Below are 72,089 nucleotides of genomic sequence, written 5' to 3' on the forward strand. Positions count from 1 at the left end.
ATCTTCAAAGATAACTAATTTAACCCACACCATGGATTTATGATCATTAGATCTGATGCCAGCAGCACTATAACAAATGCCTGATTAGAGCTTGTTAACAGACAAAAGGCACTGTAGGGCTTCCTGTGCTTGGGAACACCAGATAACACTTCATCATTATGGTTGGGGCCATTTTAAAGAATACATTAGTCAGCAAGAAAAGTGTGAAAAACATCCACTAAACAAATTGCAATGGGAATATGCATTTCCAGTCTGGGAGCTGAAACGAGAAGTCAGGGAATTGCTGTGTTCCACCTCTATTGAGAACATGTGTGTAAAGCAACTCTAATTGTTATCACCTCACATACATCCACAAATCACTGCAATTTATTTAACATATATGCCTTTTGTGTAAAAAATGTTTTAAAAATCAATCAAAAGCAGCAGTGGGGGTGTAGGATTTGGTACAACAGCTAAAACACTATTTGGGATGCTCACAGCCCATATCAGAGCCCCCACCCATCCCTAGGGAGGAAGGGTCCATATTCCTTTGCTGCTTGCAAGGCAACCTGCACGGCACCATGATGCAGGTACCTGGATTCCAATCCCAGCTCTATTTCCAACTCCAGCTTCCATCAGGTCCAAGTACCTGGGTTCCTGACTCTCACATGGGAGACCAAGACTGAGTTCCAGGTATCTTGCGCCATCTTGGCATCTCTCTAGTTATTGTAGGCTTAGGAGTGAATCAACAGACAGAATTTTCATTCTCTCTCTCATTCTCTCCTCCTCTCTCAAATAAATAATCATTTTTTGAAATAAACATCTCATTGTCACTGACAAAAAGTCCACTACTGTTAGAATTATAAAACTGTAGATTGTAGAATGTCTTCCAAGTAGAAGATTAGTGGATCTTTGGCCAACATTTAGAACAAGTGTGATGAAAACGCTTGCCACGCTGGCAATGCCACCGATGCTTTCTTCAAAGCCCAGAGGAACCTAGAAGGACAATGGGAAGAAACAGTGTTACTACTGCAAAGTGGAAAATCAGAAGGTGGTGGGGAAAAAATGGGAACGTATTCCCCCTGTGCAAAGCCAAGGTGTGTGAAAAACAAAGCCACAGATAATCCAGGCTTAATAATACAGGCGACTACCGAGAAAGAAAATGACTCAGAGGTTTATAGCATCAAGCACAGAGGGTTTCCCGCCCACTCCACCTCCCACCCCCTTACCCAAGTCTTCACACAAGCACGCACAAACTGCTCTGCCACACTCCTGCCACATGCACAGTTTGCAAATTACTAACCACCTGCTCTCCCCAGGGCTGTCAGAGGATCCAATGAGGTGATGCAGGCAAAGAGCCAGGCACTGCAGTGGACTGGAAAAAGTTAGCGTTATGCTCACACAACGAGAGGCAATCTCAGACTGCATATATGCTACATTGGGGGGAAGCTCACAGATTTATTTTATGCTGCTCTTACCTCTTCTTTTAATAAAACATCATGTTCAGTGGCCTGGTGTGAAAATGGGAATGGTGACATGCACATGTGTCCATCCTGGGGGCATCTCCTGCACAGCCATGATGTGTTTTCGGTATGTGCTGGACAAGAGATGGCCTCGGGGACTCGGACAGTCTCCTTTTCCTTTTCTGGGCAATACATAGATAGGATCTTCAGTGAGCCAAAAGCTTGGAAGCCTGAGGGACAGGTACCAGCATATGGTTTTCAACTTAGATGCCATTTGATAATATTTAGATAGCCCCAATGTTGGTTTCCCAGGGATCTTCCAATGAAATTCTCTGGGGGATGGTTTCAACTGGGTCAGACACTGTGCTGGAGCAGGTGTTGTGGTGCAATATCCCATATTGGAGTTCCTGGATCTGGAAGGCAGCAGGTAATGAATCAAGTCCTTGGCCCCTGCTACTTTTGTTGAAGATCTGGATAAAGTTCCTGACTCCTGGATCCCTCCTGGCCCAGCCCTGGTTGTTGTTGTCACTTGAGGAATCATTTTTTTTTTTTAGAAATCAAAAATTTTTAAATATCCAAATAAAACAGGAAGCCACATTCTGCTCCAATGCCCACCCCACATCCTCCAAAGGTCCTACAGCAGATTAGAAGGTGGAAAAGACCTCAGCCCCCACTCATCTTTAGGGAGGAAGTGTCCACCATCCTTTGCTGCTTGCAAGGCAACCTGCATGGCACCATGATACAAGCATCACAGTATCAAGTTATAAAGATGAGACTTGTGATAAGATAATAGACCAGGGCAACTTTCTTCCTCATTGTAAACACTAAGAGAAAGGCTTCTGTCCTTTATGAAAGATAGGACAAACTATTCAGTAGTTAAAGCAGTATGGTACTACTACATAAAATTGCAAATAAACTCATAGAAAAGAATAGAAAATCAATTAAAACCAGTTCCCAAGAGTGGCTCAGTTCATATGAAGAGAGCTGCAAATAGCCAACTCTGATCTACAACATAACTTTGATCAGAATGAGCTCCAAAAAAGTCAAATAGAGAAACATCAGGGATAGGCCTGAAGGCAGGGGAAAAAACATGATAAATCACAAGTGAACCTTTTATAACATCAGAATAGGAAGCCTTTATTTAAAAAAAGAGATGTTTATTAAAAAGACAGAGTTAGGAGACACAAAGAGAAAGGGAGGGAGATCTTCCATCCACTGGTTCAATTTCCAAATGACTGTAATAACCTGAGCTGAGCCAAGCTAAAGCCAGGAACCAAGAATTTCATCTGGTCTCCCACATTGTTGCGGACAGAATGAGCATATATCTCCTGCTAGATATTTCTGACAATGCCTGCAAGGCCCTGAAAGCAAGACAGAGCAGGGGAGGGCCAAGGTAGGGCCAACTCTCTCTATCCTCCAGCTCATAAGCAGGGCATGCAGTGGCGCAGAAGAAAAATCAGGTGCTTTGTTTCAGATTCTGGGGGTTAAAGGAACAAGCCTGAAGGGTGTGTTTATGGTAGATGGTTTGTTTCTTATCTGAAATGAGAGAACAGAAACAGATTTGTCTTATTTTTGTCTTTCTCCAAGAGCACGCAAACTGCAGAAAATGACACAATAGTGTGTTGGTGTTGTTATCAACACACATGCAAGCATGGACTCACGCACACACAAACTAACTACCCTTGTCTACTACCTAACGGTGGACTGTGTCAGTAACCGAGACACAGTTCAGCGCAGGCAACCTGACGTGGGAAAATACAACACTCCCAGGCGATGGTGTCCCTGAGACATAAGAAGGAAATGGAAAGTACTTGTCACAAAAGATCTGAAAAATGCATGAAACTCAAGTGGGAAATGATCTTTCTTGTAAGAAACTAATTGAAAAGAATAGCAAGATGTCTAATGCATTATTTCGTCACTCGCAACTAGGATTTCTTTTCAATTGAGTTACTACATAGACACCAAAATAACAGATTTATTTGAATGGGGAGATAGTTGTGAAAATTTTTCCTGCAGTTGAAGTGAAAATGAATTACAATAATCACATCTGCATATCAATGAAAATAATCAATGGAGTGTTTGTTAGTATTTCTTAAAGATTTATTTATTTATTTATTTATTGGAAAGCAAGACACACAGAGAGGAGGAGAGACAGAGAGGAATATCTTCCGTCTGTTCATTCACTCCCCAAGTGGCCACAACAACCGGAGCTGTGCTGATCTGAAGCCAAGAGTCAAGAGCCTTTTCTGGGTCTCCCATGCGGGTGCAGGGTCCCAAGGGTTTGGGCTGTCCTTGACTGCTTTCCCAGACCACAAGCAGGGAGCTGGATGGGAAGTGGGGCCACCGGGATTAGAACCGGTGCCCTCAAAGATAGAGAAGAAGATCAATGGAGCAGAATAGAAACACCAGAAGGGAACCTACACAGATACAGTCAAATAATCTTTGACAAAAAGACAAACGATAATCCAGGCAAATGGGAAGGTCTGTTCAATAAATGCTGTTGGGACAACTGGTTGATAGCCTGCAGAAACAAAAAGATAGACCCACATCTATCACCATACACTAAGATCAAATCTAAATGGATAAAAGATCTAAACCTACATCCAGAAACCTTCCAACTTTTGGAAGAAGATGTTGGAAATACTCTGCAAGATCTAGGTGTAGGTCCCTACTTCCTAAAAAGGACACCAAAGGCAATAGCAATCAAGACCAGAATAAACAAGTGGGATTTCATCAAACTAAGAAGCTTCTGCACAGCAAAGGAAACAATCAATAAAGTAAAAAAAGCAACCCACAGAATGGGAAAAGATCTTCGCGCACTACGTAGGTGACAGAGAGCTAATCTCCAGAATATACAAAGAACTACGAAACAACCAAAATGCCAAAACAAGCAAGCCACTCAAAAAATGGGCACGGGAAATGGGCAAACACTTCACAAAGGAACAAACCCAAATGGCAAATAAACATATGAAAAAATGCTCAAGTTCCCTGGCAATAAGGGAAATCCAAATTAAAACATCAATGAGGTACCACCTGACGCCAGTAAGAATGGCCCACATGAAAAACAGCACCAACAACAATTGTTGGCGAGGTTGCGGGGAAAAGGGAACCCTACTCCACTGCTGGTGGGGCTGCAGGTTGGTACAGCCTCTATGGAAATCAGTATGGAGAACATTCGAACAACTCAAACTCAACATACCGTATGATCCAGCAATAGCACTCCTAGGAATATATCCAGAACACCTGTTTTATGAGAAACCAACATGCATCCCTATGTTCATAGCAGCACAATCAGTAATTGCAAAAACATGGAAGCAGCCAAAATGCCCATCAACAGAGGATTGCATAAGAAAGCTATGGTTCATCTACTCCATGGAATACTACTCAGCTATTAAAAAAAAACAAAATGCAGTTCTTTGTGGCCAAATGGGCCAAACTGGAAACCATAATGCTAAGGGAAATGAGCCAATCCCAAAAGGCTAGATACCACATGTTTGCCTTAATTTAAGAGGATATGATGTTATGTAAAACTTGTTATTTTATGAATATTATGTTATATGTTATGCATAAACTAAAATTGAAATGTCAATGAGGTGGTCACAGAATGTGGTTGAGAACCCACATTTATTTTTAACATATTGGTTACTCATTGCTATGTCAATTAATTCCATAACGATGTAAATTTTTGCTGATGGTATATTGGAAGGGTCTCCCCAAGAAACCATTGAACTAGGCTGGACAGTAAGATGCTGGACTCTATGTTTGGTATATGCTTGCATTGAGGGAATCTCAACTGAACTTAACCTGTGGTCATGTAATAAAGTGGAGCAATCCACCATGGGGGAGAGTCTGGGGAGGGGTGGGGGAAATCCCAGTACCTATGAAACTAATACAATGTAATTAATGAATAAAAAAATACAATGTAAAAAAATAAAATAAAATAATAATAAAAAAAAAGAACCGCTGCCCTTCACCTCCCTAATGGGTAACCACTCCCACTGGAGAGCATGAAAACCAGGACAGGGGCAGGGGTGGCTAGACAGAAAGGCACCTGCCAGTATGTGTGTGGGCTGGATAGTAGGTTGGTTGAGTTGAACTAGGCTTCAATGCCCATTGACAAGTGCCAGAGCTAAATGGGATATGGGACAGACTGAACAAGCCTGCGGTACATACTGGCATGGATGGGAACCAGGGTAGGGAGCAGGCCTGGTGGCGGTTATGGAGAATCGCCCCGGCTAGGCTGCAGCTCCCACTGGTTTGCGTGAGGACCGAGTATGAAGTGGGCAGGATTGAGCTGGACTACAACACCCATTGGTTCAAGTGGATGACAGGGCTGGAAACAGAACTGACCCAGCAATTGCAACAACCAGCATGTGCATAAGCTGATTGGGGCGACAGACTGTGCCAGACCCTGTACTGGCAAACTCACACAAGAATCAGGTTTGGGATCATCTCAGATGAAGTTTCTTTGGAGATCCCTCCAACTGAACTGCTCATCTCAGAACCCCAACCACGAAGAGACTATGTCAGCCAGTGGATTCTGAATAGGTTTCATCACAATTGGAACGGCAAGATTGGCAGCAATTCAGACCTGCGAAACTATCAAAACTGCTTGAGCAGGACCCTCGGAGCCTGCCTCACATCGGGGACCTGGGATGGTTGGGAGGCTGGGTGGAGCTTTGCCCTTTGTTTCTCTCCTGACCCCAGACGCAGGGAAGGAAATTATATTGGTGTGGAAACAATGGTATTGCCCACTTTCCTGTAGCCCTTGACCCTTTGTACCCTAATCAACTAAGTAAGATTATTTTAAAAATAAACAAATTTAAAAAAAAAGAATCGGTGCCCATATGGGATCCCGGCACATGCAAGGTGAGGACTTTAGCCATTAGGCTACTGCGCCGGACCCAGTTTTTTGTTTGTTTGTTTGTTTAGGCTCTTCTGCCTACTGATTGAGACACCACTTGGGATGGCTACATTCCACATCCTAGGACCAGAATCTCCTTGCTGACTCCACTCCTGACTTCTGCTTCCTACTGACAAGTGCTGGGAGACAGCAGCAACGGCTCCCATATTTGGATTCCTGCCGTTGCCACGGTGGACCTGGATTGAATTCCCAGTTCCTCCCTTCAGGCCCACGTCATTGCAAACATGTGGGGAATGAACCAGCAGGCCTCTCTCTGCCCCTTCCCTCTCTCCTCCCGTCTCTCTCTCTGTGCCTTTCAAAATAAAATTTTAACACAATAAAAAAAAAAAGATCACTGCTTATAGGTTTTATTTTATTGAATTACTATTTAAGTCACAACTATACGTTGTTCTTCTGTATTTTTACATGTCTTCAAAATATAAAACTGCACAAAATTTTTTTCTGGAATCCCATCTTTTTAATCTGATTAAAAAATAACTGTCGTGCTCTTAGAACATTTAAATTCTCAGCAGCCACAATTCACAGTAATTAATTTAAGTGATTACACAAGGGTGTTTATTAATGATAAGGCTGTGTTCTCCAATTAATACAGCCCTGGGATGCTCCATTGTCACAAAATTACAAATGGAACTTAATGCCAGTTCTTCTTTATGGAACCCAAGTGTTAGCAAAGTCACGCAACCTATTTACATCATTCTTTCAATTTCCACAGAACCTTAACCGTTTTTGACCCAAATGACTTTTTAACAGGAACAGCAAATGCTAAGGGACTCACCATGGGCAACATCCTCCCAAGTGAGATGTCAAAACCCTGACTGCCGTTGAAATGATCGGTCTAATGCTTCCACCTTTTCCCATTAGAGGTGGCAATTAGGTTTGTTCGTATTTTCTTCTTGAAAATACAAAGCTGAGTCTTACTCAATTCAACTTGTAAGCAGATCATCTCCAAAAAACCTAAGAAATCATTGATATTGGGCATGCATTCATTCAGAAACCAAACTTCCCTGACTCGCTGGTCATTGATGGCAGTGGGTCCCTGCTCACCGCATTTCCTGACTCCTATCTGATAACATGAGCAATGCATGGCTACACTGAAGGAGTCTGCATACGCCAGCTAATGGACTCCACCCTCCAGACTCGCTGAGTCACAACACTGCCACATTGCAGAAGCCATCCCGCTTGCTTTACCACACGACGGAAACAGACACATCATTTCAGCACCTCAACTCAAAACTGCCTCTGTGGGAGCTGAATGTAGGTCAGACGAGATAAGGCTGTGCTGAGAGATGCCGCAATTTCAGGCTCCACTTTAGCTTCTCCTATTGCTTTCATGAAAATTGCCAAACATAATAAAGCTAATGTTTTGAAGGGAGGTAACATGAATCTCACATACGAAACACAGTTGCAGAGCTTTATGCTACTTCATCTTAAAACTGACTTGGCTGCTGTCTCAATTGTGAGGTTAGAACCACTGGCTCAAAGAAGCTTCATCAGTCAGCTCAAGGTGGGACGGGGCTTACATCATAGATTATTATTCAAACCCTAAGACCAGTGCTTTCCAATCCACCTGAACAGCAGAGAAACTGGGAAATGATACATATGGATTTCTGGGCCCTGTGTCTGGGCTGTTCCTTACAGGAATCCACGGTGGTCTCCCTCCACAAGACACTTGTCTACTCTTTGTGCCTGGTTTGTATTTTCCTGGTGGATTTCAGCCAAGGTAGGAAATGAAAATCAAAATCTTTACTTTAAAAAGCCAAGGAAGATGTGAATGTTATGATTCATCTTTCCTATTTATTTCAAGGAAAGAGGGGGAGGGAGGGGGTCTTCCATCCACTTCTTTACTTCCCAAATGGCTACACCAGCCAGGGCAGCACCAGGCCAAAGCTAGGAGCCTGGGACTCCATCCTCATGTCCCACATAGTTGACAGGAATCCAAACACTTGGGCCATTTTCCAATGCCTTCTCGGGCACATTAGCAGAAAGCTGAATTAGAAGTGAAGTTACCAGGACTCTAATTGGAGCGCTGATATGGGATGCTGGTATCACAAGCATTGCCTTAGCCTGCAGCAACACGACACCCACCCCAGTATGATAAATCGTATATTGAACTGCCTCTTATCTCCTCTGAATGGGACTGCTTGCTCCATTGGGCCTATGTTAGGGAAAGGGAGAACGGTTAACAGAAGTCACTGTGGTGTGCTTGTAAAAGTCCCTCTGGTAAAACTGCCTCTGATGGACAGAGGGGAAAAGAGCCAACCTAGCGCATTTGCTGACTTCAGTGGTGTAAACACTCCTACTGAGCCCAGTTACAAACGGCTGATGACTTAATCTTCAAAATTCCTGAACACTGAACAAATAGTTCAGGCACCATGTCCACTGGATCTAGAAAAGATAAGGGAGAGACTGAGCAAGTTCCTGGTATTATCTAAATTGCCCATTATGTGATTTGAATTGCTCTGAATTCCCTGGGTACCACTCCAACTGCTAGCATTATGTTCTGACTTCCACAGGGTATCGGTGTCTACCAAATCCTCATTTCTTATTCAGCTTCCAAGGAGATGCTCAAGCACCTTCTTGGGTTTCCTTGGTCCAAGGCATAATGAAGCCATGGTTGAGACTGGATTCCACTGACTAATGGGTAAGTGAGAACAACTACCTTCCGTGAAACAACTGCTCTTTTGCTGTCACCTGCCAAATGGCAGGGATAGGAGGACAGGGAAGCTGCCCCTACACGGGAGCTCCCAGGTGGGAATGAAACATAAATAGGCCTGAAGGAAGCTTGGCTCTGAGCCTGAAAGCAGAGGGTCGGGTCGCTCCGCACTTCCACTCACCATATTAGAGGGAAGACATCTGATTGGCAGAGTTGCAGCAGGGTCATCAGCAGGAAAGTTCATGGGTGCAGAGTTGATGACACCACTGGTTGCTTTTAATTCAGGAGTTAAGCTGCAGCGGAAGCTGGCCCCTCAGAACCCCAGACCCCCATGAGCCCAGCCCAGTGAAGGACAAGCAACTGGTCCAGTGGCAGACGTGGCCTTTGTACCTGGAGTACTCTGTGTGCCACAGAGTCACCTTGGGAAACTGAGAAATGGCAGCTGTTTGACAAACACTGGGCCTTGAACACAGGAACATCACTGCAGTCATCACATGTAAAGGTACAAAAACACATTCCAAAGGCAACATATAAGATTCCAGCACAATTAAGTATTTTCCATGATTTTCTTTCCTTTGATAAGCTTCCAAAATCCAGAATAATTAATATTGATTGTCTGCGACATTCTTGTACAGTCTTAATAAATGCACATTGTCTGCTTGGCTTCCCGAGTAGCCAACCTCACAGCACTGCTCTACAGGAGGGTTTTTTCAATGTTAACTCATTTAAGTTGTGGCTGAGCCCATTTGTACAATGATTCAATATCCACATACTCTTCTCCTGATTACAAAAGATACTAATCTTTCAAGAAGGTATAATTAAAAATTAACCCCCAAAGGTATCAACAGAGAAGTCTCAGTAGGGTTTAACAATTTTAGAATAAACACTCCAGAGGAGGCAGAATGGGTGGATTTTACGGAGGTCCTACATTGAATTCACCAGCTGAGCTCTTAGGCCAGTTTATTTTCCCAGCAGTAAAATGAGAATAACAACACTTCAATCACATAAGAACACTTCTTACTATTGACCAAGCATATTTTTTACATTCTGTATGTTTCATCTCTAAAATCATCCTTACCTTAAAATCCCCAGATCCAAAGAGACTACAGAATTAACACACAAAATCCCCCAGTATGTGTGCAACTGTGCATCTCTCTCTGAACTCACAGCCAGGAACACACTGACAATCTGAGCATCTGGGATGAAGATTGTAGTGGGGACAGGGTGGACAGAAGGGCTAGGAGTATGCATTGTGGGAAAATCACCCATTGTAGCACTGATGTCTGCCTCTCTGTCTAGCTGATAAGATGCCAAGTAAGATCAAAGCAATCACAAGTCTATATTACTCATCTAGATACACTAGATGTACATGATGTACATGTGTGTATATATACACACATATTCAATGTAGAAATGAAAGCAAATACCAGTGACACAGCTTTATTCATTATAGTCCCAAGCGCCAAAAAACCCAAAACTCCCACCAGTGAGTGAACAAATTCAAAGGAAACATGCAAACCCAAACATGGATGACTCTTGAAAATATTCTGACTGAAAGCCAAAGATGTTTCATGTTTGTAAAACTCTTCCAAACACTTCTATACTGCTTAATGGCTGCCCTGGAGATTGGGATGTGGGCGGAAGTGTTTAGGGTGATAGAAATATAATGTATACTGATTATGCTATTGGTTTGACAGATTCTGTCCAAACTCAATGAGTTATAATTTTTTAACAACTGCAGTTTATTGTACATAAAAGTGTGCCTATATGAATAACTTATAAATGGAATTAGCAATCCCAACAGCAAAAGAACCATAACTTGGGAGTAATCTGTTATCAGCAGATGGCTGCCAAACACAGTTATTGGTCCCACATAATAATTTTCTCGAGAAGCCAAAAACACTTGATCAATTTTTATTTCAAAATCTCTACAAAGCTTTAATTTTCCATCATACAAATAATTTTTCAAAATCCAGACATTATTCAAATGTAAGCTGAAGTCATTATACAAATAGAATACAAAGATATAAAGATCAAAAATATACACATTCTGTCAGCAAATTTTGTTACATAAATAAGAAAAATATATACAGCTGGCATTTCCACAGTACAATTTTCTTTATACTGCACACACATGTAGAGGGTACTCAAGTAAATAATACAGCAAAAGATAAAAGAACAACAAACTCATTCTATGACTTCTGCCATTTCAAATGCATAGGGAGTCAATCTTAGAAAACTATATACTCCACCCTTGGATCTTAACTTCATCTTCTTTAATATTCTCAGGACGCGTGAAATGTGCAGTTCTATCCCAGCTATCCCTGACAACTAAAACAACAATCAGGACATATGAAGAACTACAGATAATCTACCTTACACCTTTGTACTCTGAGATGGAGGTAAAAAAAAGGAATCCCGTAACAGCTAATTTGTTCAAACTCTGTGTTAAAAGTTCCCAAGTAAACTGAACTGACTACTGAAACATTACTTTTAACTAAGACATGTTGGGGAAAAAAACACACCTGAATGACTCACAAAAAGCTAAACACAGTAAGCAATAGCAACAATCCTGCCCAGGGTTCTCTGGGTGAAGTGTCTCTGCCACATTGATCATTTGCCCCAGAAATCCTCCTTCCTCTTCCGAGCCCGCGCCAGCGTCTGGAAAGCCCTCAGGCTAGAGGCCGCAGAGCGAGCAGAGATGTCCGACCACCTGTCCGCATCTGCAACGAAACACGGCCAAGGCCATGCTCAGTGCACAAAGAGCCAATGAAGAGTATTATGATTCACACAACATCAAAAGAAAACTAAAACATCAAACTTGGTAAAATTAACACTGGGCCTGTCAGAAAAGACACGTACGTAATTCACTGACACATAAGAAATTAACATTGTCATGGAAAGTCTTCCAAGTTTATTGTGTGTGGAAATCAACATTTTAGTGTTCAATGAGCATGTACCTTCCTCCAAATCCCACATCATAAATGAAACACATAGCCTATGATTTCAGTATTAACCTGGAAATAGTTAACCATAATACCGTTCTGTTCAACTTTTTAAAAACACAGTTGCTCTGAGCAAATCGTTGTTAAGTTTCTCAAAGCGAAAATGCCAGTTCTCCACATGGTACTTCTGCCACCTTTCCAAAGTGCCCTCACTAAATACAGGAGTAGTGGTTGATTTTAATCTGCCACCTTTCCTTCTGAGTGAAATTCCTCAATCTAAATATGTAAACTCGTTTTAAAAATATTGTTATTCTAATAAAAAGAAAGCAGAACTGGATTCAAAGTTGCCAGATTTCTGCATTCTAATCTAACAAACTGATTTCTAGCTCACTGAACTCTGAAAAAGGAGAAAAAAAAAAAACACATTTTCCAAGGACAAAGAAAATCTTTCATGTACACAAACTTCTAACACATGCAGTGTTAAAATTTGCTTTCCAGTTCAAACTTCAGAAATTTAACAATTCCATACTTTCTATGAAGAATTAAAATGGTAATTCCAATTGCTCACATCAAGAATCCAAAATTCCATTTGCTATTATTAGAAGCAAATGAATCTGTTAGAATGAAAATCACACACACAAAGTTCATACTCTCTGTTCACATTTTTTTTTGAAAACTGATAAAGTACATATATATTTGGTGGGGGGAACTTATGAGGAGTATCGCTAGGCCAAATCCCTGAGTCTGGAGAGGGCAGGAAAACAGAAAGAGCTGCCCTTGGCCGGGATGCCAGGCGTGGTCTCTAGCAACCTGTCTGCCCTGTTTAAGAGCCTCACCACTTGGGGCTCCCAATGACTCTACTCTAGGTGGGGACCACTGCATCCTGTCACAGGCTTTCACCAGTGGAAGTACCTTATGAACAATAAAGTATCAATCAAATGTAAGCTCATCACACTTCATAAACCATTCTGGACTTCTACGTTACAACATTGAAATACCTTCATCATTAAAGGCTTCATGCTGATGTAACTGCAAATTGCGCATCCTTGTTTTTCCCACTTCAGAAAAACACAAAAGGTAGAAGAGATTATCCTTCAACATCATCAAACAGTACATCCCAATGCTCTGGTTGCAATGTGTCCCCTGCAGAACGGGTGTACAGATGAAATGTCATCATGATGGTACTAGCAGGTGGGGTCACACTGCTATCTCAGGCCTAGAGGCAGCTCTGCCCTGCCCCTTCTGCTCCCCAGCCTCAACAAGTGCAAGCCAAAACGTCCTACTCAATGTGAAGGGCAGTCTTGGGTATTCCCAAAACAGACTCAAGTTTTCATAGCAAATCGTTAGTGCAAGTAGGTTATACAATTTTTATAAATTCTATATCTTGATAGAAATGATTATGAAATGGGCCATTCATCAGTGCTCACTGAACTTAGCAACTATGTAACCAAACTACAGAAAACCTACTTGAATTCAACGATTATACTCAACTAACTTTAAAGAAACATTAGGCGTGTGTGGGCTGGCTAGTGGAGCTGGTTAGGTTGAACTAGGCTTCAATGCCCATTGACATGTATGAGAGCTGAACGGGATATGGGACAGACTGGACTAGTCTGCTGCACATACTGGCAAGCACGGGAAACAGGGTAGGGGGCGGGCCTGGTGCGGGTTACTGTGGGTCGCTCCGACTAGGCTGCAGCTCCCACTGGTTTATGTGAGGGCCGAGTGTGTGCTGGGCAGAACCAGGCTTGACTACAACACCCATTGGTTCAAGTGGAAGACAGGGCTGGAATCGACCCAGCAATTGCAACCACCAGCTGATTGGGGCAATGGAGTGTATTGGGCCCTGTACTTGCTAGTACATACAAGAATCTGGTCTGGGAACACCTCAGACAAAGTTTCTTCAGAGAACCCCCCAATTGAACTGCCAGACTCAGATCCCTAACCATGAAAAGACAGAGGACAGAACAAATCAATCAACTACCCCAACCATATATTGGCAGTGAAAAACTGGGCAAACAGAGACTCTAAGATGAACTATGTCAATCAGAGGATTCCTCACAGACCTCATCGTGCTTGGAGTGGTGAGACTGGCAGCAATTCAGAACTGCTGAACTATCAAAACTGCTTGAGCAAGACCCTCGGAGCATGCCCCACATCCGGGACCTGGGGTGGGTGGGAGACTGGGTGGGGTTTCTCCCTTTATCTCCCCTTTACCCCAGATATAGGAAAAAACAATGTGGAAAATATAGTCTTACCCACTTTCCTGTAGCCCTTGAACCTTTTTTGCCCTAATTAACTATGTGAAGATTGTCAAAAGTAAAGAAAAAAAGAAACATTAGGTTTGTGTTGACAGATGCCAGATGGATAACACACATTCACCAAAACGACGTAAAGACAACAGGCAGCAGGAAAACAGGGACAGAAGGTTGGGAAGCGGAGCGAGGTGAGACAAAGGCACCCGCGCAAGGCGCACTCAAGTCAGCAGAGCGAAACCAAGCAGCAATCAGGGCTTCCCTCGGTGGGTCAGGTTTGTTTGTTTTTTTTAAGATTTACTTTATTTTTATTGGGAAGTCAGATATACAGAGAGAATGAGAAACACAGAGCAAGATCTTCCACCCCATAATTTACTCTCCATGTGGACGCAACGACTGGAGCTGAGGTGATCCAAAGCCAGGAGCCAGGAGCCTCCTCCTGGCCTCCTACATGACTGCAGACTCCCAAGGCTTTGGGCAGCCCTCGACTGCCTTCCCAGGTCACAAGCAGGGAGCTGGAAGGAAAACGGGACTGCCAGGATCAGAACTGGCACCCACATGGGATCCTGGTGCATGCAAGGTGAGGACTTCAGCCACTAGGCTACCACATTGGGCCCAGAGGGTCAGGTTTTGAGAAGACTGAGAAGACACGTGAACAGACCTTAGACTAGCCAGGAAACAGAGTGGAACCTTTCTACAGAGCGGGCCACAGGAGACTTCTCTATATTTACACAGCTGGGTGACTGCCACTCGCCCAGAGAGGGATGGTGACCTGGTTTCTCAAGGCTTATCAGGCCACTATGACTACAGGACACAGGGTCAGCTGAGGACAAGGCTACCATATTTGAACCACAGGGAGTTAGGGGTACAGGGGATACAGCATTTAACTCATTAGAGATAAAACACTCATATATAAAATGATTTTTAATTCTTAGTCATTTTTGATTCTTAGAAATCAAAAATATGACAGCAAAACTCATTTTAAAGAAATGAGGCAGAAGGTAAAATCAGAATCCCTTTCACCCTTGAAGAAAAAGATACAGATAGGGAAATAGGAGTAGCAAGATAAAACAGAAAAGTCCCATCCGAGAGCTGAGCAACAGGAGCGAGCAGCAGGGGAGTAAGACTCAGGCGAAGTAATTCAAGAGGAGTCAGCTTTTTAGATTGGAAAAATGCACAGGGTACAAGCAAAATAAATGAAAACAGATACACTCCAACTGCACACTACAGATGTCTATGGTATGACAAGACCCTCCAAGCTTCCAGAAAGGCAATGCTACATACAAAATAACTGGATAGAAGCAGCATCAGATTATCAGATTTCTCAACAGTAAAAGTTAAAGGTAGACAAAGAGCAAAATGACGATGCCTAATGAAACTAAGAAAATCATTTCTGGCCTTTAGCAACACACCCAAGCAACCTCGCACAACCTCTGGAGCCATTTTGGCCTGTCATCCCTGGAGAGGAAGTGCTGTGGGGACCAAGTGGGTCACTTAACATGTGTGGGCAAGAACCTGGGAGACAGCTCCAACTCAGCAAAATCCAAACTGGGTGACTGTATCATTGAGTTCTCCAAGAAATTTTTCCTATTATATAAATCTGTAAGGTTAACTAAAAAAAAAATCATTTAACAACATACAGTAAAGGCTTCTCTGTGTTCCATATATTTTAACCTATCAGTCATTTCAACAGACAAAAAGTTAAAACTAAAACAGTTACCATTATGCTGAAATTCTGGGTGTCTCAGAGAACCCTGAATCCGACGAGAGGGATGCCAGTAGGACAGAGCACGTGGAGAAGATGGCTGTCCAGGGTTATTTGCTGGAGATTCTGGAATCGTTGCAACTGGACGAGTTGCCTCAGTAAATTTAGGAATATTGATTTCAGTATCTTCCCGTAAAGGTAGGGGATCAACTGTTTTTATGCCAGCAGCTGGAGAAGTCAGTAGAGATATGGCCCGATTTTCTTTCTAAATGAAAACAACAAAACAGATACATATCTGAGGGGACTTCAAAAAGCTAATGGAGGGGCTGGCTACACGGCACAGCACCTGTATGAGCAAGGTGCAAGTCCCATGTGCTCCATTTCCAATTTATCTGCCTCTAAATGCACCTGGAAAAGCAGGAAGAAACGGCCTGAGCGCTTCAGCCACTTTCACTCATACAGGAGACCCAGATGGAGCTCCTGGACTCTGGCCACCGTGGCATGTGTGGCGTGAACCAGCAGGAGGAAGATCCCTTTCTACTCTGTCTCTCCCTCTAGCTCTTTCAAAATACAAAATTTATGGAGGAGTGGGCAGTTAGCACAACAATCAAGTAAGTTCCCACCTGGGATGCCAATATCCTTTATCCTTAATAGGGCCTGGTTCAAGGTCCCAGCTGCTTTGCTTCTGATATAGCTTCCTGTGTCAGACATCCTGGGGAGAAGACGGTGCCTCAAGTGACCAGTTACCTGCCACCCAGCATGGGAGAGACAGACCCGGTCCCCCGCTCCGCCTCCTTCCACCTGTCCCCTGCCCCCGCATTTGGGGAATCAACCAGCAGGTGGACAATCCAACTATCTCTTCTGCCTTTCAAATACATAAAAAATTAAAATGTAATAAAAATTTTAACTTTGTGAAAAAATGGAATTAAAGCATAAATTTGGGATAAAACCATTTTGTAAACCATATGTGATTTTCTTAATAATACATCTTTCCCATCAAATTTCTGAAGACCTCTTCTATAAATAAAGAAATAATTTCACTGGAAAAAAAAAATCAAGAGGAGAAAATATGAGTAACACTTATGTAACCTCCATTTGCAGAAGATTTTATAAGCCTAAAAATCAATATAGTTTTGGCTACATAAAAATTTAAAATGTATACATTTAAAAGTTGAAAGAAAAAAGAAAAACTTGGGGGAAAACACACAACTATATGATTGACAACTAAATAAATATTTCTTTAAAAGTAATTAAAGATAAACCTAGTAAAATGATATGAATAAATAATTAACAAGTATATAAAGTACAAATAGTAAGCATACTCTTTACCTCACTAATAGACAAGTAACTAGGAAATAAAAATTTTGAGGTAATCATTTTCACTTATACAACTGAAAAAGATAATATATGCAGAGCTCACAAAGATGCAGAAAAACTGCTGCTTGGAGGACAATCTTCCTGGGAAAGAGGCAAAACATAGCAGAAGTCTTACAGTTTCAAGTTCTTTCACCACACAATAATACTTGGGGATTATTTACACCAAGAGATAATAATAAAACAAACAGATATGCAGCTGGATTATTTCCTTACCTTTTTTTAAAGATTTACTTATTTTTATTGGAAAGGCAAATATACAGAAAGGAGAGAAACACAGAAAAATCTTCTGTCCATTAATTCACTTCCCAAGTGTCTGCAATGGCTCGAGCTGAGCTGATCCGAAGCCAAGAACCAGGAGCCTCCTCTGGGCCTCCTACATGGCTGCAGGATCCCAAGGCTTTGGGCCATCTTCCACTGCTTTCCCAGGCCACAAGCAGGGAGCTGGATGGTACGTGGGGCTACTGGGACATGGACCAGTGCCCATATGGGATCCCAGCACGTGCAAGGCGAGGACCTTAGCTGCTGGGCTACCGTGCCGGGCCCTATTTTCCTTACATATTTTCAAAATAAGAACATTGCAAAGTTATCATAGAAATCTGAATAAAAAATTAGTTTTCAGGGCAAGTGTTATTGAGCAGTGTGTGAAACCAATGCTTGGGATGCCCACATCCTACATGGGAGTGTCAGTTCGAGTCCTGGCTGCTCCACTTCTGACCCAGCTTCCTGCTAATGTGCCATGGGAAGCCAGAGACAATGGCTTGAGTTCTTGCGTCCCTGTAAGGAGTCTTCCGTGCCCCTGGCTTCAGCCTGGCCTGTCTCAGGATTGCTGTGTGGGCCTGTCTGGGGAGTGAACCAGCAAATGGAAGACCTCTCTCCCCATCTCTCCCAAGCTCTACATTTCAAATAAATCAAACTCAGGTTTCCATGACAATAGCTTGTTACTGAAACATAAACATAGCTTGCATATCATGTTGTCATTAAAAATAAGAATACAAATGGTATTTAATGATACAGAGATATGTTTATAACAAGGGCTAAGTAAAAGATTATGAAGTTATACAAGAAGACAATAGATAAATCATTAACACACATATATGCCTAAATATCTCAAATATTTAACGGAGGATGTCCCTGGACAGTCGGTATGAGCCAGTTATTGCCTTTTTCAGTTTGGCCAGTAACAACGTACGCCTATCCCATAAGTTCCCAATAATTTTACTTCTCAGAGGAATATAAACAAGTAAAAATCAAATGCATCAAACTTTCCTGATTATTCTTTTAATAACTACCCTCAGTTACCTTTGAGTGTATTTAATGCAACATTCAGACCTCTGCTTCCTAACCTTAGGTATCATTTTTCTACAATTAGAGTTATCCACTTCAAAGTGAAGACAGCCCGGGGTTGTTACCCACAAATATACATGTGTTTTAAGACAATATCTCAGGTACAATCAGAAACCTTCCACTTGCTTCCCTTTTAATTACAAATATCATTTAGTAGGATACAAACAATTCCAAAGGTAAATTGTTCTTTTTTCTTTCTGTATGCCAGCAGAATTTGGGATTTCTGTTAAATTGGCATCACTAATAAAACGGCTGCTGTTGCTGCCAGCTTCCCATATCAGAGTGCCAGTTTGAGTCCCAGCTAGTTTGCTTCCCATCCAGCTCCCTGCTGATGTGCCTGGGAAGACAGCAGATGGCCCAAGCGCTTGTACCTCAGCCACCCATGTGGGAAACACCTACATGGAGTTCCTGGATCCTAGCCTCCATCTGACCCCGCCCCGGCCACTGCGGACATTTGGAGAGTGATCCAGCAGACAGGAGATCTCTCCCTCTCTCTCTGTGTCACTCTGCCTTTTCAATAGATAGATAAAAATACTGGAATGCAATCTAACATATTTTGTATGCATGAGGTTCCCATGTTAACATGACTGATTTCAGGATCTCTTGTTCTTTCGAATGCCTCTTTTTTTGCCTTGCTGCTTCCTCCCTGCCCTGTGCACAGCAGCTCTCCACGGAGTAGCCAGAGGGATGGGATTTACCCTATAAGTCATTCTATTTGCCTTGCTACTTCAAACATCCCAAGGCTTTCCAGCATCATTAGAATAACATCCACACTCCTTAACTCTTCCTCACCTCCTCTTCCTCTGTGCACCACGCATGTTAGTCCTTTCACTCTTTTCAAGACTAAGCCCCACATAAAAACTCTTATTGTTGGTTTTCTTTCTACCTGGAAAACAATCTGCCTCAGATCTCTGCATGGACACCTCCCTCATTAGTCAGATCTTAGCAGAGCTATCTGTCCACACTACACGAGCATCAAACACCCCTGGAGGCCATATGCAGCTTAATTCACTGCACACCATACTCCTTGAAATTCATCTTTTTAGGGCCTGGCGTGGTACCCTAGTGGCAGCGGTGCTCACCTTGCACGCACCAGGATCCCATGTGGGCACAGGTGTGTGTGTACTGGCTGCTCTACTTCCCATCCAGCTCCTTACTTGTGGCCTGGGAAGGCAGTCAAGGATGGTCCAGGGCCTTGGGACCCTGCACTCATGTGGGAGACCTGGCGGAGGCTCCTGACTTCAGATTGGCTCAGCTTCGACCGTTGCAGCTGCTTGGGGAGTGAAACCAAGGATGGAGGTTCTTTCTCTCTGTAAATCTGACTTTCTAATAAAAATAAATAAATCTTTTTTTTAAATTCATCTTTTTTTAAAAAAAAATCGTCGATTTCTCTCAACGACAACAAAAACTTCATTAAGACAAGTATTTTTTTTTCTTGGTTACCAATGAATTCCTACGTTGTAAAACAATGCCTGGCACATAGTAAGAACACATCAAATGGCAGGTATCTGACACCGCAGTTAAAAGACACCACTCCTGGCTCTGCTCCACTTCCTGTTGGGTTTCCGGCAAATGTGCACCCTGGGAGGCAGCAGGTGACAGCATCAGTACACGCTCCCTGCCTCCACACGGGAGACCCACATGGAATGCTGAGTTCCTGGTTTCATCCTCACCCAGCCCCAGCTCTAAGGGGCATCTAGGGAGAGAACCAGTAGATGGAAGCTCTCTCCATCTGTTTCTAACAAAGTAATATCTTAAAAAAAAGAAAAAGCAGCCCATTACTCATTTTGCATTGACTGAAGAAAAATTCAACTCCAGACAGACTCCGCAAAGGAGGTCCTCACCAGGAGTCCCCAATTCAGCACAGCACCCTCATACCTGGAATCCCCTGCTCAGCACAGCACCCTCACCAGGAATCCCCTGCTCAGCACAGCACCCTCACCAGGAATCCCCTGCTCAGCACAGCACCCTCACCAGGAGTCCCCTACTCAGCACAGCACCCTCACCAGGAATCCCCTACTCAGCACAGCACCCTCACACCTGGAATTCCCTGCTCAGCACAGCACCCTCACCAGGAATCCCCTGCTCAACACAGCACCCTCACCAGGAGTCCCCTACTCAGCACAGCACCCTCACCAGGAGTCCCCTACTCAGCACAGCACCCTCACCAGGAGTCCCCTGCTCAGCATAGCACCCTCACCAGGAGTCCCCTGCTCAGCACAGCACCCTTTCAAGGAGTCCACTGCTCAGCATAGCACCCTCACCAGAAGTCCCCTACTCAGCACAGCACCCTCACCAGGAGTCCCCTACTCAGCCCAGCACCCTCACCATGAGTCCTCGACTCAGCATAGCACCCTCACCAGGAGTCCCCTGCTCAGCACAGCACCCTCACCAGGAGTCCCCTACTCAGCACAGCACCCTCACCAGGAGTCCCCGACTCAGCATAGCACCCTCACCAGGAGTCCCCTGCTCAGCACAGCACCCTCACCAGGAGTCCCCTACTCAGCACAGCACCCTCACCAGGAGTCCCCTGCTCAGCATAGCACCCTCACCAGGAATTCCCTGCTCAGCACAGCACCCTCTCAAGGAGTCCCCTGCTCAGCACAGCACCCTCACCAGGAGTCCCCTGCTCAGTATAGTAACCCTTCAGTCCTGCTGGACAAGCCGGACACCCAGGAGACACCCACAGTCCCCCATCCTGCTTTATCCAAGCCAGCACCAAGGACTGACATTGTTCTCACAGAAATCTTCAAGTGCATCCATTTTTAAAGTGTTTCGTATGTTTTACTCCACATTTCATTCCATAGTTGAAGTAATTCATGTTTCTTCTGTTCTTGAAGTAATCACAGAAACTCTCAACTTTGCTATCTTGTCTCGCTTCATCTTGCACAATGTCCCAGTCTGCTTCCTAAAATGCGCTGCTCTTGCTCTCCACAGCCTCCTGGTACATGCTATCCTCTGCCCTGTCCTTTGCTCACTGGTTCATGTTTCTTTATCTCAAGTCAATTCTGACCCCTGTGACAAGGCTGACTCCTTCAGCGTGATACTGCATACTATCACAAGGAACAGTTCACAGAGGTAGGGGAAAATGCAATTATAAAATACATTTTGGTGTCTGCAAATCCTTCCCCTCATATGCAATGGTCATCCACGTGGGCCGAGTCTGCTCCTCATCCCCAGCTGCCTAGTATCTTCCCTTTTCCCTAGGGAGTGGTTCGGATTGTCCACAGGGGCAATAAATTTCCATCATTTGACTCTGATCAATCCTCTGTCCATTTGCCTATTGCTACATTTCCTTCAACAAGCCAAGGTACACATATTTCACAGGAAATGGTTTCAAAACTCTGTCACTCCAATAATATTCATTCAACAGTTATTTTGTCACAAGATGGGTTCTGTTATAACCTCTCCCTAATCACTGAAAACCCTCACTATGCACACACTCCTAAATGCCTAAAAAAAAATCAGCAAAATCCCTTAGAGATAAATGTCCATCATTGCTTGCCAGAATATTACAATTGATCCTGGCTGGTTTCATTCCCCTTCCTCTTGTTCCCCATTAGCAACGCAGTAGCTAGATGAACTGAAAAATCCTAAGTCAAATCATGTCACTTGACTGCCCTTCCACTGGCTTCACATTTCACCCAGAATGAGATTCAAAGCCTTGGCTGTGACCCAAAAGGCTCTCTACAGTTCAGCATCACATTGCGTTCCTAACTGATCACCCCACTCCTCTCAGTCTTGCCCACAACGATTGGCCAGCTTTGGGGCATGCAGCAGGAACGTGCTCACCTCACGGGCTTAACACTCGCTGGGCTCTCTGCATAGAATGCCTTCCCAGTGCAAAGCAGTCCACTCCTCACCTTGCTCAGCTGCTGCTCCAAGGCCAGCCCTGCAGGGAGGACTGCCCTTGTTCTATTTCTCTTATCCCTATCTAACACATGCTGTATTCTACATGGAGATCTTGTTTAATATGTCTCTCTTCCACCACAACGTAAGTTCAGTGAGGACCGGAGCTTTCGTCTGTTTTGGCCACTGTTACAGTTCTAGTGCCCAAACAGTACCTAGAACATAGCTGGCATACAAATCAGACACACTAGAGGCTCAGTAGAGAGTGTCATTGTTATTTTTCTAACTGAGCAATCACTGTATTAAACTACACTGCGGCCATCATCCACGCCTTTAGAACGTACCCTTATTCTTGTCTCCCCACTCCTGTTATACTAACAAGAGTGAAAATACATTAACACTGCTGCAATGTCACTGCCAGGAAAAAAAAAATCAAATCGGTGCTTTTGTATTACAAAAAGTATGTGAATCATCTTCACAAGCAGTAGATAATTTTCTAAAATCTGAACCTATAATTTTGGAACCTATCATCCATTTATTACACATGACTGGAATAGTTGCAAAACAGATCCTTTTCCCAAACCACAAATAACTTACCTTAGTACAGTCTTTCTTTGGAGTCTCCAGGCCATCCTGAGGGGCCACTCTCTTCCTCTGCTCTGGGGCAGGGGGCTTCACTTTGGACGGTGACACCAGAACAGCACCACCTGGAAGAATGCAGGAAATGGCAGGTCTTGAGCCAGCTCGGTGTTCACTCGGGAAAAGCGACTGAGCAAGCGCGCGTGCGCCTTACCAACAGCGGGAGTGGTGAGGTCATGATGAGTCCTCTGGATGCCACCCAGTGCTCTCAGCTTTGGAGTAGGAAGCCTTCCTCCCTTTGCTGAGGATTCCGAAGAAGAATCTGACCTACAAAGCGAGACAATCTATCAGAAAGCATTTGAGAACGTACCATCAAAAAACCCTTGGCCATCACGGCACAACACTGAGGTTTAAAACTCATAGAGAGAAAGTTAATGTGTTTGTGGAAAATAAAGAGATAAATGAATAAACATTCATCAAATTCACCTGCAACCAACAGAGAACGGACAGTGAAAGGGAAGAAAGAGAACCAGTCAGCGACAAGCCGGCAGACAGCTCTTCCATTATCTCAGGGCCCAGGGCCCAAGGGAGCTGCAACACTCATGGACGGATAAGGGATTCAGACTACGAACAAAAAGCACCAGTGGGAAGGGCAGAGAGCCACTCCCCAGACGAATTTACCCATTAAACAAGAGCAGTTATTTATTTTCAGAAGGACTCACACATATTACAAAACATCTGTTCTTTTTGTAAGAGCTTCTAATACTAACTTCTGGCTTTTCCTCCTTTACACATAAAGACATTCTTCCTAATGTATTTGTAAACCTGGCAAATCATAATTACAGGACATAAATAATAATAGTTAAAAAAACCTGATTTCTTCCTTCTCAAATAGCCAAGTGTTCAACTGTTTCATTTTAATTAGTGGTGACTCAAATATCTGAGAAAATCAAATTATACGCCACAGAGTAATGCATATTTTGTGATATTATAAAAACCTGATCTTTATTAGTCAGAACACCAAAAGCATGAGTCACAGTAAAAACAAAGCAATATACATAGCAACCAGTCACACACTGAGTCTATACGCTGAGTAATTTACAATTCTCACCCTTCTCTTATCTTCTCTGCCTGAGATTTCTCCTGGGTGTCCAACTTCTCCAGGTGTCCAGTGCACACCTGCTCCTCCTTAGCCTCTTCTTCCTCCTGCTCCCGCACATCCACTTCCTCCTCCTCTTTCTCCCCTCTGGGTTCTTCCTGTTCATTGTCACCAGTGTCCTCTGCATCCCAGGCCAGTCTCCTTCCAACAGGTACGGTGGGAGCACCCGACATGCCCAATTGCTCCATACTCTTTGTCTGGGGTTCTTCCAAGACATGTCCTTTTTCTTCTGGTTTGGTAGAATGACATTCCTTCAAAGTCTTAGGACCCGTAGGATCTCTGCATAACAAAGTTAGTTTTATTTCGAGTTTTCCAGCTTACACAGTTTCTAATGAATTCATCATTTCCTTCCAGTATTCATACCTACAGGATTCCTGCAGATTTTGTCTTGCCCAGGTAGTGAAGAAAGAAATCTAATTACAAGTTCCTTTTACGTTAAGTCAAAGTTACCATCTAGAGTTTCTACTAAAATAGACCAAAATATATTTTATCTTCCCTTACTTCTACCTTCACACATACACACTCACACATGTGTGCATCTGATGGCAGAAGTCATGCTTTGCTCCTAGACTGGCATATGCTGCAACTAGGACGTCATACGTTATTACTGGCGCAGTTACTAAACTGAGGTCTGAGCAGACATTGCGTATCTGTGATCAAACAAGTTGATCTCAATTTCATATTTTAGATTCATCTTTTCAACACATTATAATCTGAACTTTTTAAATCAGGTGCCTCATTATTGGAAGTATGTATTCATTTGGTATGTGCGACTATATTAATACACAATTAGAAACACTTTTATTTGTGAAACATCAATGTGCTATTTTTCTTAGAGTTAAAGCTTGTTTACTTTAAAACTCAGAACATAGTTGTTAAAACAAGGGCCCAGATCCATTTTAGCCACGAAATCCATTATAATGAGTGATACTGGATAGATACATAGCACTTGTTTAGCGTTTCTGAGTTTTTGGGAACTTTGTGTTACTTTTAAAAGTCCTTTAACATCTATCATATAATCATCCCTTCTCTATTGATAACAGGTAATACACAGTCTCCAATATTTATACTTTATATTATTTATATACAAATATTTAAATCAAATAATAATTAGCTTTATTATTCATAACACAGAGTAAGTTAAAAATAATTCATCGGATGGCCAGCCTCTCTCCAGTGGACTGGAAGGCAAGTTCTGGGCAGTCAAGTCACCTTCTGCTATCATCCTGCGAGTCACACGATCCACCGCGCATTTCCTCACCACGCCCAGAGAGCATCTCACCCGGCCAAGTCCAACGCTCTGATGTTGCTGCTCACAGTTCCTTCTGAGCTCGTGGTAGAAGAGACGTCCCAACAACGGTTGTTATCAGAAACAATCTGGTTCAGATGGTCCCGAGAAAAATGTGTTCCCTGAACTCTCTTCCTGTAAAACTGAGCCTTCTCTCGGAGTTCTTTAACCTGTGTGGGACAAGTCAGACATCACAGGTTGTTGTAAATGCAGTTTTACAAATATTACCAAGTAGCACATTAAGGACAATTGCACAACACAGCCACAAACCAAGGAGGGGAAAAAAAGGCAAAAACATGTGGTTGTCAGACTATGTGCGTAAAAAGCAGAAATTAAAATAATCAGGCTAAAGCATATGCGGTTATTTCAGACCAGCAGGCAGGGAGAAATTTGTAGCAGCTAAGAAAAATATGGACCTACTTTTTATTCCAACTGAACTTACACAAGCACTCTATGCATTATTACAGCTTTAAAAAACTCAAAAGCAACCAACCTCTGCATACCACATGGCATTTAGAGAACCCTAGGGGAGGAATACAGAAACACACTTAATGACAGGTAAACGTCATAATCAAATTCTAATGGGAATCAATGGGATACCATACCTCCCGAGTCCTTTTTCTAAATACATATATCACATCTGTCAGTATTTATTGGTACTGTTTAATTCAGTAGCCATATCACCTACCTTGAAAACCAGTAACATTCTGGCATAACAGAGGTGCTGCTGACAAAAGCCCCCTAAATACCATCCTATTTCCCTCGCTCTGGAAGCAGCCCCTCGGATGCTTGGACTGCTGACTCCAGACACCTGCTACCACTAGAGAAGACCCTAGCCCTCAATGAGCGAGCAATGGGGCTCTCTCCACGCATTCCTCTCTCAGAACCAGCAGAACCTCAACTTTCCAAAAATATAATAAATATATATAATAATATGTGGCCAATTCATCATCGTAACATGTCTGACAAAGTAACAGGATATACAAAATGTCCTAATGAACAATAGGTACTGTGAATTCCCTAATACGCAACTAACATATTTTCACATGGAAAGGAATCTTTACTCCCATTCTAAATCCTTTCTTTTAATACATTATACTGCCACCTGCTGGCTTCTCCAAATACAGTTCCTCAACATCAAAGAAACTGAGGTGGAGGCATTCCAGCCATGTGATAAATCTTACTGTTTGAAGAATGGAAGAACACATGAACAATCCCTTTATGTACACGGTGATTTAATTTTGATACCAACTGTATTTATACACATTCTGTAGAATTTTAATTTATTACACTTGTTACTAACATTTAAAACCTCATACTTTAAATAAACATCTTATTAGTATTTTTTAAATAATGCTGTTATGTTTTCCAAACACATCATTTGACAATTTTATAATCCTAAAATAGGACGAAAATTAAGACACTAACATATTCCAAAGTAAAGTGTTCCACAAGAGAAAAATCTCAATAATGTGAAGTCAGTATTAAGAATAACCATGACATAGGGGCCCGATGCGGTGGCCTAGGAGCTAAAAGTCCCCGCCTTGAATGCACCGGGATCCCATATGGGTGCTGGTTCTAATCCTGGCAGCCCCGCTTCCCATCCAGCTCCCTGCTTCTGGCCTGGGAAAGCAGTTGAGGATGGCCCAAAGCCTTTGGGACCCTGCATCCATGTGGGAGACCTGGAAGAGGCTCCTGGCTTTGGCCTCAGATCGGCGCAGAACCAGCCACTGTGGTCACTTGGGGAGAGAACCATCAGACAGAAGATCTTTCTCTCTGTCTCTCCTCTCTGTATATCTGCCTTTCCAATAAAAATAAATAAATCTTTTTAAAAAATTAGATAATGGATTAGGGAGTCTTTTATTTAAAAAAAAAAGAATAAGTATGACACAAGCATTCCATGTTATATACAATCTTTGTCAGTTAAAAAAATTTAGTTTCAAAAATAAGAACACCCATTACCTCTAACAAAAGTGCCACTAAAAAGGATGAGTAAAACATTCTTGAATTTACTCACACACACAACTTTCCAAGTCAAGTCACACCATCCAATGATGCACACCTTGTCAGAATTCTTTCATTTCTGAAGGGACTTATCAAAATTAGTAGTTTAACTAAATTGTTCAGATTTATAAGCAGAAAATTCAAATTCAGAAAACTGGGCAGGAGGGGAGGAATAATTTTTTTTCCAAAAATCATGCCTCCCAAAATGAAGAATCACCTGCTATTTGGTCCTTATTAATGTCCATCATATTCCAGGCCAACTCTGACTGTGGGACTCTATCTTGAAACAAAGTCCTTTTTGTGGAGAATAAAGAATAAAAGTACCTCAGCCAGAGCAGTCTGGATGATTGAAAGATTACAGGACGATTGAGAAGAGAGTTAATACCAATCCAGTAATTATTCTCAGGGAGGGGATCAAACAATTACAAGTGCTGCTTATTATTTAAAAAAATCCTGGGATGGGTGGGTGGCACAGTGATTGGGTCAGGTCGCCACCTGGAACAATGGCATCCCATATCACAGTATCTGGGACCAAGTCCCACCTCCACTGTCAACTCAGCTTCCTGCTAACATGTCTGTGAGGCGGCAGTAATGACTAGAGTACTCGGGCCCCTGCCACCTATGTGGGCATCCTAGATACTGATCCAGTCTCCAGCATTTAGGGAAGTAAACCAGCAGTCAGCAGATACTATATATAAATATTTAAAAATAAAAATAATCCTTTAAGTGGGCACTTTAGAATCAACAGTTCAAGAAGGTACATTATGGAGATGACAAATACAACCACCAGCTAAAAAAAAAAAATCCGACCAACTATGTGTTCTATGAATAGATACCTGGGACTTAGCATAAAAACACAGGAACTAGACTATACAGAGAGTCCAAAACAATAATATTTCAAATAATACAAAAGGGAAGACAAAAAATGAGTTAATATCCTAATGATGATGTTAGTGTTGTCAACCTACATTTGTGAGCCTGGCACAATGACTCAATCGGCTAATCCTCCCCCTTCAAGCACCAGGATACTATAGAAACACAGGTTGGTGTCCCAGCTGCTCCACTTTCCATCCAGTTCCCTGCTTGTGAAAGCAGTGGAGGATGGCCCAAGGGCCTTGGGACCCTACACTCTTTGAGACCCAAAGAAAACTCCTGCCAATGGCTTGACTGACTCAGCTCCATGGATACCACCGGGGGAGTGGACCAGCGGATGGAAGGCTTTTCTGTCTTTCCTGTTAATCTGCCTTTCCAATTAAAAAGAAAAATCTTGGGCCTGGCACAGTGGCCTAGTAGCTAAAGTCCTTGCCCTGAACGTGCCAGGATCCCATATGGGTACCAGTTCTAATCCCGGCAGCCCCAATTCCCATCCAGCTCCCTGCTTCCGGCCTGGGAAGGCAGTCGAGGATGGCCCAAAGCTCTGGGACCCTGCACCCACAGGGGAGACCCAGAAGAGGCTCCTGGCTTCAAACCAGTGCAGCTCTGGCCACTGCGGTCACTTGGGGAGTGAATCATCGGACAGAAGATCTTCCTCTCTGTCTCTCTTCCTCTCTATGTATATATCTGACTTTCCAATAAAAATAAATAAATCTTTTAAAAGAAAAAAGAAAAATGTTAAAAAAAAAATAAAGTGCATGTGTGGATACATATGAGGGCACCTCAGAAAGTTCAAGGAAAATGAAAAGATAAGTTCACTTTGGAGCAAAACATTTTTTGAAATCCATTGCTTCTTCAGAATACATAGTTGTCATGAACTTTCTAAGACCCTCACAAGCATGAGTTTCAAAACATTTGGCACCAAATTAAGCAGTATCTTATAATTAGGTATCTCATAAGCAGCCACATAAATCCAATTCAGACGCCCAATTCTATCAACATGGAATTACATAAAGAGACCAATAGGGATGGAGGAACAAGAGGCGAGAGTTTCACCAAGGATTTAAATTCATTTCTGTGGATGCTCTGCCTTCAAGGCAGCGGAGCCAAACCCTCCCTCTTTTAAGTGCGGACTGTACATGCAGCTTCCTTCCAAAGTGAAGCACAAAGAGGGGGAGACTTAAGTAAAATAGGGTCCATGTTAAATGTCTAAAATGTGTGTTCAAATAAAACTGTTATTATCAGCACTATTCAGATTTCTTAGCTAAAAATCATTATTTTTTCCTAATTCTAACTTATTTAAGTATTTTGTCCAAAGAAGGCAATAATACCACTAATTTAAATATTTATAATCACCAGTTACAATGAATAAAACAAAATGTGTACAAATGTCATAATAGGACACCTAAAACATGGGTCTTAGATTAACAGTAACAGCACCAAAGCTCCTCTACCAAGAGAAAGAATTTCACCGGTCGTGACATCAGCCACAGCAATCCTCTCAATCCAATAAACGTTTACCTCTGAGGCCTAAAGAGCAACCCTGCTTAGTTGCAAGAAGTCAGCCTAACAGACTCTCCTGAAACAAGGGCTTCTCTTGACCCAAGCAGGTGGTTATCCCACCCTTAGGGGCCACACTGTCTTTTTTTTTTTTTAACAATGTTTACATAGTTGACAGGGTGAGACCATTGTTTTCAAATCTTTCTCCTGTACCTGGGGAATGGAGGGGAAATTAGGGCATAAGCCACATCCAGCCTCCCTGTCACCCCAGTACCCAGGGGTCGGGAACAGCCACCCCACCTGATGTCACCCAAGGGTCCCCAATGTGGAGCATGCTCTGAAGATTCTGCTCAAGTGGTTTTGATAGTTTTGAAATGCTGTTGATCTCACCGATCCAAGGATGAGGAAATACTCCCAAGGTCCACTGGCTAACACAGTCCACCCTAGGGTCTCCAATTGCCCAGATATTTGCTGTCAACGCTTGGCTGGGATAGTTGAGCAATTTGTTCTGTTCTCCTTCCTCTGCTATGGTACCAGATGCCCTCTGAAGGCCCCAATGAACTGCCATATCCCCCATGTGCATCTGGGTATGCTGTCCACTGTCCATCTAAGCCACTGAGGAGGTCCAGTTCTGACACACACATTCCAGTCAGACCACAGATGCTACAATTCTCCCTGTGGTTGGAGTTCTGAGTTGGGAGGATCCCCAGAGAAACCTTGTCTGAAGCCATCCCAAACATGACTCTTGTTGTGATTACCAGTATGGGGTCTGGATCAGTATGTCACCCATGTCAGCCTACACACACATTGGTAATAGTAATTGCTGGGTCAGTTCTGTCTCCAGCCCTGTCTCTCATGTAAACCAATGGATGCTGTAGTTCAGCCCAACCCTGCCCACCATTCACTCAGCCCTCACGTTCACCAGTGGAACTTGCAGCAAGGTTGGAGTGATCCCCAGTAACCCCCACGAGGCCCGCCCCCAGCCCAGGTTCCTATGCTTGCCAGCAATGCAGCAGACTGACCCAATCTGTCCCACATCCCATTCAGGTCTCATATACATCAATGGACGCTGAAATTTAACTCAACCCATTTCAACTCCGCTATTTAGCCCACATTCAAGCTGGCATGTGCCACCGCCTGTGTTGCCACACCTGTCCCCAGCCCTGTTTCTCATGCTCATCAGATGCTATTTGGGACACTCTGGCTTTGGCTTTTACTCTTCCTACCTATGCTACCTCACACAGCACCATAAGCAACCACACCAAGTGACATCCTGAAGCAACACATCGGCACAACAGCCAGAACACACCTCAGAGCTGCCAGGGTTAAAGTGCACGGACCTTCCCCCAGGGGGTGATCACATGGAATGACTGGCCATGGTTTTAAGTACCAAAGAAAAGAAAAGATAAAAGATTCATTCACCATTCAATGACAGAGGACAGGGAATGTTTACTGATGTGTAAGAAACTGTTTTAATTGAGCTCACTCACACAGAAGAAGCAAAAACTGGTCAAGACATGGTTTAAAAGAAGCTAGTTATATAATCACAAAAAAAAAATGCTCCAATGTTTACCCTTTAGCTGCTAGAAGCTGGTACTGAAGCAATACTTTTGACTCTACAACTAATCACATTTTACACTAAAATCATCATACATTTATACACACACACGCACACACACATACATACTCTATGAACTTCCACAAATAAGAAAACACATGTAACACTTGTCTTTCTGAGTCTGGCTTATTTCAATTAACAACAATCTCCCAGTTTCATGCATTTTGTGCCATTAGCAGGATTTCATGTTTTAATGGCTAATATTCCTTCAAGTATTTCCAATCATCATTTGATGGACACCTAGGTTGATTGCCTAACTCTGTACCTGTGAGCAGAGCTGCTATAAACACGGGAGTACAGGTGTTTGTCACAGATGCTGCTTTCACTGCCCAACTTCAGGTCAGAAGTTTCTTCCCTGTGTCAGGGCACGCCAACACTGACAGTCAAGCACCTAACAGCATAGCAGGCCCCCTTTCTTTTGTTCACATGTTGCAATGGTTCACACAGTGGCTGCCACTACCTGAAAAATGATTTAGTCTTGAAAATAAATCTTCATTAAGATGCTACAAAATAATCAAATTCCTAACACTACAGTCTGAGTTTATTGACAAATCCTTGGTTGTCAAGAGTTGTTTTTTTTTAAACTTTACAGATTTTAGCAAATATTAATCTCTGAAACACATGCTAGTATAAAAAAGTAAATACACTGGTAAGTTATATACTTACATACAACTTCAAGTTCCCGACACTTTTGGCACTTCTACTGTAACCTCTCTTACGTGACAACCTTCATCACTAAATGAGATTTCCTGTGAACTAAGCTATTGAACAGACATAAAAAAGAGGAGACTGCTCACCTGGTCCGGCATGTTTTCCTTCACGCATGTCCATGTCCCGGCTTTATAGAAATACTGAGCTGGGCTCAGGAATTTTGCTCTATATTCAGAATTCACCTTCCTAATAAAAGTAAAAAGCAAGTTAATATATCATCCAAGTTGAGCACCTAAATACCATGATTTTAAAAAGAAAGAAAAAAAAAATACACACCCAAGCCTTTGATGTCTCCAAGGAGTAAGCTTCTTCTTAGGCTGGTTTGAGTCTTTGGACGCCATCTCTGGCTCTAACCTCAAAGGATCGTCTGCTTTACCACACTAAAATGGAAATAATTCAAGCTTTTCATACTTAAAATGTTACACATTAAAGTGAAAACAGATACCATTTAAGTTAGACTTGAATATTCTGTTGCATTTCTATTTTCAGATGTAAATTTCAAATATGAAAGGTAATAGAAGTCATAAAAAATTAACACGTTTCAAAACCACTAGTTAACTTTTTTAAAAAGATACTGCATATATTCCACTTTCTGATAATAAACAATACAGGTCTTTGGCTAGAGAAGAAAATTTGAACATTAAGAAATACATTTTTAAATAAAACTTTGTTACTACATATCGAACAATGATCTTACATTGGTCCTAGCTTGATACTTTAAATGAACATTTAATTACGTTGCAGTAATTAAACATAAGATCCTGAGGAGTATGCTTTGCAGAGCAAGTGAACAACTCTCTGCTCAACAAGTCATAATAGGCCATATGCTTACATATATATGTATGTGTGCATAAGTATATATACACACACTTATTTAGCCATATTTAACTCATATCCTTTCTATTTTTTAGTGGCCACAAAGTATCAGGTAATATCATTTCAGGAGATTTGAAAATAGTGTTTACACTCCAGTTACCTATAATTTACAATTATTTCTTGCCTGGTACTGCAACTTAAATAGGTACAATTCCATACGCAAAAGCAGTTGTTTGTATATCTTGAGGTAAACAATGTGAATTACACTGGCTATAATTCGACATGTAAAAGCTTTAAAGGTTAAAAACACATGTGTGGTTGAGTTTAATTTCATTACTTAAAACAAGTGTTTCTGTCACTACTGTGAACCCTGGAGCTTACACTGCCACTCAAAGACCACTCACTGGATATTACAAATAGTAGATTTTCCTGCAGTACTACTAAGTATTCACCATTCCACATTATCTTTAATAATCTGTGTATGTCTTCCAAATGGCCCAAGAGCTACTTGGGACTTGGTGTATTTCTTATCTTTGTAGTCTCAGTACCTGGCTCCTAGCAGGTGCACCGCAGACACCCAAGATTACATACATACAAGCTTTTAGTGAAATAAAATGTGTAGTCTGAAGTCACGGGAACTCTTTCTGTTTAATGTTTGCAAGTTAGGAATACCTTTCTTTCAGGAGCTACTGTTTCAGGAATTCCATTTTCTTTCAGTTCATGTCTTAATACAGGTTCTTTCACTGGAGATAAACCCTTGAAATTTCTTTTATATTCAGTTTCATGAATGACTGAGTTACTTTTGAATTGTGGAACAAATCTGCTTTTACTGTGGTAAACCTGGAAACAAAAATTCAATTTAGTGGGTCTTTTTTTCTGGTTAAATATATGGAACTTAGAGATTTAAAAATTTCATGTTACACAAAAAAAGACAAGAGTATATATGATCTACTATAATTTGACATATATAATAAACAGAAAACAATTTTGATACTCATTACTATAGCTTAAATAATTAATGCAATCAAAAGACACCAGAATAAACCATAAAATAAGCATATCTTCATAACATAAACACAGACATGTGCTTTATTAAGGCAGCCCTGTTCCCAAACTTACAAGAGGTTTTCTTCATTAACATGAGTATTTTTCTGTCCTGCAACATTAGAAAATCCTTAACATTTTGAATACCTGAAACGTTCAATTTGTTTGGTTCCTCCCACCCCAACACCTGCAACCTTTTTCTTCTTGCATTTAACCTTTCCATTAAGGCAAGAAAAATACCAGGCGATTTCCATTTTAAAATGTTTCCTTCTATCCTGGACTATTTCACAAGAGTTTCCATTTTACAACATTTTACCCTGATTCTAAGTGGGAAAACCGGAGTGTTCAAATAAGAAACAGTCTTGTTACTTTAAAATACTGAATAGCACATCTTCATACAGATCAAATCCAAATCATCTCTTTCTTAGTATAATACAGAAGCAAGGACTCCCCAGCCTAAACCTGCTCTGATTCCGTTACATGGTAATAAAAGCATCCTTTCAGAAAACAGGTGTCTAATAAAATAGAGCTGAACAGTTAGCAGTTCCCGTCAACAAGCCCTGAAAGCTCGTCACACACACACAGACCTTGAAGTTGATATGCTTTGAACTAACAAAGAACATTTGCTGTCAGAAGAAGTCCTTTAAAACCCTCACTAATGAAAGCAATAAAACTGCCAGGGAAGACGCTGCTCGTGGTTTATCTTATTTTGCATTTCTGATCCCATAAAAATAATGTATTATGATATGCTTTGACATGCAAAATATGTCAACAGGGCTTTGATTTGGATCCGCTCTAGCTTTAAGGCTAAAATTCTAAAAAAAAAAAAAAAAAAACTGAACAATCACAAGCTTCAGGTCATAAGCCAATTTTCTTTAGATACACTTAACTGTTCAAGAACATGTGTGAGTAAGCCCGAGCAGTTCGGGTTCTACTTCCTAGACTATTAAAGAATACCCATCACTTTGCTACTTCAGATGTTCTGAAAATACTGTATAAGTTTCAAATGTATTTAACAAGTTGGTCTGAAGCTGCCATAGTTTCTAGGATCACTGATTTCATTGTCTTAGTACTGTAAGATGACTGATAGCCTCTTAGTCCTTACGAGTGTACAAAATACACAAGCGAATGTAAGCACCGGAGCAAATGGATGTCCATAAAGAAAAACACAAAGACCAAGAGAAAGAAACGACCGAGCTGTCGTAAGGCTCTGGGGATGTTCTAAGAGGAAGTACCTCCTACCTGGACCTGAAGTCTGATTAAGAATATAAATGAAAATTAAAAGCCCAAGAACTATCCAGAGGATAATGAAGAAAACAAGTGTGTAACAGTAACTCAGTGCTAAAGCTGTACAAGAATATAACAGAGCCCAATATACATTTAGGTATTCCTATGGCTTTTCAATTTCATAAAATGATAGCTACTATTACTATTCATCTGATACAACAACAAAACGCAGAAGGACATTGCTTCCGTTAAACTACCTGCTTGGCTGGGGAGACTGGAGTGGCTTCTTTAGAGGTCTTCCACACAAACTGTCTTTGATACTCAGAATTTCTCAGCGCATTATGTGCAGGAACAACGGCCAGTCCAGCTTTCTTGCGGAGAAGTCTATCCAACTGTTAGGGCACAAACAACCACTAAAAAAGCCATTCAAATTTCTACACAAAAGCACATAACACGAAACCTACACTCATTAGCAATTTTGTAACTGTAATTTACAATATTCACTATATCTACCTCTGTTGTACAACAAACTTTTTCCAACTCATATAAAAAAAAATCTTTTAAAACTGTCAAAGCTATTTAAAGTTCTTTCTCACTACTGTCAAGGGATGACTACACACCCAGGGAAATATCACATCTCTCATTTCCTTCCCATGAATCCTTCACAATTAAATCTATTAATAAAGGACACAAAACACCTTGCCTGCTTTACTTGGCACTTGGTTGCCCACCAGACATTGCCTCCTTAATCCCCTGCACCCTCTGCTGCCTCAGCAAGCCATGAAATCTCCTGCAGCACTCCCAAAAGCTTCACTGGAGTTCCAGTCAACTGTGCACAAGATCGAGGAGGGGATAGGGAGGCAGTGAGAGCCTCACCTCGGTGCTGGTGGCCTCCGCTTATGTGCACACAGGTACCCGTTCCGGGCCAGCTGTGACATAAGAGAACACAACTGCAAGCTCTTTGACGGCCAGCCAGAACGCGCCTTCTGTTTGCGTTCTGTCAACTGAGATCCTGTTTGCTTGCTAGTACACAATAAGAAACGGAATGGTGATAAGTAAAAGGCACCTCGGCGTGCCTGCCAGAAGCAATGGCCAACTCCATTTCTCTGTCTCCACTTGATCTCTCCCTGAGGACCAGTGCTGAGCTCTGACAAGAAATCCAGGGGCAGGCTGGCCACCCAGTGAAGGGATATGTTAGCGACAGCCCAGAATATCAACTATCAAGAACTACTTACAACAACCAAAACCAGCAACATCTCCCCAACAACACTCTAGACACTGGACAAGAAAATAACACTGGAAAATTTTAAACATGAAACATAAGATTACTGAAATTATGATGAATGTAATATAGAAGTTTCAGCTTCTGAAAAAAAATATATATATACTGAATAGGCTTACCCTATTATCTACATTTTCTGAAGAAAATTTGGTAGAATGTTCCTGCTCCACATTTTCAGTAAGCGGTACATGCTCTGCTTTTACACCTTCATTACTGTCCCCGACATCTGAAGACCCTTCAGTCCTGGAGTCTGCGGAATGAGACCTGGTTCTCTTGGGGACTCTGGGGACTTCCAGGGACAGAACTCTTCCTTGGCTGGCACCTTCCACCTCTTGTGACTCGGGTGCTTCTGTAGCTTTAGGTTGCAATAATGCCACCACCTCATTCTCTGGGGTGGCTCCAATCCACTCAAGAGATTTTGAAATCTGGGGGTCATGGTAAGGGACTCTTCTTTTTGAAATAAAACTTGGCTCTTTAGTGATCCCTACAAAATACGGTATACAAAAATAGCCGCTATCAGAGCACCATGTTACAAAGACAATTATTAAAACATCTGTGAAAGGAGGCATGGAATTTAAAATTCAGTTGAGATATGCAGCCATATTCACACACAAACACACACAGATCCTTCAGATTACAGAATAACAAAGAAGTACTTTTCAAGATAAAATAATTAACTTAGTACTTTGAAGAAGTACTACGAGTTTGACATTTATCATAACCAGTAAGTAAATAAACAGAATTGAGGTTGGCTTGTTGGGACTGTCCTCAGTCACTAGATGAACGTGATGCGCCTGGCCAGTCTGGCCGTGCATGCTGCCTGCGTTTCTAATTACCTTCCTGAGCTATTTCACAGAACAAGGGGCCCCGTACTGTCAAAATCTGGAACTTTTCACAAAGCTGCCCTTATACAGAGCAGACCAAGATGAGAAGGGACAAGATGTCATCATGCCGGATCCTGCTTCTGTTTGTCTTTGATTTCCTGAGAACGAAGAATGAACCCTTTTGACAAGAGCCAAGGTGTGATTTCTCTGGATTTCTCTCTGGCAAGCCAATGTCCAAACATGCAACCTTCTGCCAAGGCAAAAGGAGCTTGGTGGAATGATGGCCACTGAGACATCGCCCTAGTTTGGGAACACTCTTTAAATAGAAAGGAGACTGTTACAGGCTGGGAAAGACGATGAAGACCAGCACAGAAAGAGAGGGAAGGTGGACAGAAAATCAAGCACGAGGTAAGCCCAGAGTTCCTCGACCCATTCATGGACACTGTCTCCACTGAACCCGGGATCCCCACTCTTCAGGCCTTCCCCAGACCATGGGTCTCCAAGCTGGGTACATGGATGCCTCAGGAGGACACAGAGCCATTCCAGGGAAGGGGTGAGGACAGGGTAAGCAGGGGAGGCACATGAAGGGAAATCATCTTTCAGATCCTCACCCATAGCGGCTCTGGTCTGCCACAGCTCTGTTTATCCAAGAGGTGCACCTGCCACCTGCCACGCTCCCACCGCCCTCCACCCTTTCTCCCATCAGTGCTGCTTTACAAAGAAAGGCCTGCCTCTCCAGTGCAGGAAACTCACTCCAGGGCCTCACCCCATGGGGGAAGAGGACAGACAGACAATCTCAGAAAGCATTCTTCCTATGGTTGAGAAGTGGGCAGGCAGGCAAAGGCAGAGCATCACAAAGAAAGAGCATCCAACTTCACACAACTCCACGCTTTTCCCAACACCTATTGTACTATTAAAACTGAATGCGATTGGGCTGCCAGATAAAATGTGTAGATATAAACTAACTCTGTACTGAAATCTGACTAATTGTAGTTGCTTGCTTGGCCAAGGAATACCAACTCTGCCAATTACATAGTTAACATTTTCCACACAATGAATGAGCTAAGTCGGCAGTTCCAGGTTTCACAAAATATATATAAAACATATATACAATATCCGGTATTTTAGAAATCACAGCCTTCAAAACTATTTGTAAAAATTTCAATTAAGAAAACTGAGCCTGGCATGACGGCTCAATGGTTAAACTCTCACCTTGCAAGCACCAGGATCCCATAGGGATGCCAGTTCATGTCCTAGCCACTCTATTTCCCATCCAGCTCCATGATTGTGGCCTGGAAGGGCAATAAGGGAAAGGCCAAAACCTTAGACCCCTGCACCCACTTGGGAGACTGGAAGAGGCTCCTGGCTCCAGATCAGCTCATCTCTGGCTCCTGGCTGCTACAGCTTTTTGGAGTGAATCAGTGGACAGAAGATCTTTCTGTCTCTCCTTTTCCCCATAAATCTGATCTGCCTTTTCAATAAAAATGAATAAACTTAAAAATATCCAATCAAGAAAACCAAGTATCAGGGCAGGTGTTAAACCACTACTTGGGATGCCTATAACTCAAACTGGACTCAGGTTCAAGTGCACCCTCCAAAGCTGCCTCCAACCCAGCCTTCAGCTACTGTGCGAGGCAGCAGCATGTGATGGTCCAAGCAGGGAGTCCCTGCCACCAAGGAGGAGACACAGAGTTCCTGGCTCGGCCCAGTCCCAGTCCCTGCTGCTGCGGGCTTCTACGGAATAAGCCAGCAGCCTTTTTTTTCCTCTCTCTCTCTCCCTGCCCCTTGCCACTCAAACAGTTTTTAAAAGTTCACACAGATGGAACAAAATGATGTTTATTTTTTTTTTTAATTAACTGTCAATTTAAAACGGTGTGAGACAGTACAAATTGATTATAAAATTCTTTCAGGGTGAACAAAAGGAGAAATGTTTAAAGACTATGGGCGCTGCTGCAGAGATGAAGCCACCACTGGGACACCAACATCCCGTGTCAGAGTGACAGTTCAAGTCCTTCTACTGTACTCTGAGCCCAGCCCTTGGAAGAAGGCGGGAAGATAATCCAAGCTCTTGGCCCTCTGCCACCCACATGAGAGACCCAGATACAGCTGTGACCTTGTCTTGGGCCTAGCCCAGTCCCAGCTGTTTAGGCATCAGGAAGTCACTCAGTGGATGGTTCCCCCTCAACAACGGTCCTAGGCAGTGAGCTTCTTCAGATGCTCGACTGTTCAATGTCACACAGCTAGAGTCAGTTCAGGCTCAGGTTTATTCAGTCACACAAAAATTCATTTGAAAAGCAGTAGGAACACCTAAGGCCCTGAGTTTAGGTACTGAGAAAGTACAATCTAGTGAGTAAAACAGAGCACCCCCCCCCCCCAGGTACCTTAAGTCCTATGAGGGAGACACTGAACAAGCAGGTGCAATAAAGCCACTCCCACTCTAGGAAACTTGACTTGCCTGGGACACAGGGAGACAAGTTGGGATGACAAGGACATAACCTCTGAACTCACAGACTTGCTCATTTCAAATCACGGTCCTGCCACAGACTTGCTGTGAATCTAGGACAAGGCTGTTAATCCGTCTAAGCTCTGGTTCTCAAGACTGTGGGGACACTCTTTGCCAGGCTTGTCCCTTCACAGCTTCGGGGTCTGAGCTGTCACCTCCCCAGAACAGCCTTTGTAATTCCTTCAGATCCCTCTGCCTCTTGTGGTCTATCGCACTTCCCAAAGACGTGGGGGACACAACGGAAGGCCTACCCGTTTCCTCACTGAGTTGGCTGTTAACTGTCTCACCACAGGTAAATGACTTTGGTCAGGGCTAGCTCCCTAGCAGCTGGGAATACTCCTAGCCAAGCGAACCCTCACTAAATATCCATTAACTAAATGAATGCATCAGTCAGGCCAGCTGAATTTTGAATAAACCATTGTACAAGTTCAGCTCAAGGTGGACTCAAGTGATATGGGCTCTCCATTTGTCCAACTTACCTAATTGATCTGATCTAAGACCAGCCCATGGGTGCTTCTGCCCCACTGAGGGATTACAGGCTTCTGACAAATAGGTCTTTTTCCACAGAAAGTTCCTCTGGTATTCACTCAGCCCCTGTAACGCAAAGTACAATTGGAGCATGGCACAATGAACAAACGTTTTAAAGCAAACATGAGGGGTAAAACTTTCTGAACCACCAAAGGCAGTTGGAAGTCCTAAGACGGTTAATCAAACACAGATGGGCTCCTTGATGATAGCTAATATCTACCCAGCTCGGTGCTAAGCACTTCATAAGTATTATCTCCTTTAATCCTCCTAGCCACTCGAAGCAAGCGCTGGTAGGACGCGACGGCTCAGAAGTTACTGCGGGTAACACATTTCATATTACACGTCGCTCCTTTGGGAAAGAAAAACTCCCTTCCCATTCCAGATGCATGCCTTGATGCGACGGTCACCTGTTACTGAAGGGTGCCTGTCGCTGACAATGACCAGCAGCTAGTCGGAACGTCAAAGACAGCCACAGTGTTGTTTGTATTCTGTCTTTACTAAGGACCCGTCACCGCTCAGTGTTTCAAAAAGGCACACTCTGAAGTATCAAAGAGGAGGAGGATCTATGAGATGGAGTTACAGGTGTTCCGACCTGAGGTTCCTCCCTTCTCCACTCCTGAGTTCCCCAGCGGCCCCCTACCACCTGATCTTCCACGAGCCGCCCCTCGGCGGTGTGGGAGCCACCAGGAGCCAGGGACAGCAGCCTCGCGGGTCCCAGCATGGCCGCGCCAGGCAGGTTGCGGGCAGGGAGCCTCTGCGAGCACACGCCGCCTCCCGCGCCCCGCCGCGGCTCCCCGGTTCCGCCTCCGGGCCCGGCGACCCCGGCCTCACCTTGAAGCGCACCGGCATGTCGCCCCGCGCCGGAACACCGGCCACTGCGACAGTTAACGGGACAAAAAGTCCGCGGGGCGGGGCGACAACACCCAGTTCCCTAGGAAAAGCCTCAGCCTGGCGTCCCAGACGACGCGCCGGCGCACTCGGCGCTGCTCAGCCTTTTCCCCGCCCACTTGGCAGCGCGAGGACCAATGGAGACTCGCAGAGTCCCTGGTCGGTCTTGCAATTCGACCAGTCAGCACTGGGACAGGGGCCGCCCACCTGCCGTGCCCAATCCGGAGGGTTCATAGAGATGGCGGGCGGAAGTCTGGCCAATGAGGCTCCCGGGACGGGAAGGACGGGGCTCCGCGGCCACTTCCCCCTGGGCTGGCGTCGGGACGGACCTTGTTTCCCCGGCCGCCGTGGGCTTGCGCGGGGTGGCATTCGAACCTTGCCGGCGTTGCTAAGCCCAGGTTCTGGACATCACAAAGCGTGCACGTGTCTTCTTCGTCCCCAAACGTGTGACAGAACCGAATGATTCTTCTTCTGAAACGGGTCCAGGTCTGTTCCTGCCACTGTTAGCCCATGTGCATTTTTGATGACCACATCGAGGGGGCCAGGCCAGAAAATAAATATAACTCAGGCAAATTTAAAATCATTTCACTGAAACCCGAAATTGTTGTCTTTGAGCAGTGATGGCCTGACCCTTTCAGTCCTCACTGACCCTACCCTGCCCCCCCAGGAAAAGATACACAGCTCCTGATATAGAAAACATCCTTGTGCAGCCTTGTCCCTCACCTCGCCCTTTTATGAAAATAAAGCCCCATCTGATTTGAATATATCGTGACTGTCTTCACCCATAAATCAATATGTCTTGAGCACTGTGTTTCAGTGCCGAGTCCTAGGAATGGGAAAGAAAGAAATTTTCCAGAGAGTCGGTGGACACACTTGCAAGGGATATGCTTCTGTTTATTCTGTAACGGCAGAACACATGTCAATGAGAGGGTCCCTGGAGGAGGCTGCAGGTGTGCCGTGCCGAGTCACTGGGGAGGAAGTGTTCAGAGGAGAAGGGCTGTGCAAAGAGAGAGCAAATGGAATGATCAAAGCACAGACGGCTGAAGGGGAGGGCTGCCAGGCCTCCTCCAGGCACCGACACTGCGGTGCTTTGTCTATGTGGCATGTGTGGACTGTATAAAAGCACAGCTTCCCTAAACTTTCACACATCAGCATCCATCCTGGCTGTCCTCCTTTAAGCAGATTCTGCAAAGCCTTGTCTTTCTGATCCTGTTTGATGTGGCTGTTCATCATCATCACTGAGATACTTAGAAATGCACTTGAAGGAGCCACCTGATATCTGAAACAAAGGGAATATTAAACGAGCCCCCATGCAGCTATGCAGCCAAGGGCCCTTGATTAGTGTTAATTGGTGATGACAGCATCTCTGTCATGTCAATTAAGAATAGCACAAACAAGACACAGTAGGATATGAAATTAAAAGTCCTCTGCAGGAACATGGCACAGATCTTAAAGGGTCAGAAAGACACCACTCCAGTCACAGACACGGCTTTGTTTATACATAGCACTAAGGTGAAGCCAGCAAAAGCAAGCACATGGAATTAGCCTGTCTGCAAAACAAAGGCCCTAATGACTGCAGCAGAGCTCAGAAGAGCAGCAAAGTGGGAACAGGAAGAGCAAACACCGACCTTAGTCACCTCTACTGCAGTTGTGTTATGGGGACTCGAGGAAGAAGAACCTAACCTTGTTATCATTAAACAAAAGCCCACCCTCATTGAGCAGGCAAAAATGCAGAAATGAAGAAAGGGCCAGCTCACTACATGAGCCTGTGGTTTGCAGCTCCTCCCTTCTCAGCTGCTGCAAAAATAGACCCAATATCCTACGCAGTCCCATCCAGGTGTCTGGAAGCCCTGAGGTGTTCCTCCATGGCCACCAAGCCCAGTGCGTCCCGGCAGCACTGCCGTTTGCTCTAATGGTCCTGCATCCGCAGGCGTCACACTTGCACCTGGTTGGCCTAGAACTGAGGCTCCACAGAGCAGAACTACTTCTCAAACTGCCACCCTGATGCTCCAATGGAGCAAAGCATCTTTTTCCCACCCCTTCTGGGCCACCCTCTTTTAAGTGAGTACCAAAGGGTTACAGAGAGCTTCGGTCATCTGTGTTTCAGCCTTCATGATCTCCAAAAGGCACCAAGTGCAGTCCACAGCACCTAGGCCAATGTTTCCACCCCTGCTACATCTTTTTTTTTTTTTAAGATTTTATTGTTATTGGAAAGCCGGATATACAGAGAGGAGGCGAGACAGAGAGGAAGATCTTCCATCCGATGTTTCACTCCCCAAGTGAGCCACAACGGGCCGGTACGCGCCAATCGGATGCCGGGACCAGGAACCTCTTTTGGGTCTCCCACGCGGGTGCAGGTTCCCAATGCACTGGGCCGTCCTCCACTGCTTTCCCAGGCCACAAGCAAGGAGCTGGATGGGAAGTGGAGCTGCCGGGATTAGAACCGGCGCCCATATGGGATCCCGGGGCTTTCAAGGCAAGGACTTTAGCCGCTAGGCCACGCCGCCGGGCCCCACCCCTGCTACATCTTAGGCAAAACTTCTCTTTCACTACTGAAGGCCCTCCTGTGCGGATGTGGGTATCAAACTTGGCTCCCTCCTCCCCTGGCAGATTTCTATCTGTTGCCTGAGAGAGACCAAATGAGCACAACCTCTATGAAAGGCAATTCGTCATTCCTTTGACCCAGCAATTTCTTGCCTATAAATTTATCTTACAGATAGAGTCTCATAAGCATAAAAAGAATTCACTTAAGGTGGTTTAATGCATTGTTCCTAGCAACCCAAAAGTCAGAAACAAGCTGACTGTCCTTGCAAGGCTGGGAAATCTTTACTTCTGGCCCTTTTCAGATATCAAGCACCACACTTGTTGGAAACCAGCCTGAAAGCAGAAACACAGTGGGTATTCTGACACCAAGAACTGAAGTCGGTAATCGGAAACCTTTAAAAAGTGAGAAGAAAGAGATGGTATTAACTCCAGGAGAGAGCTCAGATTTTCAGGCCACAGAGACAGCTCTGAGGTTCCTGGAATGAAGACAGCCTTAGGAAGAATGCTCAGAAGGAGTCACTGCCCAGTGGGGGTGGGCACCTCTAGGGGACAAAATGAGGCTGCCTCTTGGAATGCAGAAAAACAAAGCAAAACTGGAGACTGCGAACAAATGCCATTATGAGGCAAAGAATCACTACTAAGGTATTATTGCAAGGACCAGCAAGCAAGGCAGACAACTGACCTCCTTGTAGTGTCTCTGCTTAGGACACTTAACAGGAGCCAGTCACGAGGAACACAGTCTTGAGAGCAACACAGGAACTGATAGGAACAGCTCTTTAACTTGTACACACACATGCAACCCTTAGAAAGAAACAGCAGAGCCAACCCAGGGGCACAGCAGGTGATGCTGCCACTTGGAATACCAGCAAACCACATGGAGTACAAATCCCAGTTACAGCAATTCCCTCCCAGCTTCCTACTAATGTACCCAGGAAGGCAGTGGAAAGGGGCCCAAGTATTTGGACCCCTGCCACCCGACTGGGAGACTAGGATATAGTTCCAGGTTTCTGGCTTTGGCCTGGCCCAGCGCCAGTCATTGTGGCTATTTGGGGAGTGAATCAGTATTTGGGAGAGATCTCTCTCTCTTCTCTCTCCCGCCCCCCACATCTCTCTAGCCAGTGTGTTTCCCCTCTTTCTCTGTCACTCTGCCTTTTGAATGAATAAATGAATCTATATAAAAAAGAGACATCTTTATGAGCTAACATGGAAGAAACTAAACAAGGTAAGGTATTAGAGTGTATTGCAGTACTTGTATGCCACCCAATAAAATGAAAGAAAGATAAGTGAACAAAAAGAAGTCATATGATGTCAGAGAAGTGCAATGGTGTAAATCACAGGTACTTTATCCTTTATTCAAGAGTCTAATTCCATCAGCAGCAGCTATAGAGACAAGGAACACTGTCTCCAGCTAACTTAAACAGAAATGTAATGAAGCTGGTAGTTATGATTAGAGCTCTGCTCCTCACACAAAATGACCCCTTTCATTAGCCCTTTTTAGATTCATCTTGACTCACTACATCACAATAAGATTGATGTTTTCTTTAAGAACAAAAACATATGATTTAAAGCACCTTTCATTTGCACTTAGACATAAATATACTCATCTACTACTCAGTCCATGAGAAATAGGGAATTAATGGGAACGGGCATGTGGTGTAGGACTTAGGACAGCAGTTGAGAGATCCATAGCCCATATCACAGTGTCTGGGTACAAGCTGTGTTTCTGGTCCTGATGCCAGCTTCCTGCCAGTGTGCACTCTAGAAGGCAACAGTAAGGCTACCACCACCATGAGAAACCGAGACTGAGTTCTCAGCTCCTCACTTCAGCTCAACCCAGTCCTGGCGACTGCTGGCATGTGATGTGTGAACCAACAGACCAGAGAGCTCTATCAGGTTCTACTTTTCAAATAAATAAATGGTTTTTTAAAACCAGGAATTCTGATTACTACAGAAACATAGTAATCTATAAATTTCATGTTAGCTGCTGGAAGCAAAGAGAATTTTTATTTCTCCCTAAAAATATCTAATGTTCTTTAACAAAAAGAAAAACGTATTCTATGTAAACAAAACATCAGATAAGGGCTGACAAAGGAAGATAGAAAGATGAGAAAGACACAGCCGCTGCTTTCAAAGACTAAATCTCATGGGCAGACACAGAAAAACACAGGCAGGAAAAAGACCAAATGAAGCAAGGCGGGGCTAGAAGGGAGTAGCTGCATATTCTAAAGATGTTTTAAACCCAGAGCCAGAAAATTTGATTCAAAACTGGGACTAAAGAGCAGTCGAGAAGAGAGAGCCGCTTCTGAATCCCAACCTGAGAAACAGCTGATGTCTCCTGCGTTCTGCCCTTCGCAGCTGAATCCAGGCCAGCAGTTCCTTGGGAAGGTCTAACATTTCCTCCAGATCAGTCCCTCAAGGGTAAATCCCTTGCTCTCTGTCCTCTCTCCTTCTGTCTCATTTTTATTTTGTCTTATTTCAAAAATCAGAGTAAAGCTGTGTTTTTTAGAAGCTGCTCTTTTAGCAACACACAGTGATGCAACTGCCTTATGTGTACAATAAATGTGTTCTTTTCTCCAAAACACCTTGCAAAGGAACCCCAAAATTCCAGCGTCCAGGCTTCCAGCAATCCTTTGAACTCTGTGGGCTTTCATTGGTGAATCGTGAGCTCAACCTTGCCAAAAACCAACAGTTGAACACTGCTTTCTTTTCCCTTTTCCGGTGGGCATAAACTGTTCCTCATATGAATAAATAATTGCACAAAGGGGGAAAAAGGCAAATTTAAATCAGTGAACTCAGTCACAGAAGCAAAACTGCCAATATTTCACATGACTAGCAATAAGGATCAAATAAACACGTCTAGGATTAAGGCTTTCCAAGAAGCCAAATGCTGCTTGTTCTCCAGACTAAGCCAGGGATGCCTTTGTTGGCAAGGGAGTGTCTGGCTTTCAAATCACTGGGGCACCTTAAGGAGGGTTTTGGAGGGACTCCAGGTTCTCTTGACAACAAGAAACTTTCCTTTTTTTTTGGTTGTTGATGGTGGTGATGGTGGTGAAGGACTCCAAGCCATACAAGGCCATGACTGAGTTAAATAATTCTCAAGAAGCCATAAACCACTGCAAGCCTCACATACCATAATAATAATGTTATGCCTTGGCTGAATAAGATGTGTGGGCCAAAATTAGGGAGGCACAAAATTCCTTGCATTTGAAGCCCTTTGCCATCAGTGATTCTAAGAATTGCTTTTCTTTTTCTTTGCTGGTTGTTCGTTGTCTTTAATTACTACCTTTTTGCAAAAACATTCAAGGGATGCACATATTTCTAGACTTGCTAACTATAGATTCAGAAGCCTTAATTCTCAAACCACATAACATCAGACATCATGTCTTAAAAAAAAAGTGCGTGAGGGGACTTATTTATTTCTTTTTATCAGGAAGGCAGACTTACAGAGAGAAGGAGAGACAAAAAGATCTTTCATCCACTGGTTCACTCCCCAAGTGACTGCAACTGCCAGAGCTGAGTCGATCTGAAGCCAGGAGCCAGCAGCCTCTTCTGGGTCTCCCATGTGGGTGCAAGGTCGCAAGGCTTGGGGCCATCCTCCGCTGCTTTCCCAGGCCACAAGCAGGGAGCTAAATAGGAAATGGAGCAGCCAGGATTAGAACTGGTACCCATATGGGATCTCGGGGCTTGCAAGATGGGGATTTGGCCACTGAACTATCGTGCTGGGTCCCAGATGTCATACCTTAAGTTAGAAGATGCTATCCAAGATATTTCCTGGGAATTTTATAAATCTCCAGACTCACACAGAAACGAATTTTGAAAACTTCTCTATTTTATGTTTATGTGCCTTAACAACTATAGGTCAATACCAACTTGCCATTATTGTTGCTACTGAATTCATTGTTTTTTCTATTAATAATGCTATCAAGAAATCAATAAGGGGTTCAGGGTTGTAGCACAGCAAGTTAAGTGGCTTTCTATGATGCCAGCATCCTATAGGAACACCAAGTTGAGATCAGATACTTCTGAATCAGATTCCTGCTAAGTGCACCTGGGAAAGCCATAGAAGATGGCCCAAATACTTGAACCCCTGCCACCTACTTGGGAGATCTAGATGGAGTTCAAGGCTCTTGACATCAGCCTGACCCAGCTCTGACCACTGTGGTCATTTGGGAAAGAAACCATCAGATGGAAGATTTTCTCTCTCTCTCTCTCTGCTTTTCAAATAAACAAATAAATCCTTTACAAATATTTTATATGTATTTTGCTATAGCAATGAGTTCAACAAAATCTTGGACTAGGTTGTGTATCCCTTGGTCTCTCAAATTTCACTAATTAATGACATTTGACAATGTAGAGCATGACATCGCCAAACTGAAAAAATATTGCACATATAAATTTAACAAGTTGTTTCATTATCACTCAGTATTACCTACAGAGTTCTGTATTTATTTTAATCATTATTGTAGAAGGCACTGAGACTGACAGTTACGGACGGTTTGAATAGGATCTGGCTCCTCAAATCCATGCAGATATTTAAATCACAAAGTCTTAGGTTAAAGGTTAATGAATTGGTGCAAATGACTGATGGATAGGGGTAGAGACTTGATCCAATTATCTTGTCTGGAGGTGAGACGTTTGAACAGCAGTTTAGGATGCTAGGATAGAGTCCCCTGGTGGAATCGGGATGGCTTTCTGAGAGACCACAGAGAGGGCAGAAAAGTGGCATGTCTCCTGTTTCTGCTTGCCCACTCACTGCTTGGCCCTTCCTCTGCAATGTCCTACCAGCAATTCCACCATTCTAACGGAAATATCCACTCATGAAATGTAAGCTAAAATAAGCCTTGCTGTTTATAAGTTAGTTTCTGTCAAAACTGTAGATAAAGTAATCAAGAACTGATTCACTCCAAACCTAACCCAACCTCCTCATACAGCAGAAGCAGGAAAACTAAAAACCCTTTTGTCTTTATACAAACTGAGTGAGGTGGGAGAAAATCAGAGTCTTGGCATCTATGGTGATGCTGTTAACCAAGGCAACCACAGCATGGTCCTGGGATTGGCAGTTCTGTCAGCAGCTTCCTAATCATGCAGACACAGGCTCAAATTATGAACAATGTCTTTTCAGCAGCAAGACCTTCCTGCCTATACAATATGTACTGCAAGTATGTTTCAATGAGCAGTCAAGCTTCTAGACCCTTTGAGATAAAGCTGTTGGAGTCTTGGTCAGTATTTTTCAGCCCTGGCTCCTTTTGCCACAGCACAGAGACTTGGATAAAAAATGGTTCCAGCAGGACCAGGATCCTACAAAGATCCTGCCTTTTGCTTAAACATTTTTAGCCATTAATTCTGGCTCAGAACTCTGAGACACAAACATGAGAGCTGTATCGCCTCCTTTCCCTTCCTGACACTGTTCCCCTCTGCCTTCCCTGTGGCTCCAAGGGCAGATCACCCACAGCCCTGCGCTTCCAGAGATCCTGCTGGAGTTGATGTCACCCAAACAACTGGGAAAGCTAGGTCCAGAGGCTGGCAGAGCAATCTGCTTATATTTTCCTCAGAAAAAGGAAGGGAGGAATTAGGGGTGGAGAGGAGCAGAGGAATCCTGGCTCTGCAGAGGAATGAGAAAAAAAGAACTGGAGCTACAGAGATGGCCCAAGACTTATTTTGTCTATAAGAATATAAAATACTGTAAGAAGGAAAAGTGTCAATATTAGTGTGCCAAGATTTTTAAAAATGGTTCCCCAAATTAATTCCAGCTGCAATCTTTGACAGATATGTTGTTACCACTTATGCTTAATTACTGCAAAGCATAAAACAACTGTACATGTGATAAAGTATGTGTTCAATCCATTGATTAGAGGCATAAATTCTGCAACTACTTTGACAGTTATGTATAGACACTGTGAATCTGGAAGTGTCAAAGAAAGGTGAGCATGAAGCAAGTGTTTGGGGCAGCAGTTAGGATGTCACGTGACTCCTACATCTGCATTAACTTCCTGCCAATGTTCATTCTGGGAGGCAGCAGGTGATGGCCCAAGTCCTTGGGTCCCTGTCAACCACACAGGAGACCCAGTCTGACTTCCCAACTCCTGGCCCAGCCTCAGCTGTTGTGAACATTTTGGGAAATGAATCAGTAATAAGAGAGCACTTTCACATAAAGCAAATAATAAATTTTTTAAGTGTAAGTAGTTCTTATTATTAGGCTATAAAATGGCTATAAAATTAGCACCACTTCTCATCTTGGCCATCCTTAACGCTCCACTTCCCATCTGGCTCCCTGGGAAAGCAGCAAAGAATGGCCCAAAGCCTTGGAATCCTGCACCTGCACAGAAAAGCCACAAGAGGGCGCCTGGCTTCGGATTGATTCAGCTCAGGCCATTGCAGCCACTTGGGGAGTGAACCAGCAGCTGGAAGATATTTCTGTCTCTCCTCTCAGTAATTCTGCTCTGCCGTCTCCATAAACATAAATAAATATTTATTTAAAAAAATAAGAAAGAAAGAAAGAGAGAAAGAAAGAAAGAAAGAAAGAAAGAAAGAAAGAAAGAAAGAAAGAAAGAAAGAAAGAAAGAAAGAAAGGAAGAGAGAGAGAGAGAAAGAAAGAAAGAAAGAAAGAAAGAAAGAAAGAAAAGAAAGAGAAAGAGAGAGAGAGAAAGAGAGAGAGAAAGAAAGAGAGAAAGAAAGAAAGAGAGAAAGAAAGAAAGAAAGAGAAAGAAAGAACCCTGAGCAAACATCAACCTGAGAATTGACCTTCTCTTCTGCCTACCAAGTTTTGCAAAGATCACAAACTCAAAGTCTCGTTCAATGACTACAAAGCAGATCAACAGAAGAAAAAGGATCCTGGGGCATTTCCGAGCCTTTGATAGAAGATTCCGGAAAAGTTCCCAGCCTCCAGAAGAAGATTTTGGAAAATACCCCAGCATCAGAGAGCAAGGAGGCTGCAAGTGCTGAATTATCCACCAGCTACCCATACAAAGGCAATTCCACCATCTGGTACCTTCTTTTACATTTGCTGGCAGATACATCTCTAAGGGCTGAGATAACTTTCCTGAGGTCACATACGAACAGCTGGCAGAATCCAACTCAAACCCAGATCTACCTGATACCCTTGTTTATAGTTTATAATTATGTTCTAACAGCCCTTCAAAAGTCTATGGAATTATGATAACCTATCATAACATTTCTCTAAATAATTCAGCCTGTAACAAGTTAAGCCATTGCCTGTGACACTGGCATCCCGTACTGGAGCACCAGTTTGAGTCTCAGATGCTCAACTTTCAATCCAGCTCCCTGATAATGTGCCTGGGAAAGCAGCAGAAAATGGCCCAAGTATTTGGGCCTGTGCACCCATGTGGGAGTCCTGGAAAAAGTTCCTGGTTCCTGGCTTTGGTCTAAGCCAGCCCTGGCTGTTGTAGCCACTTGAAGAGTGAACCAAAGGATGGAAGATCTCTCTCTTTCTCTCCCTCTCTCTCTCAGTCTCTACCTCTCTCTGCAACTTTCCTTTCAAATAAATAAATATTTAGAAATCATTTTTTAATAAAAATTATTCCGCTGTATCCCTGTGAGTGCCAGAGGCATACATTTTGACTATTCTAAAACATTGTGGATAAGAGATCTCAGGACTGAAGTGACGTGTTGGGGAGGCACACTTCCTTTAGGACAAATCTGTAACATTTCTGCTGTCCTCGATAGAAGATGAACTGCTAGGCAGCTTACAGAGCTGAATTTTCTTCTGGTTGGAGAAAAACTAGAATCTACACTCCTCAGTTCTCCAGGCTTTTCCAGACGCTGTGCCTTACAACACAGATTCCTTGAGCTTCCTGTTGGGGAGAGGAAAGGGTATCTTTCCCATGCCCTAAAGCGAAGGGTGAAGACCCTCAAAGGCACCATTTAGAGAGCTTAACAACTGCTCCCTAAACTTCACGTGCAGGATGGCTACTATCTAATTCTCATCTACAGAAGGGTGGTGAGGAATGACTGCGGCTCTAGTTGCTAGTTTGACAGTTTGAAGACAACCTCAAGAGAAGCAGGTGCATGAGGAACTAACTACATTTCTGCCCATTATTGGGCAGAAGGTACAAGTTTCCATGGGCCAAGTAGGCCAGGTGGGAGGAAGTAACTTGGAGTCATGTCTAATCCTTACCTAAAAGAATTGCCAGATGGAAAGGTGTAACCTGACAATCATTTGCCTTAAGTCCAGGTGCTGAGAGTGGGATAGGGTTGTTCCCTAAGCTGCAATGTCATCCAGACCAAGGAAACTACAGTTGGAGCTCCTTGGTGGGCAGACCTCCCCAACACTCCTTAGGGAACACAACCAACAATTACACACCAATCACCTCAGAGGAAATCATCAGATTACAAACTATGAAAGCCATAAGGGGCCTTTTGTCATTAATCCCCTCTCCTTCAGAGCTTGGCTCTGGAAATGTTAGAAATAACACTTGGAAAGCAAAGAGTAGAACTTCAAGGCAAAACTGGGAAATAGAGAAGTCACTTATGCATGTTGCTGATTGCAAGAATCCAAGCCCTAATTAGGCATATATTTGAGTAGGTAAGAGTCAGGAGGGACAAAAAAAAAAAAATGAAGTGGATCCATTTTGTGCTGGTGGAAACACTAAGACTCACTGAAAGGCTGAGATTACATCCAGGAATGAGATTTGACAGGGAGCAGTGAGAAAGCGTAAAGTTGATGCCCGGCTTATCCTATTCAGTTCAGCTTCCAAGTAAAATGATCTTATCACTGTAATAGGAACAAGAGAACAAAAAACAACTCACGGAAACTAAACTTTAGAGTAGAATTTCAAAGTGTTGCATGAAAGACAACAGAAGTAAAGACACCACCTAGAAATTAGAGCAAAAATTTGAAAAACTAAATTAAAATGCATAAAAGCCAACATTCATTGAAAAAAATATCCAGAGGGCCCGGGGCAGTAGCCTAGCAGTTAAAGTCCTCGCCTTGAATGCACCGGGACCCCATATGGGTGCCGGTTCTAATCCTAGTGGCCCTGCTTCCAATCCAGCTCTCTGCTTGTGGCCTGGGAAAGCAGTTGAGGACAGGCCAAAGGCTTCGGATCCTGCACCTGTGTGGGAGTCTTGAAAGAGGCTCCTCAATAAACGCTTGTTGCATGAATGAATCACGATGTGCAAGCAGCCTATGCAAAGGTTTTGAGATAAGATCTTCCTTGGCCATTTCAAGAAGAGCAGTGTAGGAGTGGACATGTCATCCTTCTGTTAAGACCCCCACATCCCAAAGAGGAATACTTAGGTTTGAATCCCAGCTCTGGCGTCCAGCTCCAGCTTCTTCCCAGTGCAGACCCTGGGAGGAAACAGAAGCAGCCCAAGTGACTGGGTTCCTGCTACCCACAAGAGAGACCTAAACTGCATTCCCAGCTACTGGTTCTGCCTTGGCCCATCCCCAGCCATTACAGGCATTTGGGAACTGAATCATTAGAGGGGAGTTCTTTCTCTCTTTCTCTCTGCCTTACCCAAATAATTAAATAAATATACTTAAATGCAGTGTAGCCAGATTAAAGAAAGCATTTGAGGGAATTGGCAGGCAAGGCCCCTGAAAGCCATGACAAGAACTTTGGTTTTTATTCCTAAGACATATGGTAATCCACTTCAAAGTTCCAAACATCAGAATGTTAGGGCACAATTTGCATTTGAAAGAACTACCCTTGCTTCTGTGAGGACAATAAAGTGTAAGGGAACAAGGGGGGCGAGGAAAATGCTCTAGTCCAGGCAAACACTGTCCCTAACAATATCACAGAAGTCATGTAATTAGGAATAAATCTTGAAGTCAGAGAAGATTTGCTGATGAATTAGAGACCAGGTATCAAAAAAAATAAAAAAAAAAAGGATGAATCCAGAGTTTTTAGTCTGAACAAAAAAAGGATGGAGAAACATAAAAATGAAATCCAAGGTGAGAAATTAAGGATTATTTTGAATTTATTAATTTCAAGGTCCCTGGAGATGCCATGTGTGTTACTTCACTAAAAAGATAAAATCAGAAGGAAATTACCTATTCAAGTTTATCCCCCTCAACATAACACATGTATCTGCTGTGGTCTTAGGCCTGCATGTCCTTTGTTCACTGCTTGGGTGAGTCAGTGAAGATGTTAATGCTAAGATGCTTTGTAGTTCTAATTTATGTATTTTCAAGAGCTCCAGGAGAGGTGGGGCCTAGTAGTAATGGAATGTGGTCAGGGAAGCCAGGAGGGGGGGAATGTCTACAGCTTTGTACATGTGCGCAGGTTGCTCACTGAACATCTCTTAAGATAACATATTGCGGTGGAAGCTGGAACATGGGTCTTCAGTTTAACGGACAGCTTTCACAGTAATGACCATTTGTTCCTCTTCAGACAGGATTGCCACATGGATTTGTCATTTGCTAATTTCTAGTGGGCTGTTATCACCAAGTTTGGTTAATAATGACTCATTAATACATCCTAGACTTCTCTGGTGTGATCTCTCTCCCATCCCACAACGCATCTTTCAAGGGCTGAATGAAGGACTAAGCTTGCAGGCCCATCTTGAACCTTCACAATCCTATAACACATTCCTCATAGCAGAGTGCATACTATTGATTCTCTCCCTTTGGGATCCCTGTACATCTTCCCCTCTCTCCTCCATATACTCACCCTTCCATTCCCATATTACATTCTCCCCCTGTCCTCCAGCTTCTTGAGACATTGACCTCTCCCATTTGGGAAAGGGTTCACATGTTCACCCTGTTCTTTCTTCGTTTTCCTGACAAAGATGTGGCTTCTCCTTCAGTCATGGAAGAAGCTTTCACTCCTCCAGACGCTGACTTTGGGCTGTTCCCTGATCTCCTTCAACCCGCTGGGCTCCACAGGGTTCCCTGTGGCTAACTACTCAAGTGGGCTCCCCCAGAACTCAGTCATGGCCATCTGCTCTCCCATCTGCATGTTTCTTCCCTTAAAACCTCATTCACTCCCTCCTAGCACTGCCATCAACACCTCTTGTGCCTTTAGGTTCAAGTTGGACTTCCCATTCAGAGTTTGAACTTTTTGAAAGGTAGTCAAGTAAAGTAGCAGTCTAGCATTGAATCCAGGGGGCTTGGGTCTAAACCCCAATGTTTCTGTATAAAATTGAAGTCACGTTTATATTTCCTTTGTAAAACAGGGATAATAATAATAATAATGCCAATCTCAAACACTCTCCATGATGATTCAGTAAGTTGGTAAGTGGAAAATACATAGTGCTTGGCACATAGGAAATACTAACAGCCAGCTCTCACTGCTGGAGATCACACCATCACCACAGATTCAATTTCCATATCACCAAATGACTCATTTGTTTTTCTTCCCCCTTTAACCAGTTCTTCTGTTCTTCCATGGACTCTAATTCTCAGACGTATAAAACCAAATATTTTATCTCCAACTTGCCCTCTATTTCAATTCCTGCTCCAGTCATTTGTGAGATGCATCTTGGTAATTGCCCTGTTAATTGCTCCTCTTTTATCAAATTATTTATTTGAAAGTCAAAGTTACAGAGATAGACAGGGAGAGAGACACTGAGAGCTCTTCCCTCCACTGTTTCACTCAGCCACGAGACGGGGCTGACACCAGGAGCCCAGGAAGTATAACCAGGTCTCTCATGTGGCTGGCAGGGATCAGAGCACCTGGATCATCCGCCACTTTTCCCAGACCATTAGCAAGGACCTGGATCAAGACACAAACTGTCGCTCGAATGGGATCCTTGCTTGCTGAAAACAGGTTTACCAGCTACGTCAAAATACCAGCCCCTAATTTTTCCTTTGAGTTTTCATTTAAATTCTTTTTTGTCCTCTTCCTAACTTTGTTTTGCCTTCATCTAGCCAAGCCAACCAGTATGGGACAAGAATTTGTCTGCTTAGGATGCCCACAACCCATATCAGAGTGTCTGGGTTCAAGTTCTGGCTCCGCTTCCAACTCAACTTCCTGCTCGTGCACACCCCGGAGGGCAGCAGGTGATGGCTAAAGTACTTGAGTTCCTGTCACTCATGTGAGAGACACAGATAGGCTTTTGGACTCCTTGCTTCCACCTAGCCCAGCTCCGGCTGTTACAGACTTTTATGGAGTAAACTAGCAGACAAAAGACTCTGTCTTTCTGTCTCTGATTCTCTGCCTTTCAAATAAAAATAATAAGCAAAAAAAATAATAATAAGCAAATATTTTTACAAAGACCATCAACAGGTCAGCCTCTGCCTTAGGCTTTGCAAATTCAGCTCCGCACCCACAACAATGAAAATCTCCTAGGTTCCAATTATTGTTCTTTCCTTCACTCAGAAACCTTTGCAATTCCATTTCCTTGCACATCAAGCAAAGAATTTTCCAGGCAGAGAGAACATTCGAGAACTCCTATAACACAACTCTACCAGATGCAAACTTCCCCACTGTCCCAAGACTATGTCACATTCTTCTCTGGCCTTTCTGTTTTCTTGAGTGCCGGTCCCGTAGCAGTGGTCCCTTCCACTTTTCTCCACCTTCAGGCCAGCTCAACATCCACTCCTTCCCAATGGCGCACAAACCCACTTGATCTCATTCTTCCTATTGCTGCAACAGTCAACACAAACATTCAGCTGTAATTTTTCAAAGGTAATTCAAAACATTCATAGAAAATCAAATTAAAAGAAAAGTATATTCCAGCGCAAAATGCTTTTGAAATTCTTGTACAAAATACACATATTTTTCATGATTCGTTTATTTCTTGAACTTTTTGAAAATTTGTTAAATGCATGACTGTTGAAAAATTTTACACCCTAACAAATTTTTCCATTTTATTTAACTTCTTAAAAATTACCCTGTGTATGCTGTGACATGTTATCCCAGGTAATTTCCAAAGCCATACTTTATGTATATTAGTTTACAAAATCCTAGAAGGTTGTGATACTTCCTAAACTTCCATGTTCTTGTGGCATCAAAAGCCATAAATATGAACAAAAGGCTAAGAAAGCCTTGATGATAACATAAAAATAATAATACGCACTATACCACATGCCAAGTACTTTTCTAAGGAACTGTGCACATATTAATTTAAACCTGACATTCAATGTTAGAAAGCAGAAATATATATGTACTTGACAACTGAGAAAACTGAGGTATAGAAAGCGTAACTAACTTGCGTATGATTGTTCACTGACCCAGAGTCAGCTTTACAAAGATGTGTGAAGAAAGGCAAAACATCATCTAGGAAAAGCATGCTGTTAAAAGTACATTCAAGACCCGAGGAAAGGAAATGCAAGAACCCATCCACACTTCACCAGGTTTTAAAGGAAAACAGACAGGTGAGAATAACATTGCTTTGCTCAGATGCAACTTACACTTCCTCATCTCTGTATTTTTCTAAGACACAGAAGAAGTCTAAAATAAATAAATAAGAAAAAACAACAAACATACAATCTGTTCTCCCTGTCCCCATTTTAGAGATGAGGTCAGCAGGTCTGCTTTCAAGTCCACCATTCTTAAGGAAGGACTGCTGTGAACTTGTGTCTGCCCTGCACAAGAAGTCGCTTGTACATGGTGTTCTCTGAAAATCATATGCTTTTCTTCTCAGCCTTGTCACAAAGACTAGTTTGGGACCCCCACAAATACTGAAGTGCTATGCTAACTCAAAGCAGTTTGCAAAGTGGTGGAGCAATGCCAAAAAAGAAAAGAATAGAAAAGAAAAACAAAAGCATGTGCACCCTCATCTGCATGTCCAGTCTTCCTTCTTCCAGGGGAACGTGAAGGGACTGGGTAATCCCTGGAGGTCTGGAAGCCTGGCTGAGCTGCCTGCACTTCACTGCTCAGAGTGATAACCCCTAGAGCTGGGCAAGGCCTCATTGTGTAGCACCTCCTTTTTGTGCGCCAAGGGGAGCCAACAGTGATTACCCAGCACAGTCAACCTGAGGTGGTGAGTCGAGGAGTCGACAGGATCAGTCATTTGCCTGGGACTCCAGCACGGATTTTCATTAGAGAAGGGGGGATAGCCTGTTACCTTGGCAAACTCTGCCCAGTGAGAGGCCAGCCCTTCAGATGCAAGAAATATTGCAAATCCAGTGTAAACGTTTTTGCAATGGTTACCTCTGCTTACAACTGTGATTTAAACAACGAAGTGCGAAAGAAGAAACCTTCTTAGGCAACTCAAGTTTTCTCTCACCTCATTGGTATTCAGACACAGGGTTTTTTTTTTTCCTAAGCTCAGATGATTTCCACATGCATGGAAGACTTCAGATTTGATTTTATTGAAGACAATTAACATGACTTTGAAAGGTGGCTATCTATATGTCATTCTCCCTCCAGCAAAATATTTGTATGAGAGAATGTTCAAGCTGTCACACACATTTGTGACTGACATTTAAATGGATTATTAACTGCCTTGCCCCTAGCACCTATTCTGCCTTCTGTGGCTTCTCTCCTCCAACACTGCTGAAAAGTGACTTGAGGCTCTGCAGACTCCAAAGGCAGCCTGCCAAATCAAGCAGACAGGCTGCGAGAAGCAAGGGTACATTGTCAGAGAGAAGTCAGTTAGTTCAGTTCCCCCGGGATAGGTGTGTGTTGATGTAACCATGGTTTCTAATCTCCTTGGGTACTCTCTTTGTACCTATACATGCCTTATACACTATGTTCAAAAGAAACATGATAATAGCTAACAGCTGGACTCTTTCTACCACCTTCTATAGAGTACCTTCTTAGTTTGCAGCTTCCTAGAACAAAGAATGTCTCTGATGTTCAAGGCCAGAAGCTTGATTTATAAACTTAGCACAATGAACCCTGTCAAAATTTTATTATCAGTTGGCTTCTACTGTAATATATGGAGGATGTACTTAGCATGTACAAGGATGACTTCTAAGAACACACTGGAACTTTCCATTTGTTAACCTTCTCTTAGCTCTGAAAACTGTAATTCCATTTTTGTTTTTATTCCAATAGTGTTTAGCCAATTGCCACAGAGCTCGCCATCTCCATTCATTTTTCTTTTTTTTACCTAAGATTTATATGTTCAAGTAGAACATATAAATCTCTTACTCATCTTACTGCAAGAAGAGTATCACACATGGTTTAACACGCGAGTGTTTTCTCTCATCAAAGCCAATGCCCTGGTTAAATCTTGGATGATGTAATGTAATCATCACAGTCCTGGAACCTGGGGTTGGGGAGCATAATCAAGATCTCTGCTGGACTAGGCTAATAATCATCTTTTTCATCCACTGGCACAAAAAACAACTAAACAGTGTTGTGTCTAAATTCCTTAAGTTACCATTAGGTACCAGTGATTGAATCTATTTACAGCATTTTGGGGGCCAGTCTTATCTTAGGAGGTGATCTGTGTTTTGAGAGAGCCTGTTGCTGAAAGAGAGACAGCATGCAGACTCATCCTCACGGGTCACCTGCCTGGAAAATTTAAGCTGACAGAACCTAAGAAGCCTGTGGCTCCAAGTAATGACACCATCTTTGGTTTTCAGGTTCATTTTCCTGCCTAAATCCTCTGTCACCTGCCTCTTCCCTAGGGGATAAGCTAATACAAGATTGTTAGCTCTCTCAGCTAGTCCATCTGGCTCACCAACATTTATCTCCCAAATAGTACCCAAATTAATGGGACAAAAGAGTGATATCAATAGGTAAGACTTCTCTAAGATCCCCCAACTTTGCAGGAAAAAAAAAAAATCAATAGCTTCCCTTTCAAAGCAGTAGTCACCTGTAAGCAATGGATCATTCCAGAGCATTTTTGTGGAGCCCAATTTGGTACGGATATCAATCTGGGTTGTTTCTGCCATATTATTCTTATTAAACTTTTAATGCTTAAGTCTCCTACAAAAATTGACTTTCTTTCCCAATCAGGAAGATTGGGAGGCAATGCATACCATAGGCATATACAGAAGGAGTACTGCATCTACATCATAAATGTAGATATTCAAAAGCATGGAGCGTGAGGCCCACCACTTTGTAACTGGGAGTCAGATTTTCACAGCTTTTCTCCCCTAGGCTATGGCTAGAGCAGAGTTTCCCCTCCAGGGACACTAGAAGTGATGAACACACATGTGGGAACAAACTACCTGTGTCTGAATCTTGGTCCTACTCCACCACTTCACCTCCATGTGCCTCAGTCTCTTTCTTTGCCACAGGGATAATAATCGTGTCTTAGGGAATTCATGTGGTCATTACAGTTGAACTGTTTCAATAGTGCCTGGTTAATTGTAAGTGCCAACTCTTATCATTTTTATAGTCTATAGAACACTAGTTTCCACAGGTGTTCCCGGTGAAAACAAGAGTCTGTAGCTAAAAATGGTTGAAGAAACTTCACACTAATATATCCTATTGAATCTACCAGTTACGTCAGTTGTCAGTTATGTCAGCTGTAAGTCAGATATGTCAGTTACATATCACTAAAGGGAAAAAATAATGACCCCAAAAGAAATAAGGAAATAATCAGTGGCAATTAAACTAGGGCAGTATGCTTCTTCCAAGATTTGGCAATTCTGTTTCAGTTACAGTGTTCCTTTGGTGGGTAGAAGGCAATTCTTTTGTACATACCTGGCAACAAATAGTTCTGCAACTACCGAGGCTCACCATTTCTTATGTTCCATCAAGCACTTAGTTAATGCATTGCAAGAAAATATCGAATTAGAGTGCTATGATTGGAGTGTTGGTGAAATCCTAACCCAAAGGCTAGAAAGTGTTAGAAAGTTTAGCCTCAGGGGAAAGAGGTGTGATTAGGCTCTGAGAGTAAGGCCCTCAGCAACAGGCCTAGAAGCTGGGGTCAGGCATTTGGCCCAGTGGATGAGAGGGCGGATTTGGGTCTGGGCTAAATGCTCAATTCTGGTTTCCTGCTAAGGCACACTCAAGAAGCAGTGGGCAGCTCAAGTGGCTGGAGCTCTCTCACCCACACGCAGACTGAATTTCTTTCTGGTTCCCAGCTTCAGCATAGCCCAGCCCAGATCATTGCAGGGATTTGGAAAGTAAACCAGTAGGTAGGAGTGATTCTTTCTTTCTTTCTTTCTTTCCTTCTTTCTTTCTTTCTTTCTTTCTTTCTTTCTTTTTCTTTCTTTCTTTCTTTCTTTCTCTTTCTTTCTTTTCTTTCTTTCTTTCTTTCTTTCTTTCCTTCTCTCTCTCTCTCTCTCTCTGCCTACAATAAATAAATTAAAATAACTGTTTTTAGAAAATGAGGTCTGATTGCCTCAGGGCCATTTGGCGAAGATAAAATAAATAAGTGGCCCACAGGCACCTTCCCCTCTCCACCATGTGAGCACACAGAGGCAAGGCCATCAACGAGCCAGCCAGCGTGGCTCCTCATCAGATACCACGTCTCCACCAGCACCTGCATCTTGGATCTTCTAGTCTCCCCAAAACCATGGGAAATAAACTTCTATGTGTAAGCCACCCGGTCAATGGCATTTTGTAATAGTTGCCCCACATTTATGAATTTTTGCTGCTGTTTTACACATAGCCCATGATCTTACTCCACATATTTTGGAGATATATGGAAATCTTTTGTTTTAATGCAAATTACAGTGGAATTATGAGGAAGACATTTGAAAGCATGATTAACCCTCATACAGGTTGTGCCAACAATGTACCTGATTCAGTTGATATGATGAAAACAGAAATGGCCATGATCAAGTTCCCATGTGCCCAGCAGAAAATGCTCCTTGGCCAGCAGCCACCATGAGACACCACAACCTAGCTTCAGAGATGATAAAAAACATGGGGACCAAGTGCTACTTAGAATTGATGAAATATTGATATGCCCCCCTCCTTTAGGAGATCACCAATGTGTATTAGCACATTAAAGGTACAAGGAAGCCCTTCAGTAAAACCATATTCGCTGACCTAAGGCAAAATAAACAAGTAAACTGAGCCGTTTTGAAATGTATGCCAACAGCTCTGAACCAGACATAGAAGGGATTGTATAAACCACTTTAAAATACAGAAGCATCAAAGAGAAGGAAGATGTCCCTGCCATGGGATCAAAGACAGAAGAGCAGCTGCCAGAAAAACCTGAGAGACTAGTGACGACGCAATACCTCCCTGTGAGGAGTATGTGTGATATTTAGCTGCTGCTTGGGATTCCCACATCCCATATCAGGGTGTCTGGGTTCTGGGCCCAGCTCTGCTTCCAATTCCAGCTTCCTGATAATGAATACCCTGCAGGCAGCAGGTGATGGCTCAAATGACTGGGTCCAAGTCACCCAGGGAGGAGAACTGGACTGAGTTGCAGGAACTTGGCCTCAGCCTGGTCCAGCCCTGGGTACTGCAGGCATTTGGGGAGTAAATCAGAGGCTGCAAGATCTCTCTATATTGGTGTCTGCCTCTCTGTCTTTCAGATAATAAAAATAAAATCTCCAGTAGGAGTGAACAGTTAAATACATAATGTAGATCCATAAACTTAAAGAAAACATTCACCTTGATTCTGGTCCAGAGTTTCTACTGTGAAGAGACTAACTCCTCTGAACTAGTAAAATTCCTGCTGCATGAATATTACTGAGCTCTCCATATACAGCAACTCTGAGTGTAACCAATAGCTACAAAATGATTTAGGGACCTCGAATTGATCATCTGCCAAAGTGTGATGATAGCAGTACATTAATCAAGGTGGCGATGTTTGACTGCAATGGCGCAGGTGCAGCATTTTAGCAGAGTACCTGTCCTGGAGTACTGCAAGGTTCATTTCAATGAAGGAGGTAAGAGGGAAATCCAGGAGAAGCTAAAAGAAAGCATGGGTCACTGTAAGCTCTGGGGGCCATCGCCACTTTCCTGTCCCACATTCTAAAAGGATGGATTGCAGTAGAGGTCATTAGGCAGACAGCTTACTGTCCTTTCCTTTTTCCTCTCCTTGTTTTTCATCTCAACTAACTCAAAAGAGGAGAAAGAAAATGGGGAGATAACTTACCACAGGAAGTTATCTCTTCCTTTCAATGGAAGGAATGGGCCACTAATAGAAGTTTTTTTTAGAAGATTTATTTATTTATTCAGAAAATCAGAGAGAGAGAGAGAGATCTTCCATCTGCTGATTCACTTCTCAGATGGCCACAACGGTCAGCACTGGGTTAGCTCAAAGCCAAAATCCAGGAGCTTCATCTAGGTTTCCCGTGTGGTTGTCAGGGGCCAAACACTTGGGCCATTCTCTGCTGCTTTTCCCAGGACATTAGTATGGAGCTGGATCAGAAGTGAGGTAGGTCCTGTAGGGGATGCCGGCACTGCAGAGAATGGCTTAGCCCACAACACCACAGTGCAACTGAAGAAAAATATGTCACAAATATTGCAACTTGCATTATTGGCAGCAATGAAGTTAATAAGATTCGGTTGGTTCAGCTTCCCCATGCAGATGTTAAGAAGGTTGAGGCGCAAGTTACTGAACCACGAAGATTTTTCCCTTGTGCAAGGAGGAGAGGAAGGGCAAAGCACGAGAGAACAAAGGAGTAGACAGCTATGCCACAGAGCATCAGTCATGGCAGGGAAAGGAAGAGAATATAAGAGGAGAAAGGTCTAGATGGAGGCATAGGAGACCCATTCAAGCAAGCACACAGTAGCAGAGGCATGTGCAGACGAAAGAAGGAACTAATCATTTTTTAAAACAGCCTCCGGAACTGTCTGGAGGATAAAGAAAGACCCCAGAGAAAAAGGTGGCATTTATCATGGGTTTCCATGGTGATGACTACACTGTCACCACCAGAGCATCATGACTTCAGAACAGGAATGAGGGCATAATAATAGCACGTACCAATATCTCCCTTGGAAATTCATCCTAAGCTCTTAGTATTTATTCATTAGTTTTCCTAACACCTGTGAGGTAAGGGGCATTACCCATTTTAGAGATTTAGACAACAAGAGGAAATGGACCAGGTACTTGGAAGTTACACTCTGTAGTATCAGCTTGTGGGATAGCTGACACATACAGACGGTCTCACTGGTGGCTCTTGACAAGCGATGAGTATTTTGAGCTAATCTTTTTTGGGAAATGTGCACTGGGGCACTGGTGAAAACAACCTGTTCTTAAGTGTTCTGTTTCTCATTTGCTTACGAAACAAATTTTTTAAATGCCAATATTTTCAATAGCAATGCTTCCCAAACTTTTTTACTTCAAAGACTGTTAGGCCATCTTTTTCATCAATTATTTTTATTGCAATTAGCATTCGTCCATTTTATTTTTCTGAGCTTTGTCTTACTTTAGTCTTCTTCACTGTCATCGCCCTTATTCTGCTCTGTAAGGCTCTTTCAAGCACTCTCTCAAAACCAGTGGTGGCATCGGGGACAGTATCACTGCAAAAATCTTCATAGCACCCTAATAAACACAGAAGGGAGGCTTGTACTACAGTTAAGGGAGCTTTAAAATTAGACAATCTGGGTTCCAATCCTGTCAGCTGCCACCAGCAGGGTGATCTTGGACCAGCTATCTGTCTAACCTTAGTTTCCTCCAACTGTAAAGTAAGGTTGGGTAAATATACCTTCAGACCTGCAAGGACTGAATTAGATAATACAGACAGCACTTAGCAAGAACTGATCCTGGGACTGTGAGAACCTGAGTCCTTCCCCAGCTGGCTCTCCTTCTCCATTCTCAGACTCCACGAGGGGTCTGCAAAGAGTTGATGATAAATGTGTGCTATAAAAGCCACATAAGGGGCCTGGCACCACAGCAGCTAAAGTCCTCATCTTGCATGTGCCAGGATCCCATATGGGTGCTAATTCATGTTTTATCCAGTTCCCTGCTTGTGGCTAGGAAAGCGGTCAAGGATGGCCCAAAGCCTTGAGACCCTGCACCCAGTCGGGAGACCTGGAAGAAGGTCCTGACTCCTGGCTTTGGGTCAGCTCAGCTCCAGCCATTGCAGCTACTTGGGGAGTGAATCAGCAGAAGAAAGATCTTTCTCTTTGTTTCTCCTTCTCTCTGTAAATCTGACTCTCTAATAAAAATAAAATAAATCTTAAAAATAAAAGCCACACATGGACTTCAAAAATATTTTGCACCAAAACAAAACCTTTAATTCCATCTTTCCCTGAACTTTTACAAGTTTAATTGTGTTCCACAATCCTCACTGGCTTGAAAGTCTCTAGGTATCAGGCACCTTTGGGGGTTTCTCTCTAAAGCAAAAAGAAAGTTTAGAAAACCTGTTTTCAAGATTGTTTTCTGTGAAGAGTTCAGGAATGGCTGAAAGGCTGTGGATGCAGAAATCAGTTTTCATTCTGTATTTCCTTCAGACAAGTCATGAGAGCAGGGACAATGCTACTTCACAGACCCTTGCTCTCCTCTTCCGTGAAGTGACATCACACTACATATGCCACAGTGATCTTGAGAAGATTAAGGTGGATTCTGAACATGAAAATGCCTCCTACAGAATACAGAGCCCAGCAGATGATCAGGGCAGGAGACCTGAAGGTCACCCTGCCACTCTCATTTTCCTAGAACTTAACAATAATTAAGTGTAAAACTGTGGGCTATCCTATTATATCATTATAATATCATGAGTAGAGGAATATTTACAGAAAGTGAGCATTCCACCTAGTGATTAAGATGCCCAAGTCCCATATGGGAGTGTTTGGATTCAACTTCCAGCTCTATCTCCTGACTCCAGCGTCTTGCTAACACACACTTTGAGAGGCAGTAATGATGACTCAAGTAATTGGGTTCCTACCACCCATGGGAGACATGGTTTGCATTCTCTGGATTTGCAGCCATTTGGAGAGTGCATCAGTAGATGCAAATGCTGTGTGTGTGTGCTTCTCAAAGGAAAGAAAACTTAAAAAATATTTGTTGACATAAGAAAAGGTTCACAGCCAATATAAACAAAAGTCTGTTAGGCAATGGCATTGTGGCACAGTAGGTTAAGCCACCAGTCAGGATCCAGCATCGATACCTGAGTACCAGGGATCAAGTCCCAATTCTGTTTCTGATCCAGCTCCCTAATTTACCTGGGAGGTAAGAGATGATGCATAGGTTCTTGAGTTACTACCACCCATGTAGGAGGCTTAAATGGAAGTCTTTACTTTAGCCTGGCCCTGGTCCAGCCCCAGCTGTTGCAGGTATCTATGGAGTTAATTGGCAGATAGCAGATTTCTCTCTCTCTTCCTCTGTTTCTCTCCCTCTCTCTGTCTCCCACCCTCTGTATGTGTGACTGTTTTCAATAAAATAAATAAATTTAGAAATCAACATTTAATGTATCTTTTAACAAATTCTACACATACACACACACACACACACACACACACTTAAGGAAAACGGCTGTAAGGGCCTCTGCCAAAATGTTAACAATAATGCTCTCGGAGTCTTGGTCCTAGAAGAAGTTGATGTGTGTTTGTGTGTGTTTCTCTGTGTTCTGTATGATCTCTTTTCTATTTAGGCACAAAAAGTAAACACAAAGACATTAAAGAAAGAAATACAGTAGTAGCGACAATAATAATAACAATAATAACAATAAAAGCAGGAGCTCTCTGTTGTTTCTGAGGCACATTCAGTGTGATAATGGCGGCAGGCTGCTGGGCGCAGCAGCAGGGAACACACAGCAACAAAGAGCGGCCGAGGTGGACAAGGAGAGGGAGAATGGAGCTCAGAGAAGAGGACATGTGACATCAGGACGAAAGCTCAGGAGGACTCGTCCACTTCCAACCATGTGTTACTGGAGCTACCAGGAAGCCTATATGCACACAAGGCCAGATCCCAGCCTGCTGGACCATGGATCTTCCAAGTCGATGGCAGAGCAGGGAAGCATTAGCCTTTCTCTCTCAGGTCCACAGGAAGGGTGATTGACTTGCTTCCTTATAAAAGCTCACGGCTGACCTTCTTGACCTTCGAGCCTAGGAGACTTTGATTGTGGGCAGTAAGCTTTGTTAGTCTTTTCCAGGGAGCAATAAACCAAAAGCTATCGCCACTAGGTGGCATGCCCCAAATACTGTTTAGCTTTCAAAATGAGCAATAACATCGGTGGTTCAGGAAACTGCAGATGCCCTGCAAGTCAAAAGCACCGAGAAACACAAAAAAACAACAACCATTGAAAGTTTTCAGTTTCTCCCTGTTAAGAATACTTACAGATAGCCGAGCGGGACCACAACATCAATAAGAAGCAATCTTCTCCAAGAGTAAACTCAATGTCTTTCTCATAGGCACATCCTACAGTCCACCTTGGAGACCTACCATCCTCCCCCATCAGTGCCTAGATCCAACTTCCTCCTTTGCCAATCAAGATAAACAAATGCTCACTTTAGTTCTCCAATGCAGAAGTGGGTCTCTACTATCCCCAAAGACCAATGTCCAACCACAGATGTAAGATTAGCATTAACTGACGTAGGACAAGAGGGGCTCCAGGCAGGATCTGTTAGATTTGAGAAAGGACTAGAAGATATACCCTTTTTGACCTAATGAGGTTCTCCTTTGAATTATCAGTCAGTGCTACTATCAGGATCTCTCCCTTAAGCTACAAGTACTAGTCATTTACATATTAATATGGATTTGTTCTCTTTGCTGTTTTTTCTCCTAACAGTTATTTTACAAGAATAGGATTTTGGTGGGGGGCTGACAAAATGGCTCAATGGCTCAAAGCTCACCTTGTAAGTGTTGGGATCCCATACCAGTCAGCTAACATCCCCGGCTGCTCCATTTTCCATCCAACTCCTTACTTGTGGCCTGGGAAGGCAGTGGAGTATGACTCAAAGCCTGGGGACCCTGCTCCCATGTGAGAGACCTAGAAATTCCTGGCTTCTGGCTTTGGATCTGCTTAGCTCCAGCTGTTGCCGTCATTTGGTGAGTGAACCAACGCATGGAAGATTTTTCTCTCTGTCTCTCCTTCTCTATATATCTGACTTTCCAATAACAACAAATAAATCTTTTTTTTAAGCTGCACTTTGGCCCAGGTGGTTAAAGATGGGGACCATTTTTGGAGCAGGTTAAGAGGAGTAGCCAGCAACGTAGAGGGCTTTTGAACTTGAGGGCTTTGCAGATGCTGCCAAGCCTCACCAAGCTCAGTATTTTTGAATGAGAAGAGGAGAGAGTAGATGCAGACATAATTCAAGGGAAGTGCTGGAAGAAAGTAATTCCCAAATTTGTCTTGACCTATTTGGATTGTAAGGTCATGGTGATGAAATGTGAAGAAATATAGGCAATTTAGTATTTCTGATTACACAGTTCTAGCAGGAAATTACCCAGAACTCCTTAAAGTTTTTAAAAATATTTTATTTTTATTTAAAAGACAGATTCTACAGAGAGAGAAGGAGATAGAGAGAGATCTTTCATCCATTAGATCCTTCCCCAAATGGCTGCAAAAGCTGGAGCAGGGCCAATCCAAAACCAGGAGCCAGGAGCTTCTTCCCAGTCTCCTACATTGCTGCAGGGGTCCACAGACCTGAGCCATCCTCTGTTGCCCTCCCAGCCCATGAACAAGGAGCTGGGTTGGAGGTGGAGCAGCAAGGACTTGAACCAGTGCCCATTTGGGATGCCTGCACCGTAGGCAGAAGCTTCGCCCAACACACCATGAAGCCACCTCAGAGACTCTTCATTTAATTAAATTATATATATATATTGAGATGCGACAATAACACAAGGATAGATTTTTTAAAAATCAAACCCATACCCAAATCGTCAAATGGGTATTATCTCGCTCAAAGTAGCAGATAAAGCCTACCTTCTAGGGAACTCCTTTTTTAAAACTTGATTTTAGCATCTGACACATCTTTTATTAGCCTTGGTGTTAACAAAACATCATTCTTTCTGAAAGCAGACTTCTTTTGCTGACAGAACCAGAAGTAATTTGGAGCTAAATCTGGTAAATAGTAGATGATTAATAGAAATGTTCTATTTCTGGTCCAGAAGGAGGTGTGACTTTGAAGTATCAATCAGGAGGATGCAGGTGCTTTCCTGTCAAGCTGGCCTCCCTCCTCACTTCACTGTTTTATAGCTTTGTGAACAGAAGCAAGCTACAAAGGCCTTCTGTGCCTCAGCTTCCTCATCTGGGAAATACAGAGAACATTGGTACCTCACTGATAATACTGCTATGAGGATCAATGCAACAATGCATGTAAAATACTTCAAGGGTATTGGCACATGCTGCATGCATCGGGATGGATAACAGTTTTTTTCTGCCAAGGTTAAAACAGCATTCACAGGGCATGCAAAATCATCAACTTAAAAAAGAGCCTGCTCTATATTTTTCAAATTTGAAGTACCACCTGTGGATGGCCTAGCAGGGCCAGACCAAATGATTTAATAGTTCTTACATGGCCACAGACAGGGCATTCTCCTACTGCTGTTAGAGGTCATGGCAATGGCAATAGAAATCACAGCAGCCACGATAACATGTCCCTTAAGAAAGAGACAATTTAAAAGCACATAGCCTCCCAAAGTAACCACTTTCACAGAACTGCATGAGTGTTCTATTTTGACCATTTTTTAATTTTCTTTTGCCTATGGAACGACTCTCATTTTAACTCCGGTGGCATATATTTTCCCAACAGCAGCTCCACTTTGTAAAGATAACTCTCCATTCATGGTTTTCAAGTTTTGGACCAACACATTAGAATACATCAAGAGGCTCTGTTCTTGAGACAAGTCGAATTGCATTTCATTTGCTCATTCACAATTAAGATATGTCAGGCTACTGCTAGTCATTTTAAATACTTCTAAAATAGTCAGGGAGTGACTAAAGTAGATCTACTCAGTGAGTGAAGTAATTATTGGCCATGAATTTTAAATTTTATGGACTAACCATAGGCTAGCCAACACACATAAAAGGATGAACCAAATAGGAATAGCAGATCAACAGGAAGTCCTTGGGTTTTTAAACTGTGTGATACCAAGGGGCATGGACATGCACACGCAAGTGCACACATATACATAGAGGGTGTCCAAGATACTGGCAAAATGATGGCCCCTGGAGAGCAACCATTTTATGTTACTTGAAACATCTGAGTTAACACGTGCATACATTACTTCTCCAAAATGTAAACAGAAGCTACAATGATATCCTTCATATAAACCAAGAAATTAAGCAGCTTACTCATATCTATGATGCTGATCCACCTATTTTAACTACATGAGATCTTTGCATTTCTCTCTTCACTTAGAAAGAAAATTGAACCATTCACTTCAATATAGTATTGTTATTGATCTCCAACCCATTAATTAATCCTAATTTTCCTTGTAAGCACACAAGGACAGCTGTGCAATCAATCTGGGTGCCACAGTGACAGCCTGTTGAAGTGTATTGCTAAGTGATTTTGATCATGCAGGGGTTATCAGGATCTCACCATCTGGCTGGTCACAATTTCCCAAGCTGGTGAGCAAAGTCTACAGCCCACACGGCAGAGCCGTCCAGCACCCTCATCGATCAGCTGCACGTCTCCCTGAGGCACTAGCCAATGACCTTCATCCGTGAATGCCACGGCTCATTTTCCTCTTCCAGAAAAATGTGCTCGACTCCAGAAAGCAACATGTCCTTCAGCTTTAACCTTGTCAAGAAACCCGTCAATCAATCTATCAGCCAACAGCCACTGATCACCTGCATGGCCAAGGCCTGCGATAGATGCTTTTGGAGATGTCAAGAAATATAAACTATGGTTTCTAACCTATAAGAGTCTATAGTGTCATTAGAGAGTTAAAACACATAACAATTCAGCAGGCAAAGTCATACAAAGTAGAGTATTAATAGTGAAAAATTAAGAGAATAAGAAGGAAGGGCAACTAACACTTATCAAATGCTTCTGCAGTGTGCTGGGTGCCTCTCAATCATCCTGCCAGTCCCACTTTTAACTCCATTTTATACACTGAGAAGCAGAAAGCTGCATGAAATCACACAGATGGGTACTGGCAGAGCTGCACTAGAGCTGCAGTCAATGGAGTCCAAGGAGTCTCGTAGACTCTGTGCAGTCTAAAACTTCGCCCTCTGCACTACAGCCCATGCCCTCTGATGGAAATCACTGCTCTAAGAATTCACTGAAAGATGTGGTCATTGTAAATGTAACATAAGACATCATGAATAGAACGTAGCATGTTATTTAACTTCATGGCATTGTAAATTCTATTTTTCTTCCTGTTGTTGATTTTGTTTTGTGGCTTTTCATTTAAGAGGATATATAATAACTGTGTAATGGACACTATCATATCCATATGTAAAGATACAATGCAGTATGCATCTCTACTTTCAAACAAAGATGGACTCCCAATGAAACTATTTACTATATCTTGACAATGGAATGCTGGACTCCGCTAATGTCCATGCCTGCAAACATAGACATATTACTCTACTAAAGTAATAATATAGGGGGGAAGGGGTTGTGGAAGGGGATAAGGGAAATACCAGGAGCCTATGGAACTGTATCATAAAATGATAATAATAGGAATAATAATAAGAAGAAGAAGAAGTAAAATTTTAAATAAAAGATTTACACAAAGATTGGCTACAGGAGAGTGCAGGATTATAAAAAATTTATTTGGGGATTAATTTATGTAACTGCAATAAAAGAATTTTTGTAGCAATTTTAAAAAAGAAAAAAAGAAGGTATATCACCATTGGAAGAAAGGGCCTGCACTATGGTTTAGAGATGGAAAAGCTCAATCAGGTAAGCAGACCATTCAAGGTGTGCCCGAGCCTGTTGCCTGTTCCCAGCTCAGGTACACAGTGCGGTCTTGAGATTTTGCAGCTGCTCCAGGAACCAGCCAGATTATGAGGGAGTGAGCACTTCTCAGGAGGCAAGATCCCTGGGCATATACTGCAAATAGGACATGTTATCACCAAAGCTTGCAGGTCTCCTGAGAGATCCTCCGTGTATCTTAGAAATTTATCCTACAAGATCAGCAATTATACACGATTATCAATAGTAGGGGAATCATGCATTAAAACATAGACCATTGTAATACAGAGAAAATGGCAGTAGATTTTAGCATTTTTTTTAACACATGAGGTATTAATCCAATGCCTTGTTTGTAAAAGGGAGACCCCAAAAACTCTGACCCAGGCAGCTGAGAGTGGTTTGCCCTCCTCTGCCCCTAGGATTGATCAAAGGAAAGGACCGGAAAGCCCCAGCTTGGACACAAGTAGCATAGCCCATGGAGTAAGCAGAGTTCTCTTCTGGGGCATCCATAGTGGCCCTCCATAGCTCCATGACTCGGGTGACTGTGCCATCTATTTCCTTCCATTATTTTTGTCTCTTGCTCTCAAAAGGAGCATTTTGTGTGCTACTTATTAAGATAAGTTACCTTCGATTTTGCTCCTTGACTCCCACCACAGAGCTGCCCCATTAGCAGCAAACTCTGT

General features: G+C 42.9%; 1 protein-coding gene across 6 annotated transcripts; it reads right to left on the reverse strand.

The window, feature by feature from the left end:
- Positions 1-11,447: 11,447 nt before the first annotated feature.
- MDM1 (Mdm1 nuclear protein) lies at positions 11,448-41,845 on the reverse strand. Of its 6 annotated transcripts, none has more exons than XM_058673550.1 (15): positions 41,546-41,845; positions 40,402-40,516; positions 36,715-37,079; positions 35,571-35,705; positions 33,715-33,882; positions 32,503-32,606; positions 32,313-32,412; positions 26,014-26,043; positions 25,515-25,690; positions 24,185-24,511; positions 23,288-23,400; positions 23,092-23,201; positions 15,940-16,189; positions 12,963-13,022; positions 11,448-11,742 (listed from the first exon to the last, which is right to left on the reverse strand). In XM_058673550.1, the coding sequence occupies exons 1-15, from the start codon at positions 41,705-41,707 to the stop codon at positions 11,633-11,635; spliced, it is 2,325 nt and encodes a 774-aa protein (XP_058529533.1). In that variant the 5' UTR covers positions 41,708-41,845; the 3' UTR covers positions 11,448-11,632. The 6 variants fall into 6 exon arrangements, with proteins under 6 accessions (XP_058529533.1, XP_058529535.1, XP_058529534.1 ...); XM_058673552.1 differs by lacking the exon at positions 41,546-41,845 and adding an exon at positions 41,282-41,436; XM_058673551.1 differs by lacking the exon at positions 26,014-26,043 and having other exon boundaries at positions 41,546-41,838.
- Positions 41,846-72,089: the final 30,244 nt, after the last annotated feature.

The sequence above is a fragment of the Ochotona princeps genome, chromosome 15 (assembly GCF_030435755.1).
Source record: "Ochotona princeps isolate mOchPri1 chromosome 15, mOchPri1.hap1, whole genome shotgun sequence".
Classification (NCBI taxonomy): Eukaryota; Metazoa; Chordata; class Mammalia; order Lagomorpha; family Ochotonidae; genus Ochotona; species Ochotona princeps.

What these genes read in the sequence shown, in the direction of transcription:
- MDM1 (XM_058673550.1), bottom strand. Translation starts at nt 41,707, where the DNA reads ATGCCACCCCGCGCAAGCCCACGGCGGCCGGGGAAACAAGGTCCGTCC. An exon ending in CCTCACCACTCCCGCTGTTG is followed by an intron (nt 23,202 to 23,287) that starts GTAAGGCGCACG and finishes GCATTCTTCCAG; the next exon opens with GTGGTGCTGTTCTGGTGTCA. An exon ending in CAAAGAAAGACTGTACTAAG is followed by an intron (nt 16,190 to 23,091) that starts GTAAGTTATTTG and finishes GTTTTCATTTAG; the next exon opens with AAAGAAAATCGGGCCATATC.